Genomic DNA, 60,212 nt, shown 5'->3' on the forward strand with positions numbered 1-60,212 from the left:
GCAATGCTTTGGTTGCACATCGGCCTTGTGTGCACTTGCAACGTGTAGGGTATGTGTAGCTACACACCACAGTGGAAAGCTGTGTCTATGCTGCACTGTGTTGCTACACATGTCAGTGAAAGGCTCCGGTGGGGGAAGGCAGCAGGGAAAGGCTAAGACTGCTGGAGTCTTTCCCCACTGCCTCTGCCCTGCCCGAGTCTTTCACTACTGCCAGAGCCTTTCACTGCAGCAGGGCAGGCTCCCACAGGGGACACTACTCTGCTAAAAATAGCAATGTAGACATGGAAGGCACCGCTTGGGTGTGGAGAGAGCCATTTGGGGTATATACTCTAAGGTTCTGGCATGTCTCTATCCTACTTCCCTTAGCAATGCTCACCATCTACATAGTACAATAGAACCCCGTATAGCTGAGCTTCCATTATCCAGCTCTCCGGATTAGCTGAACTGGGGCTGACAGCAGGTGCCCTGCCACCCGGGGCTGAAGCTCTTTGCCCATTCGCCGGATTATCCAAATTTTTGATGATCGGATCTGGCTCCGGTCCCACTTAGATCGGATAAGTGGGGTTCCCCTGTATTTATCCACGTGGTAGGGAGGCGTGCAGAATCTGTACTCTATACGCCACCATACGTGTAGACATATCTATACACATCTAAAACACTGAGACGGGATCAGAGTTGAAGACCCAGCTGACAGGTCTATTATTATTATTTGTATCATGTGAGTGCCTAGGAACCCTAGACTTCGACCAGGACCTCACTGTGTACATTCTATGGGCACTGTACAAACACAAGGTCTATCTAGTTTGGCTGGTGCTGTTCCTGTCTGAGGTTAATATTTTAGTATACTTTTAATAGACCTTTATTTTCACTAGGACACCTGCGACTATCTGTGTGTAGTTTATAGATCATAAGAAACAGTTATGATTAGGTGAATTGTGACTAAAAACAAGCTGTTGTTGCTGCTGCTGAAGATATTGTTTGGAGTGTGAAAGTATGCATTGACTTTCACAACCGAACTTTGCCTGTGCTGTCAGCTCTGCTGTTCTTGAACTTCGTTGTTTAAGTGATGCTGATTTTGTGTCCTGCCTGCCTAGCCTAAGTTCTACTGTATATGCCTCAGCAAAGCTGGAAAAAGTGCTGACTCCTGATTTATTGCTGTTCTTTTTGGCTAACTTGGGGAACTGTGTAGGTAAAACAATTCACCTCGCAACAGGCAGGCCGACTAGCAGTCAGACCATTGATTTCGTGTGAGGACCCACTGGGTTAGATCTGGGGGAAAGAAACTTGGACACGGGCAAGAGGGCCAGAACAAACACCTGCCTCCCACTGATTTCACTAGCATATGAATCAAGCCCTGCAGTGCACAAAATTTTAAGAAACGGCCACTATCCTGCTTGGGCATGAAATTCCAAGATCCCGAAATTTCTCCAACTGGAACAAATATTTTCAAGTGAAATTTTGTGAAAATTTTTTGACACTTCTCTTGTTGCACTCAGGTAGCCTGACTTTTATATGTGCTCTGAACCACACAAAGCAAGGAAAGGGGATCTGCAAGTGATAAAGCCAAGCACACTGTACAATAGAAGACAAGCTACTTGCAAACAACTGGAAGCATTGAAAAATCCTTTCCTAAGGAAGCAAACACTGCTTCAAAATAGAATAGAAAAAAAAGTGTGATTTGCATATTTGCACTCCCATTAAAGCCAACAGGACTTTTGCCTGCAGGAAATCTCCCCCTGCCCCCCGTGTACACCCGCTCCCCCCCCAATCCAGGTTTTCTATAGTGTCCATCACTATAGTATTTAAATGCTGAATACGTAAACTGTAGAATTGGGCCTTTAGTTTTCATGGATAAAGGTTACAAATATCTTTGAGGAATCATTTAGTGGTAGGGTGGGTGAAAACTGAGAACTCGTCAACTTTGTGATGAAAAGCCATGATTGCCACAAAGTATACTCTGATTGAGCTCATTGATAGGTCTGATTTTTTGAGTTCCAGGATATAATCTAATACCATTGGTAAAGGAAAGGTAGTCGCCATGTTTGTCTATTCGGGCACCATATATTGAATATCTTCTATTTGTGAAGGTAAGTGTATTATGTACCTAGTTGTGTGAAGAGAGCTTTTGTCTTTTGGATAGTTTCCAAGGCATCTTCTCGGATGCAGGCTTTAATAAGCAGTCATCCAGATAGGAGAATATTATGATCCCTTGTCCAGAGCTGGTGCACCCATGGAAAAAAAATTAGCAGGTGCTTAGCACCCACTGGCAGCCAGCTCCACCCTCCCCCCAGTGCCTCCTGTCCACCGGGGGCCCTGCCATTCAACTCCCCCCCTCCCTCCCGCCCACTGCAATCAGCTGTTTCATGGTGTGCAGGAGGCTCTGGGAGGAAGGGGGAAGAGTAGGGATGGGGCACGCTCAGGGGAGGAGGCAGAACTGGGTGGGGAAGAGGTGGGTGGGGACTTGGGAGAAAGGATGGGGTGGGGCCTAGGGCAAAGCAGGAGCAGGAAGAGGTGGGATGGGGGTGGGAGCTGGGGTGGAGCAGGGGGTTGAGCACCCCCTGGGCCCGGAGGAAGCTGGTGCCTATGCAGGAGATGGCTTACTTCCTGTCATAGTAGGTGCTTGTGAGAAGGGTCCCTGAATAAGGACAGGGAGGTGTGTGTGTGGGGGGGCGGAAATGGAAGTGAAATGGATTGAATAGCTAGTCTCAATGATTTTTAATATACATTTGTCGGATGTGATGGTCTGCCATGCTGGGTGGAATGGGGTCAGATGGTCTCCAAAAAGGATGGCTAGTTGTAGATGGTTCAAGCACTTGAAAATGGAGGGAGGAAGTATCTCAGGTCCTCGACCAAACCCTCAAAATTGCTGTTTAGAGGGGGTTTGCTAGGATGTCGATGGCCGAGATGGTAGTGGCCTCCATCTTGTGAGCCTTTGTCTACCTCTTTGGGAATCATATTGCCTCTGTGGTTGTACGTCTATTGCAGATCTTGTTCTTTGTGCTGAGTAGTATTTTCCTTGCTTCCTTCTTTGTATAGGCATATAGGTGCCTAAGGATTGAAGAGTCACCCTGCAGTCTTTTAGGGTGTGAAGCGACTCATCGGTCTTAGCCGCAAACAGCTTCGGTCCCTCGACTGGGAGATCTTCTGCAGTGGATTGTACCTCTTTGGGGAAACTAGAGAGGTGGAGCCAGGAGGCTTGCAGCATGACTATGGCTCTGACGATGGATTGTGCCACTGCGTCTGCTGAATCCAGTGAAGCTTGTAAGGCTGCTCAAACTAGAAGGTAGTCCTCCAAGATGACTGCTTTAAAATTGCTCTTTTTTTGTCCTCAGGGAAATAATCAATAAATTCAGATATCTTTGAATGATTGGAGTGGTTATATTTAGCCATCAGTGCTTCATAATTGTCAATCCTGAATTGTAGGGTCACCCAATCTAATTGCTTCCAGTCCCTATCATACGGAGTGGATCTGGAGTGATGTTGTCTGCACCATTCATTCATGGCCTCTACTATCAGAGAGTTTGGTGTTGGGTGTTAAAACAAAAATTCCATTCCCTTGGAGGGAAGTAGTGTTTTTTGTCCTCTTTTACAAGTGGATGGAACTGCTACTGGGGTCTGTCAGATGGTCTTGGTTGGGTCCATGAGTGTCAATCTTATCGGGAGAGCAATTTTGGATGAAATTGCTGTTAGTAGAATGTCCAAACAATTTGTGTTGAGACTCTGCAACTTCTTCCAATGGTATATCTAGCAAGTCCGCAATCCTCTTACACAGCTCTTGGAATTGTTTAATTTCATCACCCATTGCAGGTGGTGGGGACATGATGGTTTCATACAGAGAGGAGGAAGAAAAATTGGTAGCTGGGGTGACTTCCTGGTCAGAAGTCTCCTCAGGTCCTCTTCCGGGTGCCTCTTCCGGGGGTTCAGAGGGTCCCAGTATTGAGGATCATGGAGAATGTCTCAATCTCTCCCTGTGGGTATTGGGAGGCTTATAATAGTGGTGACAGTACGCTGCCTCATGGATCCCAGTAGGGCCACTGTGGCAGGAATGGCATTGGTGTGGCATCCATGGATGTCTATACCACCCCTGGGTTTCCATTTTGGGGTGATATCCAGGTTATTCTGGGGGGCCCAGTCTGGTGGCTGTCTGGATGGGTGAGGAGTGATGTGATGAGTAGATCTCCCCTTCCTCATCATCATTCTCATAGCTGGAGAAAGAAGGAGCTGATCTGGATGGTGGTGTAAATTGGTTTGGGACCAAGCTTGCTGGAGTAACATCGGTACCAAGGAGAGGAGACGAGACTAGGAGGTCTTTGTAGCAAAGAAATCGCTGCGGTACCAAGAGCATCGATATTGAGGAAAGCGTTGGTGGTGCCCATGAAATTACCGCAGTCGTCAGTACCGACGATTCCACACTATGTGCTATAGAGGCAGAAGGTGGTGCCACAGACTGCAGTGCTGCTCGGTGCACCATGTTTGAGCAGCATTGGCGGTGCTGAGAAAGGGATGTTTCTCTTTCCCGCTTCTCTCCAAGCCTGCCCGCTTAGGGTCTTCGGCTGACATGGTACCTACGGTACCAGACGGCCCCGCCGCCTCAGAGGTAGGCTGCCTCAGTGAAGTCCATACCGATAGCATCTGATGGGTGGCATATGCAGCCCACAGTTATAAATAGGTTGAGAACCATTGCTGTAGGGGAACCTCCTCTATAGCTTCTCGCACAAGCAGAGTCTGGACCTGCTTCAGGAACAATGTCTTGTAAGAAGGGTCCCTGAAGAGGGACGGGATAGAAGGTGTTGAGAAGAGATGGCTAAGAATTGTATGGCATTACCCGACCTCATGATGCTTAGGACTCATTTGTCCATGGTAATGATAGTAAAAGTGAGACAACTAGTCTCCAAACTGAGAAGACAGAGATGGGCGGTACACAACTAGAATGCTGCCCTAGACAGGCAAGGCAAAATGGGTGCTTGCTGGAGAAGGATTCAGTAACTGGTTGAAACTGGACCCAGAAGACCTCCTCCTCTGAGATCTCTGACCTTTTCTGGAAAAAATCTTGCTGCCTCACAGAAAAGGATGACTAGCAGAAAAACTTCTGAGAGTGGTACTGCTGCTGTTGACCCTCATAGTGATGTCACTTTGTGGCTGAGGTATAAACTCCCAGGAACAAATAGTAGTAGCCCATGATCCTTAAACACATTTAAAGTTTCATCAGTCTTTTCTGACAACAAAAATGACTCTCAGAAGGTAAGTCCTCTATGTTTTGCAACCGCAAGGCTCTCCTCATGGTTACAGCTGATACCATAATTCTGGATGAAGCATCTGCCATGTCCAGAGCCAAATGCAACAAAGTCTTTGCCACCAGATGGCCCTCTGCAGTGAAAACTTTCAACACTTTCCTGGAGGCTTCCAGAAACTTCCAATTGCCCCAGGGTGGTTTGCACTTAAATATGGTACTATGGTCTGTCATTTCTTTATAATGAAAGGACACTGTGATCCTCCAAGCCCCTGAGGCTTCTTGTTTCTTATAATTGCAGTGGTGCCATCTCCCTTGCTGTAGGTATTAATAATAAATAATAACCAGACTCTGCATTTCTATAGCATCTTCCACCAAAGATCTCAAAGTTCTATTCTTTCGATTTCCCTGGTGCTTATCCAGAACTCCAGGTAGCTCCCAAATATTAAAACACTCTGGTGGGCCAGATCCTCAGCTGGTATAAATCAGAATAGATCTGTTGACTTCCATGGAGCCTTGCTGATTTACATCACTTGAGAGTCTGACTCAGCATTTGAAATCCTAAAAATGTTCAATATGCTGTTAGGATCCACCAAATATCTAGTTAATAGTCTCACACGGAAACCAAAGAAACTCAATCAATATGGGAATATCCAAAGACTTGACCTGCCTCATCCTGTGTTCTCCAACCCCTCTATCTATGAACTCTAACAGCCCTGAAAGCCTGTGCAAAAAGATGCGCTTTGCAGCATACCTTGGATTGTTCAGACTCTGAAGGACCAAGGAGAGAAGTGAATTTTATAGCCAACCTCTCCTCAGGGAGAATGTCCTGCCATGATTTCCTCTCATTTATAATGAGGGACGTCCAGCTTGAGCATCTCTACTGATATCCACTGCGGCAACATAAAATAAGTGGCCACTTAGGACTTTCTGACTTAAAACATACAGCGACTTGAACTTCTGTAAACTGTAGGAAACCAGGGCAATTCTCTGGCTACTGATGTTATATGGTCCCTGCTGAAAAATTGCCAGAGTCACTAGCATCAAGTGTTGATTTCTTGAGGATGGGAAGGACTACTTTGTGTTTCAGAGTACATGGTGGAGTGCCCTTCCTGAGAGCGTTGTTTATATTGTTAAGGAACACCTAAGATTACTATAACTGAAAGAGTTCAGAGGAAAACAGTAGTGTATCTTTCTTTCTCCCCATTTTACTTTGCATTTAACAGCACTTTCACTTTTCACTTAGCAACAAGAGAGAAAAACAAATAGGAAAGCATGACTAAAACCACATAGATTGGTAGGGAGTTTCAGGGACAAGGGTAGTATCTGAAACTACTGTTAACTCATGTTTTAAAATTGAATAGGCTTCAAGTTGACAGTGACCCTTTAATCTGCTGGACATATTGCAAGGCCCATCTTTGCTCCCAGGTCTTTGGGGAGAAGGCTGTGTGAAGGGGAAAGGGAGGTTTTATATTTTATTTGAAGCATTATTGGTTACTTGTTTTCTGTAGCTTTGGGGGAGCTGGGTATTTGTGGTGGGTGAGCAGTTTATTAATTGTTGCTTTATGACATTAATTAAATTCTAATTTTAATTGCTGACAAGGTGCATGCCTGTTAAATTATTTGCCATCTTTTCCAAATCAAAATACATAAAGGCTAGATTGTGACTTTAGGCTCAGTGCTCGGCCCTGAATGAGAGGTGATGCATAAACTGTACTAACCTAGCAGGAGTCTCAGAAGGCAGTGTGACAGGTTCTCTCTGAGGGACCCTATAGAATTCACTTCCCCATTGGTCTGACAGAGCCTGGATTTGTTAATCTTATAGGCATGTGCAGTGCTCCTATTTTCTCACTGGTATTTCTCTGGAGGGCTGAAAGCTGAAAGACAATTTAGGTGGTGTCTTATATCACTGGACTTTAGCTCTTGTGAGAGTCTGTTAATATAGTACTTGGAAAAAATGATGAATTAAGGTTTTGTGTGGTCATTTTTAAATAGCTAACCTCGTGTTTAAAGTTCTGAGAGGTGCCCAGAGCTCTGTACAGGTATCAGGGAATCTAAAGAAAGGTAAATGCTAAAATACAACAACATTACATTAATATGGACTAATTATGAGCTGAATGTAGCACTCGGAATGTTTGCTTAAAGTAAATGTTCAGACACATTTACTACTGTATTAAAATAAATGAACCCAAGATTCTCTGTGCTCTGGGTAATTCAGTTCAGAGAAGAATGTACATTTATGTAAGTCACAATAAATCTATTTCAAACACATACATCTACCTCTTTCAAAATACAGAACTCCATTCACATGTTCCCAAGACGTTTCCTCTATATTGTTGGAGAAAAGCACCTAAATATAAATGCCTCCTGTTCTACATGCATTCAGAACAGACATTTGTATCCCCAACTGTAATTTTGTTTCCATGCTCTTTCCAAATGTAAAGACTTTCCCCTCCCCACTTCCAATAATATAATTACACCTTAGTGAATCTCTTTTATAGACACTGAAACATTACATTGCCTCTAACCAGTTTCCTTGTTAGGATGGAATACGGGGGATGTGTCTCCAGTTACAGTAATTACCTTAATTTTGTGGGAACATAAGATTGCTGTGTAATTGGCTATTACTAATGCAATTACTCTAACAAAAATGGCTCAAAGAGATAGTGTCAGGGTTACTCCTACATCAGCACAGATTGTAGTAATTTAATACTGAGTCATATTTGTCTCTGAAGTGGATAATACTGAATGCCAAATATCCACATTATAATTAAGATTTATGAAAGCACTATTTTGTGGTATGTTCAGAGGACTGTTTTTTGGTTTTGCAAGTTCCCTACATGCCTCTTCCTGGGCCTAATATCTGAATGGTATTACTATTATTTGTATTACAGTAGTGCTTGGAGGCCCAAACCAAGATTGGGGCCCTGTTGTGCTAGGCACATACATATAGGGTATGTCTACACTGGCAGAGTTATAGCACCAGCAGTTACAGCGCTGCTCAGAGAGCATTGAAGGGAAACTGCTGTTGTGTGTTCACACTGTCAGCTGCCCGCGCAATAGCCTGTTCACACTTGTGGCACTTGCATCGGTATTCGGAGCGGTGCACTCTGGGCAGCTATCCCACAGAACATCTCTTCCTCTTCTGCCGCTAAGAGTTGTGGGAAGGCGGAGGGGGTCGTGAGGCATCCTGGGTCCTGTCCCAATGCCCCGTGATGCATTGCTTCGCATCCCAGCAATCCCTGTGCTTCCATCTGCATTTGGTGCCATCTTTCAACAGTTTGTGTACTGTGTGCTCTGCCTCTTCGGTCTGAAGGAATGGATGACTGTTGACCAATATGCTGCTTGCTCTTATCACGAGTGGCAGTGGAGTTACTCCTTAAACTACAAAGGCAAGAGGAGTTCAACATTGATTTCACCAAGTGTAGTAGCTACAACACAAGATTGCTTGTGACATTCACTTAACCCTAAGGGTAAACTACTATTGAGAGAATGGAACAAACTAAAACTGATTCAGGGAGTGCTGCATCGAATTACCACTGGCCCTTTACAACAACAGTGAACGCAACTAGTGCTACCAAAAGAGTACAGAGCCCTGGCCACGAGGGCACTGCATGATGACTTTGGACATTTAGGAATGGAGAGAACCCTGGAACTTATTTGTAGTAGGTTCTATTGGCCCCTGGATGGCGGAAGATGTTCATAGGAAACGTGAGACGTGCACTCAGTGTGTTCAATGGAAAACTCTGCCCACTAGAGCTGCATATCTGAAGAATATCACTAGCAGCAAACCTTTGGAGCTGGTATGCATTGACTTCTTGTCTTTAGAAGTGGACAAGACGAATGTCAGGAATATTTTAGTAGTGACTGACCATTTTACACAGTATGTACAGGTATATCCCACATGGGACCAGAGGGCCACCACCATCACTCGAGTGACGTGGGAGAAATATTTTTCAGTTTATGGATTCCCAGCTTGGATACACTCCGACCAAGGGCAGGACTTTGAGAGTCACCTTCGGAAGGAGGTGCTGAGGATAACAGGAATTAAAAAGTCTAGATCAACGCCTTATCACCCACAAGGTCATCCTTAGCCAGAGAGGTTTAATCGAAGTCTGTTAGATATGTTGGGGACTTTACAGCGAGAGCCAAAGGCAACCTAGAGCCAGCATGTTGCGTTTCTGATGCATGCCTACAACGCCACAAAGAACGATGTTACAGGAGTCACCCCCTATCTCTTGATGTTTGGGCGAGAACCAAGATTACCCATAGACTTGTGCTTTGCCATATCAGGATGTAGACAGCTATGAGACTCATCAGCAATATGTATCCCAACTAAAAGAAAAGCTGTGGGATGCTTATTGTTTAGCTATGTCTGCAGCTCAGAAAAACTCAGACCATAACAAGCATCGGTATGCTGCTAGGGTGTGTTTGCAGGAGCTCCAGTTGGGGCATAGAGTTCTGCTGTCAAATTTGGGTGTTGCTGGCAAACACAAGGTAGCCAACAGATGGAAGGTGTAACAAGGTTGGAACTCACCACCGCGGCACCTCCTACTGGTTACTCTGGCAGTTAGCTCTGTCCAGAGGAGCGCCCCCTCCTGGTGGTGTCCCATCTGTTGTCTTGCCCTCAGTTGGCGTCTGAGCCCACATCGCTCACCAACTTGCGGCGTCCTCTTCAGGACCACTGCCCTCCGGCAGTGCCCCTTAGTCCAGCCACACCCCCTTCTGGGGATTGGGTGATCAGTAGTCCTACATTCCAGCCACCATGTCCAATCACACCCTCTGAGTCTAATCCCTTCTTGTCAGGGATCTGGCGGGTCTACGATGGCCGCTCCCTACGGCCGATGGCTGGGTGTACCGCAAGGGAGAAAGCGGGGGGGGGGGGGAGACCCAGGCCCGCTCACTACTCTGGGTCCCAACCCAGGGACCCTCTAGGGGCAGCCATCCTGCCCTCCTTCTCTCTCTCCATCTGTCCACGTCCCTGGGCCATTTCCCCTTCGGCCCCTCGCACCGGCTAGGTCCTTCCCCTCAGGGCCTGCAGCCTGGCAGACACCAGGCTGGAGTTACCTTCTGCTCCCACGGGCCTGCCCAGCGCAGCGCTGCGCTGTGCTGTGCTGTGCTGTGCTCCCAACTCTGGAGATAGTCCTTCCCCTCTCAAAGACCTGGAACAGACTGACTGCTCACTCCCTGGGCAGCCTTTTTATAGGGCTGAGCCTGGCCCTGATTGGCTGCCTCCAATCTGGGTCCTGATTGGCTCCCAATAAGCCCTTCCCCCATTGGCTCCCTGTCTGCGCAGTCCCACTGGCCTGCCGCAGCCCATACTCTCAGGGAGTGGGGCAGCTGCCCCACTACAGAAGGCAATATCACTTCCTCACCCTTGTGTCCCGCCCCGATACGAAGTGGCAGGACCTCCTGCCACCTGTCGAGTGTGAGAAGCCCCGGTGGGCCAGCCTCTATTCCACCCTGGTCCCGAGGCCCGCTGGGGATATCAGCTGGCGGCTCCTCCATGGGGCCGTGGGCACAGGCGTGTACTTGGCGCGGTTTACCCCTGTCCCGGACACCTGTCCTTTCTGCGGCGTGAGGGAGACCCTGGCTCACGTTTACTTAGAGTGTGCCAGGTTGCAGCCCCTACACCGGCTCCTCACTGATATTATGTTACGTTTTTGGTTACACTTTTCCCCTCACCTTCTCATTTATGCACTCCCTATCCGTGGCCCCACAAAGTCGCGGGACCTCCTGGTCAACTTCCTCTTGGCACTGGCTAAACAGGCCATCTATAAAACCAGGGAGAGGAGGTCGGCCGATGGAGGTGCCTGTGACTGCGGGGCCTGTTTCCGATCCTCTGTCCGTTCACGTATCCGGGCAGAGTTCCTCTGGGCGGCGTCCACTGGCTCCCTTGAAGCCTTTGAGGAGCAGTGGGCGCTGTCCGGGGTTCTCTGCTCGGTGTCCCCGTCTGGTTCTCTTCTTTTGACCCTTTGACCACACTCCTGTCCCTGTTTTTACATTAGTTGTCCCCCGTAATTATTTGAGTTCCAGGTCCTGTGGATCCTCCCCTTAGGCTGGGGGGAGATCCTTTAGCAGTGGGCGGGCTTACGCCCGCCCACTTCCCGGAACCCAATAGGTACAGAAGGCAATATCACTTCCTCACCCTTGTGTCCCGCCCCGATACGAAGTGGCAGGACCTCCTGCCACCTGTCGAGTGTGAGAAGCCCCGGTGGGCCAGCCTCTATTCCACCCTGGTCCCGAGGCCCGCTGGGGATATCAGCTGGCGGCTCCTCCATGGGGCCGTGGGCACAGGCGTGTACTTGGCGCGGTTTACCCCTGTCCCAGACACCTGTCCTTTCTGCGGCGTGAGGGAGACCCTGGCTCACGTTTACTTAGCGTGTGCCAGGTTGCAGCCCCTACATTGGCTCCTCACCGACATCTTGTTGCGGTTTTGGTTACACTTTTCCCCTCACCTTCTCATTTATGCACTCCCTATCGGTGGCCCCACAAAGTCACGGGACCTCCTGGTCAACTTCCTCTTGGCCCTGGCTAAACAGGCCATCTATAAAACCAGGGAGAGGAGGTTGGCCGATGGAGGTTCCTGTGACTGTGGGGCCTGTTTCCGATCCTCTGTCCATTCATGTATCTGGGCAGAGTTCCTCTGGGCGGCGTCCACTGGCTCCCATGACACCTTTGAGGAGCAGTGGGCGCTGTCCGGGGTTCTCTGCTCGGTGTCCCCGTCAGGTTCCCTTCTTTTGACCCTTTGACCGCACTCCTGTCCCTGGTTTTTCATTAGTTGTCCCCCGTAATCATTTGGGTTTTAGGCCCTGTGGGTCCTCCCCTTAGGCTGGGGGGAGGATCCTTTAGCAGATCATTTAGCTTACGCCCGCCCACTTCCCGGAACCCAATATGTACAGAAGGCAATACCTTACCTGGTCGTGGAAAAACTGAGAGATCTGCCAGTCTACAAGATTAAATCCGAAGTGGGGCAAGGGCAACTAAAGACAGTACATAGAAACCTTTTACTCCCTGTGGGGGAGTTGGTAGGTGCCCCTTACGAAGTGGATCACAACATGGCAACTGGGCAGAACAAATGTGCTAGACCAAAGCCATCATCCAACATGGACAGTGGACCCCCTGTGGCTAACCTACCCCTACTCAGCACACCTGAGAGCGAGTCTGAGGAGGAAGACACTACCATGGTGTATCCTAGAATGGAGACGAGATTTCGGTCTGAACCGAGCAGCTGAACCGAGGGAGAGTGCCACTTCTTCAGCCCTAAACCCCATGGCGGATGTATTTAGGCCAGTTGCTGACACACCCATGCCACCAATGAGACCGCCCTGTGATGACACATCTAGGTTATTGGACAGTGGAGACATACAGGTGGAAGGTGTCCTGGATGCCTTGGACCTTCCACTACTAGAATCAGAGATGCAAAGGCCTATGCCAGTAGGCGAGGGAGCCTCAAAAGAACCCTGGTGGACAGGCACGGCAAGGAGCCAGCAGGGAGGCTGGTGGCGCAGGCCAGAGCAGAGCCCCGCAGAGAGGCGTGGCAATTGGTCGTTGGGGTGAGGACCGAGTGCCCAACCAGTGGAGTGTGTAAGGTGCCTCAACACCCCCCCCCCGAGCCAGAAAGATTAATAAGGCCACACAAGAAGGCTGTGGCAGAACTGGCAATTGGACCCAGGTTTCCTAAGTTCAGTACCTCCAGTTCAGTGCCTTAGTCATAAGACTATCCCTCTCCAATGTAAAATACTGTGTAATGCAGATATAGCCTGCATTCTAATTAGTGCCATTCTTAATCCCACTAATCATTCAGAAGAACAGAATTTATTTTACTGAAAAATGGCAGCAACTAGGCCTGCTAATTTAAGGAAATTAAACTGAACGTTGCATAGCATAAAAAGAAACTCCATCAGATCAACATCTATATGAAGGAGACAGAGAGAGGAATTAAATAAAAGACATTCAGAGTTTTAAAAATAAATTATGTGCAGGATCATGAATAAATGATTCAGGAAATACACTTAAATTATGATGCTATGAACATTTAAACAGTAAATTATAATGTCCTTTTCAAATGTAATTTACAGTTCAGAGCAGAGGGATGGAAGGTCCCCCACCTCTGTTATTTTTGTGAGGAGTGGACTCAACACAATGTTTGTCATAGGAATGCATTGTGTTTGGATATTTGTGTGGTTTTTGTGAAAATGAGGTTTCAGCATTTATTTGAAACACATGATATTCAATATTAAATACCAAAATGCATTGAGAAGTCTGCTTAACTTGCTGAATAAGGAAAGTCTGCAGAAAGGAAGAAGGACATTATAGTAACAGAAATTGTCAGATCAGGCCAAAGGTTCAACTAGTTTGGTACCTTTTCTCTGTAGTTGCCAACACTATAAGTTTCAGAAGAAAGTGTAAAATCCCCATGTTGTTGAAGCTTAATAATAAATAAACAACAATAATAATAATAATGGTGCAGTACTATACCATAGAGCAGGGGTTGGCAACCTACGGCACGCGTGCCAAATATGGCACGCGAGCTGATTTTGAGTGGCACGCTGCCTGCCCGGTGAGAGGAGGAGGAGGAGGGGCGGAGGGGCCGGAAAGTGCCATGCTGGGGGAAGAAGCAGGGGAGAAGGGAAGCTTGGCTGCCACAGGACCAAGCTTCTGCCTGCTGCCTCCGCAGGGGAGAGCGGCAGGGGGGGGGGGTCCCGGTCCCACACCCCACTCAGCCCCCCCCCCATCCACTGCTCTCCCCTGCGGGGGCAGGAGTCAGAAGCTTGGGCCTGCTGCAGCCAAGCTTCCCCCCAGCGTGGTGCGTTCCGGCCCCTCCTCCTCCCCCTCCCTCTCCCTGGAGCGGAGCAGGGCTGAGAGGCAGCGTGCTCGCCAAGGCCGGCTCTGGCTTTTTTGCCACCCCAGGCAAAAAAGCCTCCCGCCGCCCCCCCCCCTCAGGCGGGGAGCACGGCAGGGGAGGGCGCCGAGCCCGGCCGCAGCCCCGCTCTCCCCGGCCGTCCGGAGCGCTGGGAGGAGGGCAGAGAGCCCAGCCGCGGCCCTGCTCTCCCCGGCCGTCCGGAGCGCCGGGAGGAGGGCAGAGAGCCCAGCCGCGGCCCTGCTCTCCCCGGCCGTCCGGAGCGCCGGGAGGAGGGGCAGAGAGCCCAGCCGCGGCCCTGCTCTCCCCGGCCGTCCGGAGCGCCAGGAGGAGGGCAGAGAGCCCAGCCGCGGCCCTGCTCTCCCCGGCCGGCCGGAGCGCCGGGAGGAGGGCAGAGAGCCCAGCCACGGCCCTGCTCTCCCCGGCCGGCCAGAGCGCTGGGAGGAGGGCGGCGAGCCTGGCCGGGACCCCCGCTCTCCCCGACAGGCCGGAGCGCCGGGAGAGGGTTTGCGAGCCTGCTGCGGCTCCGCTCTCCCCGGGTGAGCGCCACCCCCCTCCAGGTGCCGCCCCAAGCACATGCTTGGTAGGCTACTGCCTGGAGCCGGCCCTGGTGCTCGCTGCTCTGTAGAGCAGCCAGAGATAGATAGGGACGGGCCTTGGGGAAGGGGGTGGAACAGGGCATATCCCTCCCAGACCCCTGCCATGAGCCGCTCAGGGCAGGGAGCTGGGAGCACCCCCACGAGCCGAGCACCCCAGCCCTCTGCCCTGCACCCCCCAGCCCTCTGCCCTTACCTCCCCCCAACACCCAGCCTTCTGCCCTGCACCTCCACACACCCCCAGCCCTCTGCCCTGACCTCCCCCCAACACCCAGCCTTCTGCCCTGCACCCCCACCACCCCAGCCCTCTGCCCTGACCTCCCCCCAGTACCCAGCCCTCTGCCCTGACCTCCCCCCAACACCCAGCCTTCTGCCCTGCACCTCCACACACCCCCAGCCCTCTGCCCTGACCTCCCCCCCAACACCCAGCCTTCTGCCCTGCACCCCCACACCCCCAGCCTTCTGCCCTGCACCTCCACACACCCCCAGCCCTCTGCCCTGACCTCCCCCCAACACCCAGCCTTCTGCCCTGCACCTCCACACACACCCCAGCCCTCTGCCCTGACCTCCCCCCAACACCCAGCCTTCTGCCCTGCACCCCTCACACACACACCCCAGCCCTCTGCCCTGACCTCCCCCCAACACCCAGCCTTCTGCCCTGCACCCCCACGCCCCCAGCCCTCTGCCCTGACCTCCCCCCAACACCCAGCCTTCTGCCCTGCACCTCCACACACACCCCAGCCCTCTGCCCTGACCTCCCCCAACACCCAGCCTTCTGCCCTGCACCTCCACACACACCCCAGCCCTCTGCCCTGACCTCCCCCCAACACCCAGCCTTCTGCCCTGCACCCCCACACACCCCCAGCCCTCTGCCCTGACCTCCCCCAACACCCAGCCTTCTGCCCTGCACCTCCACACACACCCCAGCCCTCTGCCCTGACCTCCCCCCAACACCCAGCCTTCTGCCCTGCACCCCCACACACACCCAGCCCTCTCCCGACCTCTCCCACCACCCCAGCCTTCTGCCCTGACCTCCCCCCAACACCCAGCCCTCTGCCCTGACCTCCCCCCAACACCCAGCCTTCTGCCCTGCACCTCCCACACACCCCCAGCCCTCTGCCCTGACCTCCCCCAACACCCAGCCTTCTGCCCTGCACCTCCACACACACCCCCAGCCCTCTGCCCTGACCTCCCCCCCAACACCCAGCCTTCTGCCCTGCACCCCCACACACCCCCAGCCCTCTGCCCTGACCTCCCCCAACACCCAGCCTTCTGCCCTGCACCCCCACACACCCCCAGCCCTCTCCCCTGACCTCTCCCACCACCCCAGCCTTCTGCCCTGACCTCCCCCCAACACCCAGCCCTCTGCCCTGACCTCCCCCCAACACCCAGCCCTCTGCCCTGCACCCCCACACCCCCAGCCTTCTGCCCTGCACCCCCACACCCCCAGCCTTCTGCCCTGCACCTCCACACACACCCCAGCCCTCTGCCCTGACCTCCCCCCAACACCCAGCCTTCTGCCCTGCACCCCCACACACCCCCAGCGCTCTGCCCTGACCTCCCCAACCACCCAGCCTTCTGCCCTGCACCTCCACACACACCCCAGCCCTCTGCCCTGACCTCCCCCCAACACCCAGCCTTCTGCCCTGCACCCTCTGCCCTGAACCCCCCACCCCCAGGTCTGGGGTCCCTGCTGCCGGCCCCCTTGCCAGCTGGCATCCCAGCCACAGGCCCCCGCTCAGCCCACTGCAGGCCAAAGTGAACAGAACCCCAGGCTGGAAGCGGGCTGAGCAGGCTGGCGGCCTAAGATCTGCATTTTAATTTAATTTTAAATGAAGCTTCTTAAACATTTTGAAAAACCTTGTTTTACTTTACATCCAACAATAGTTTAGTTATATGGTATAGACTTATAGAAAGAGACCCTCTAAAAAACATTAACATGTATTACCGGCACGCGAAACCTTAAATTAAAGTGAATAAATGAAGATTCGGCACATCACTTCTGAAAGGTTGCCTAACCCCTGCCATAGAGGGAATCCCTTCATGTCCTCAGCTGATGATCAGCTTATGAAATTAAGTATATTAATTACTGTAGTTTTCATTTTGCTAGTATAATTGCTGATATTTCAAAACTCTAAATATTTGCATGATTTGATAAGACTATTTCCCTTTGATTAGCTAATTTAAATGCTTTATATCTAAATAAAATAGGTGAAATTCTGTTCTCAGATTCACCAGTGTAAATCCATTGGAGTCAGTGGGGTTACATTGATGTATGAGAGAGGAGAATTAGGCTTAATATACAGTGTCTGTATATAGATTGATAAAGGATGGATTGGAACTGTTGCTGTACAATACTGAACTGAAATATCCTATTAGTGCAGTGCAACTGGATATGATGCAAAAACAGGCATCCTGAGAAAGTCTTATTGAAGAATTTTTGCTTCAGAGGGTTTTGTCTACATGGTGTAGCAATGCCCACTAAAGGGGTGTGAATTTTAAAAGAGCCCCAACATGCTGTGTACTAACTGGCCTCTCTAGACCCTGGTGGCGCACACTAAATGCTCCCTAGTGCATGTTCCTGTAGTGCTGTTGAATCAGTAAACTATGTTAACGCGCAATAGGGAACATTTAGTGTACACCAGCAGCAGGGGTGAAAGTAACTTAAAAGGACTTACCAGTACTCCGGAGTCCTTAGGAGGGGGCGGGGGCCTCCACCTGAAGAGGCGTGGCCTCTACCAGAAGAGGCAGGGCCTTTGGAGTCCCAAGCACTTTAAATCACCATCGGATGGGGCTGCCGCTGCTACCCCCGGGCCCCCGGCCTCTGGCAGAGCTTTAAAGGGACCAGGGCTCCGCTGCAGTCGTGGCAGCCGGGAAACCCCTGGCCCTTTAAATCACCACCAGAGCCCCGCCGCCGCTACCCCAGGGCTCCAGCAGCGGGGGCTTGGGTGGCGATTTAAAAGGCCCCAGAGGGTAGTGGCAGTGGGAGCCCCGGGCCCTTTAAATCGCCTCCCGAGCCCCCACTGCCAGAGCCCCCGGCTAGCAGTGGCAGCCGGGGGCTCGAGCAGTGATTTAAAGGGCCCGGGCTGCCACTACCACCCCGGGCCCTTTAAATCGTCCCTGGAGCCCTGCTGCTAGAGCCCTGGGGTAGCGGCGGCAGGGCTGCTGCGGCAAGTTAAAGGGCCTGGGGCGGGTAGCGGCGGCTGAGCCCCGGACCCTTTAAATAGCTGCCGGAGCCCCCGCCGCCGCTACCCCAGGGCTTCAGGGACGATTTAAAGGGCCCAGGGCGGTAGCTGCAGCAGGCGCCCCAGGCCCTTTAAATCACCCGCCCAAGCCCCACTGCCATTTTCCCCAGGGCTCCAGCAACAGGGCTCCAGGGATGATTTAACGGTTCCGGGGCTCTGGTAGCCGCTACCACCCCGGGCCCTTTAAATCATTCCTGGAGACCTGGGGAGGCAGTGGCGGGGGCTCCGGCGGCTATTTTAAGGGCCAGGGCGGTAGCGGCTGCTGGAGCACCGGACTCTTTAAATCGCCACCCGAGCCCCACCGCCTCTTCCCCAGGGCTCCGGCAGCAGGGCTCTGGGCGTCAATTTAAAGGGCCTGGGGCTCCAGCCACTGCTGGGAGCCCCAGGCCCTTTAAAATTGCTGCCAGGGGAAGCCAATCCGCTCCGGTACAGTGCACCGGCTCTTGCTGGTATGCCGTACCGGGGCGTACCGGCTTACCTTCACCTCTGACCAGCAGGGTCTAGTATACGTGGGCCAGTTTGGTGTGCAGCATGCGGTGTGCTTTAGAATTCACAACCCTCTAGCATGCATTATCAAGCTGTGTAGACAAACCCTGTGATAAATTAAGCTATTAAGATGTTAATTTCAAACACTGATTCTAGAAATTGCTCAAAATACAGAATGGTGTAGCATGTAAATTACCTATAAGCAATATAAGCTACTGATTGTCAAAAATAAGTTCTGAAGCATACACTACCTCTTATGTTTTATTTGCTTTTTTATACATAGGGTTCACAACAAAGTTATATTAAATAAAAACAATGACATTAGAAAGAAGATTTAGGCTGCCATCCAGCAAAGCACTTAACTTGCTTAATTTTATTCATGTGAATAGTCCTTATTGAAGGTGATGGGATTACCCAGGTGATTAAATTTAAGCCCATATTTAAATGTTTCGCAGGACCAGGGGCATAGTGGAAGAATACTATGAGAAATAGGAAAAAAAATGAAATAAAAAACACTGCTCTGTCATATCAAACTCCAGTATAGAGCAGTGTGGAAGGGTTTTTAGAACATTAGTATTTGTGATAACATAAAACTTGGAAATAAATTGATTAAATATTTATTGTGTGAATAAAGATGGACCTAAGTGAGGATGCAAAAATGTGAACACCTTCAAAAATACAGTTATCAGCAGGTAGATTGAATATTGACAGGTACAGTATATATGGACCAAAAACCAAATATTCACAAAACTCCCACAAAAATGGGCAGTGACTGTTTTAATCCTTTTTAAAGTAGTGCAGCTCTACTCATTGTAATTGGAAGAGCAGGTGTGGAGATAGGTCTAGAGAAAACTTTGAGGCCCTAGTTTTCAGCTGCGCCTCCATCCCAATCTCCATTTCTGCAGGTGTTTTTGGGGGCAGCTGTAGTGAACTGCACATATTAATATCAATCATTCACATCTAACTATCAGATTTGTGGGAGCAAAATTGCAACTGCAAAAATGAAGGCCATATCTAAAAATCTTGGTTTTAATATTTATTTTATTCCCCAAACTGGAAAAGTGGAGAAAATACCAAAAGATGTATATTACAAGTTATAAGGTAGCTCTCTACTCTTCTGATTTTACTAAGTGCTTTCATAGTAGTAAAAGGGGCCTAATCCTAAATCAGGCCTCTTTTGGGGCTTAATCTAAAAATCATTGACTTAAATATCTTACTTAGGTAAACTCCTCTCAAAGCCATGTAAATTATTTGGCTTTCAATGGTAATTTTGTTTGGGTAAAGATTTCAGAATTTGGCCCAAAGCAATTATGTTGTTTTATGGAAAATCCTTTAACATAAATAAAATATTCTAGATGACTCTTAAATGTTTTGGTCCTGATTCTGATCTCACTTAAATCACTGTAATTCAGAATCAACTGAGTTAAAGTCAATGAAGTTAAGTCAGTGTGAGATCAAAATCAGGCCACTGAGTAATAATAGTACTCAGAATGTAGTGATGCTCAATAAAGTGAACACGCATTAGTTTTAGAAAACATTGTACATTACTCAACTGTCAGCCCTTTGGACTTAAATTCTGAATGCAGAATCTGTGACAAGCATCTCCCAAACTCTTCCAAGGTCATTTGCTCTGCTAGACAAACAGAGTAAGTTTCTTTTTCTGCCTCTTCAGATTGTGCCAGGAGACAAGCACATGTTGCTTCAACCACTTCCCAGGATATACATGTAGTAGGTTGCCTGTCGGGAAAAAAACAACAATATAAAATATTTGAATAGTAAACACTCAATATGCGAAAGACAAATTACACTCTACTAAACTTACTGAAACTGAAAATACATAGAGCTGAGTCACAGTAGTTGCACTGTTTCGAGATAGCATATTCTTGTGGGACATCTTACTCCTCTACTTGTAACAGCTCTAGAAGCCAACAAGCTGCTTCTGAATCCTCCTAATTAATCACATGTAAGATAGTGTTCACACTAAGGGATAAGTGCATCCAAGTGCTGTACACATAGTACAAGTTGGGAACAATGGTGCAATGAATTTCTTTCCTCTTTTGTAAGAAACAGTCAGATTCCCACCTTTGCAGTCAAGGAAGATGGTCTACCATTTAAGAGGTATAGTCAGGCACCATGGTATATGTTGCAGGAAGCAACACACATTAGCTGGAAACATATTCTGCTAGAAAAGGAAGTGAGTGTCCTCTCCTGGCACACCAAACCATCTTGCTTCAAGTCAACAGGATGACTCTTGTAACTACCATATGGTTGCCATCATTCCACTCCCCCTGCAGCATGACTCAAGCAAGTAATGGCAGGACTTAGTACTGTGACAAAGTTCCTCATTTATCTTGGTGGGTCCTGCACTTATTGGCGGATTTTCTTGCCTCAGAGATTCACCATGTGGGTTGGGGAACAGCCCAGAGACCTTCCCCTCTGGGAGAACCCACAGTCCAGGTCAATTGGGAGGTTTGGGGGAGGACCCGGGCCCACCCTCTACTCTGGGTTCCAGCCCAGGGCCCTGTGGACTGCAGCTGTCTTTAGTGCCTCCTGTAACAGCTGCATGATAGCTACAACTCCCTGGGCTACTTCCCCATGGCCTCCTCCAAACACCTTCCTTATTCTCACCACAGGACCTTCCTCCTGGTGTCTGATAATGCTTGTGCTCCTCAGTCCTCCAGCAGTACACCCTCTCACTCTCAGCTCCTTGCGCCTCTTGCTCCCAGCTCCTCACACTCACACCACAAACTGAAGTGAGCTCCTTTTTAAAACCCAGGTGCCTTGATTAGCCTGCCTTAATTGATTCTAGCAGCTTAACTGGCTCCAGGTGTCCTAATTAGCCTGCCTGCCTTAACTGGTTCTAGCAGGTTCCTGATTACTCTAGTGCAGCCCCTGCTCTGGTCACTCAGGGAACAGAAAACTACTCATTCAATGACCAGTATATTTGCCCTCTACCAGACTCCTGTACCCCACTGGTCTGGGTCTGTCACAGTACTGTGGAAGCAGAGAAAGAACTGACAGGAAGGGGATGCAATGCACGACAGTTCATTAGCAAGAGTTAGGCTAACTGTAACCCTAATAACGTGAGATTTGTAGAGGCGAGGAATGTGTGAGGTGAGTGGGAAAGAACTGTGTGAGAAGTTGTTGCGACCTTGTGTAGATAATATGGAATGTAGACTAAGAGTCTACATTAGTGAGCAAAACAAGATATCAGAATGACGTATGTATAAACAAAATGCCTCAGAGCATGCACTATGCTTGTAACCAGGCCTATGGGACAGGTTAGGAGATGTCAGATAAACACAGATTTTTTTTAAAGCATATTATGTAGGTTTTCATTTTTTTTTAAATCTAGCATGAAATAAAGGAATGTCAAATTCTTGAAATATTTCAGAGTTGAAAGAAAGGAAAGAACCCCAAATGTGACTGGGCCTATGGAAAGGTGATGGGGAGAGAGGAGAATCTGGGTTTTATTGAAGTTTTCAGCTGGGGTTTTACTGAAGAGTTAGAGTATGGGATAAATCTGCAGCACTACAGAGAGTTTTGCAAAGAGTTTGGAGTGAAGAAGGGAGAAGATATATGTACTGATCCAAAAAATCTCAAAATAAAACAAGGTTTGTTTCATGGCTTTTGTAAAGGGAAATCATGCCTCACCTATTAGAATTCTTTGAGGGGTCAACAAATATATGAACAAGGGTGCTCCAGTGGATATAGTGTACTTGGATTTTCAGAAAGTCTTTGACAAGGTCCCGCACCAAAGGCTCTTAAGTAAAGTAAGCCATTATGGGATAAGAGGGACGGTCCGCTCATGGATCAGTAACTGGTTAAAAGACAGGAAACAAAGGGTAGGAATTAATGGTCAGTTTTAAGAATGGAGAGAAGTAAATAGTGGTCACCAAGGGATCTGTACTGATAATCTGGAAAAAGTGGTATACAGTGAGGTGGCAAATTTTGCAGATGATACAAAATTACTCAAGATACTTAAGTCCAAAGCAGACTGCGAAGAGTTACAAAGGGATCTCATAAAACTGGATGACTGGGCATCAAAATGGCAGATGAAATTCAATGTTGATGAATGCAAAGTAATCCACATTAGAAAACATAAACCCAACTATTCATGCAAAATGTTAAGTTTTAAATTAGCTGTTACCACTCAAAAAGAGATCTTGGAGTCTTTGCGGATAGTTCTCTGAAAACATCCACTCAATGTGCAGCGGCAGTCAAAAAAGCAAACAGAATGTTGGGAATCAATGGGACCAATACAGTACTGGAGAGTATGACAAACAGTGGTTGAAATTAAGTGCTCTAAATAGAGCAGCACAGAGGAAGCTGTGCTTTTATCAGCTCCCTCTATGTCTATCTCCTTCTGTGCTGGGTTCAAATAGAACATATTAGTGATGAGGAATTTTTATCCCATGAGTGTCTAGTGCTCCCTTTGCCTGAAGAAGACAATCATCATCATCATCATCATCAAAAGGAAAAAATTTCATCTACACTCAGAGGCACAAAGTGACAAACTGCTGCTTTTTGCTGCTGGGACTGTGAGAGCCAGCTAGCTAGAGAGGGAGAAGCAGGCAAATAAAATTGAACAAAGGATAAAGGGTTCTACAATTACAGCTGGTGTTGTGCAAACAAAGCAGTGAGGGAAAAGCAAGCAGAGAGGGAGCCCAAGCGCAACCACAGGAAGAATTCTGCATTCTGCAGTGTAGACACAGCCAGAAGAGGCGGATTAAGTGCAGCTCGTGTACAGTAAAATAGAAAAAAAAGTTTCACTGTGGGAAAGAAGACCTTCAGGAAATGTGAAGTCCAACAGGAGAGCCGAGAAATGGCAACTCTTGTGGGCAATGTTGGTGAGTTCGATGAAAACCAGAAATCATGGGTAGTGTAACCTTGAACATTTTGAGCAATTTCTTGCTTGCAACCCCATTTCAGACATGCAAAGAGTTTCAATCTTGCTGACAATGATGGGTTCAAAGGCATATGGACACCTGTGCGACCTACTGTCTCCAACTGTGCCCTGAACTGCCACGTCTGCAGCAATCCAGGAACATTTTTTCCTACCCCGTTGATGAAGCAGAGTAATATTAGTTCCATCAGTGACATCAGGGAAGTGGAGATTCGGAAGCACAATTTGTTGCTGCTCTCAGGATGTTGTCAGAACACTATCAGTTCCAACAAACATTAAGTGATGCCCTACATCAGGGGTCTCCAATACGTGGGCCGTATCGATTTGTCCGGACCCCCAACCAACATCGCATCGGGAGGCGGGACCCCAGTTGGCAGGAGCCCGCGGTGGGACCCCAGTTGGCAAGCGCATGTCAGACTAGTGACAAACATATATTTGTTGTGTTTTAGTCCATTGCTATTGGGGCGATTATGTTGGGAAAAGGACAGAAGAGAAAGGTTGATTCTGAATGTCGCGTGTTTAAAGAACAATGGAGTGTGGACTATTTCGTTATCGAATCAGGTAGTAAAGCATTGTGTTTAATATGTAACGAAACTATCGCAGTGCTAAAAGAATACAACATTCGTAGACATTATGAAACTAAGCACTTGTCGAACTACTCTCAGTTTATGTGAAAGCTACGTTCAGATAAATTAGAATCCATGAAAGGTGGCTTATCGTCACAACAGTTTATATTTAAGAAGAAGAAAACTGAGAATGAAGCTGCAACAAGAGCCAGCTTCCAAGTGGCACACCTATTAGCAAAAGGAGGAAAACCATTTACTGATGGCGAGCTAGTTAAAATATGTATGATTCAAGCAGCCGAAGAAATATGCCCAGAAAAAGTAAATTTATTTAAGACAATTAGTCTTTCAGCGAACACAGTTGCTCGCAGATTCGAGGACATTAGCAGTAACATAATTTTCCAGCTGAATGAAAAGGCTAAGAAGTTTGAGTGGTTTTCCCTCACACTTCACGAGTCAACCGATGTTTCCGTTGCAGCTGCTGTTGTTTATTCGCTGGCTCTGTAGTAATTTTGAAATTACAGAAGAACTAGCTTAAGTGCATAGTATGCATGGAACAACCACAGGTGAAGAGATTTTCAAAGAAGTTGAAAAGTCACTTTCTCAATACAACCTGCAGTGGAAACAACGGAAGTGCGTTACAACCGATGGAGGTAGAAACGTGCGGTTCAAAAAAAAAGTTTGGTTGGACAAATCTACAAAGCTTGTGAAAGCCTATGATTCTTCATTGCATTCTTCATCAGCAAGCACTATGCGGGAAATATTTGGATTTGTCATGTGTTATGGAACCCGTAGTTTCGACCATGAATTTCATTCGCTTGCATGGACTTAACCATCGTCAGTTCCAAGCATTTCTGATGGAAATAGAATCAGAATATCACAATTTGCCCTACCGCACTTCAGTTCGATGACTTAGCTGTGGAAAGGTTTTGTCACGATTTTTTGAGCTTAGAACTGAAATTGAAATGTTCTTAAATAAAAAAAACAACCTCTACCTTTACTCACAGTGAATGGCTTTGGAAATTAGCTTTTTTTGTAGACTAGACCAAGCACATGAATGACTTCAGTCTTAGACTACAAGGGGAAAACGGGCTTATCTGTGACACGTACACCCAGGTGAAAGCATTCAGGCAAAAACTAGTTCTTTTCGAGTCCCAACTGATGAGGGACTGCTTTGCTCATTTTACGTGTTGTGAAAAGTTCAACCAAGAAACTAAATCATAATTCCCAACTAGGTTTGCACAAGAAATCATTTCTGATCTGAAACTACAGTTCCAGGAGCATTTCTCTGACCTTGATGTGAATGAAGGAGAAATATGGATCTTCCAAAAACCCATTTGATTGCGATCTCGAAAAACTGCCACCTGAACTTCAAATGGAAGTGATTGACCTGAAATCCAATGACTTGTTGAAGGACAAATATAAGGAAGGAAATCTGGTAGAGTTCTATAAATGCCTGCCAAGTGATCAATATGCTCATGTTTGGCACTACTTATGTGTGTGAAAAAACATTTTCGATGATAAAATATGTGAAATCCAACTACAGATCAATCTTGTCTGATGAACATTTACAATCAATTTTGATGATAGGGAACACTAACTTTGAACCACAGCTAAATGCAATTTTGTCAGAAAAACTTCAGTACCATACTTCTCACTAATCCTAAAATAATATTTTTTTAACGATTTTGCATATATTTAAATTTTTTCACAGTCGCTTTGGCCCGGGAAGCCCCTTCAAAAATCTAATATGGCCCTCGTCTCATAAAGTTTTGACTCGCTCGGGTCTGCGGCTGAAGCTGAAGCCTGAACCCCACTGCCCAGATTGAAGCCAAAACCTGAGTAATTTAGCTTCAAAGGACCCCCTATGGTGTGGGGCCCCAGGCAATTGCCCTGCTTGCTACGCCCTAATGCCGGGTGTAGCTTTTAATCTACTGGATATGCAGAAAAACAATTGTTGTGGCACAGGTGGGCCATGGAGATTTTAGAGCATGTTAGGTGGGCCTCAGAAAGAAAAAGGCTGAGAACCCCTGCTCTGGAAGACACCTCCATGGTTTTGAAGACTTGTACTGGAGATAAGTTAGTCCCCAAAGGGATACTCCAGGTGAAAGTTCACCTTCACGGACAATCAGTTGTTTTACCCTTGTATGTGACTGAAGGAAAGTATCCACCATTCTCAGGCAGATCTTGAATTGAGAAGCTCAGGGTGAATTGGATTAAGATCAAGGTGATAACAAAAGCAACTTGAAATCAAGAAACACTGGGCAGACACTCCAAAATTTTGAAAAAGAAGTTGGACAGATGAGCAACGTGTCAGTGAAGCTCACTGTTAAGTCTTTAAGGTGTTTCCTGTTAGCCACATACATGATGATGTATATAGATTAGGGAAGTTTTTTTAAAGTAGGGTGGGGAAATGTGATGCCTGTCCCTTTAAAGATTGGAGCACTGCCCCTTCCCGAGTGCAAAGCCTCACTTTCCTGTTAGTTTCAGTTTTGCTGAAGAAGAGAGGGGAAAAGACATATTAAGAACAACAATATCAGTGCTTGAAGTTAACTTTCCAAAATGACAAGAAATATTACAACGGTTCTCTGTGTATATTTATCTTCCTACTGTATTTTCCACTGCATGCATCCAATGAAGTGGGTTTTAGCCCACGAAAGCTTATGCCCAAATAAATTTGTTAGTCTCTAAGGCCTGGTCTACACTGGGAGGGGATCGATTCAAGATACACGTCAGCTATGAGAATAGCGTACCTGAAGTCGATGTATCTTAGATCGACTTAGAATCACTTACTTCGCATCCTCACGGCGCTCCCCCGTTGACTTTGCTTCCGCCTCTCACCGAGCTGGAGTTCAGCAGACGACGGGAGAGCAATCAGGGATCAATTTATCGTGTCTACACTACACGCGATAAATCGATCCCCGATAGATCGACCGCTACCTGCTGATCCGGCGGGTAGTGTAGACGTACCCTCAGGTGCCACAAGTACTCCTCGTTCTTTTTGCTGATACACACTAACACGGCTACCACTCTGAAACAAAATAACTTGACACTGAAATTAGTAGAAAATTAAAGGTTTTGTGTTTCTTACCCAACTAAAGTCATTTTTGTTGGCCCTTGAAGATTTACTTCTGATTGGAATGTGGCACTGTTAGCTACTGATTGTAAGGATCCATTCTCAAGCTGTTCAAAATAATAAGCAAAATTCTGTTTGTGCTAAGTTTTAATAAAGACAAATCATGTCTGTGACTATGAGAATGAGACAGAGAACAGTGGACTGGTTTAATCAGGCAAAAGTTACTAATAAAACTAATGGAGGCACAGATCTTGGGAAAATATGTAATCACATTCTTTAGAAAGGTTCGATATGCCAGGACCCTTGTCCTCATTATTACAGAGAACTAGCAGTAAGTTTCATTTATGCTGTTCAGCACTGGCCCAGTATTTTCATGCTGCTGTCTAGTCTGGGTCCAATCTCTTTTTAATTCCAGCAGTCAGTAGCCACTGGCCACTGCCACTGATGTTTTCCATGGAGTTTAAATGTAATAAACCCTTTGACTGGCCCCAGAAAATGTGAAATTTAAAAAGAGAAACAACGGTTAGGACCTTTTTTGGAGAGGATCAGGGAAAGAAAGGCTGGGGCTATGTTGGGAGGTTATACAGATGGAAGGAGAAAACAGGGAACTGTTGAGAAGAAGAGGAGGGGAAGGAATGTAGATGTAACCCTTCTGCCCATCTAAGTTGGCAGCAACAAGGGCCGGGTTCTGTATCTAGGGGTTCCATTTCAATAACGCAATGCAAAACCGGCTCGAGACCCCACCCAGTGACCTGGGACAATTACATACCATCCCCTGGGTGCCTCTAAGAGGCAATACTTCCCCTCTTGCAAGCACGGAGTTTGAGTGTAGCAGAAAATGTTTAATAACATGAGGTAAACGACATCAGCATTAAATTGGAAAAACACCACAAACAGGATTCATAACACAAACCGTGAGCAAAAAACCCACCCCAGCAAATTGGGCTGTGTCCTTTCCCTTTGGGTCTTGAATCCAGCAAACCAAAAATCATCCAGAGTCCCCAAAGTCCAACAGCCCCAAAGTCTCTTGGTTCCAGCAACCACCCAAAGTCCCAAAAGTCCAACAAACCCCCAAGTCTCTGTCCCTGGTCAATGCAGCCCCAGAGTAAAAGGGGGGCACGCAGGGTGTTAAAGGGCACCTTACGTGATCCGAGGCCGGCCGGCCGTCTCTCCGTGAGGTTCCGCCGCAGCCTTCACCACGAGCCAGTCCACTTCCTGCCGCCCCACGAACTGCTCCGCTCTACAAGCTGCTCCACTCCGCTCACCGACCTGTGAGCCGCTCCAGCTGTCCCTGCAAACAGCTCCGCTTGCCGTTCCTTGGGCCGCTCCAACCGGCCCCACCAGGCTCCGCGCCGCTCACTGCTCCTCCAGTCATCCCCACAAATTGCTCGGCCAGCTGCTTAGCAATATAGCTTCAGGCTCCCCCACTAGTTAACACAGCACTCAGTGATCTCAGCTCTTAATAACTTTAGCTCTTTTGTGATTTCAGCTCTTAGCAATTTCAGCTCATAGTAGAGGAGCCCCAGTGCTGGTGCACTATTGGCCCCAAGTGAATTCAGCTCAGCAGCCTGTAACTAGACTCCTAATAGAATCAAAGTTAGCTCTGACATTCAACAGTGGAGAGAGGAGATGGTGCAATTGGTGTGTCAAGCCCTCGGGTACAAATACCTGTCCCCATCCTCTCTCAATTCACTGGGTTTTGTAACCCATGCCCCTTGTCAAGCAAGTGCTACTTAGGTAATGGTGAAGGACTCACTCAGTCCTTCTGTCATACAACAGTTCCACTGGCCTTGATTCACAGAATCAGGGTAACAAAACTTTATTCTTCCTGCCCCAATAACAGAGAAACTGGGGACCCCCACTAGCCAAAGTAACCATTTTCAGTTGCTGTTGTTTCATGCCAGGCGAGTGGATGTGCCTATGCAAACAAGATCAGTCCCTGGAGTTCTTTTCCACACTCGCCATAATTCACCACCAGATGTCAGGGTAGAGCTCATCCTGACTCTGCTTACATCGAAATAGAGGATACAGAAAGATATGGAAAACAAAACTGCAAATTTCTTTACACCACATTTCCAGTGTGTCTCACCCCTGACCTGCAGACACCATCTTTATGATAAGAGAACACTTCAGGCGCCTTACTCCATTCAGTGCTTGGGGTTTCTCTTCTCTCTTTTTTGATATAGACACTTATCCACTAGGAATTCGCCTGAGCCACAAATTCATCTGACACATTTCATTCAAATTCATATCATTCAAATCACACGTCATCAGGTAATAACTCCCAGTTACTATTGATTTTAACTCTATTCGTACTGACAGACTAGAAATCCAGGGCTTTCTATCTTCTTATCAGGCTTCTGTCCCATTGTTTTATTTAAACTAACACACTGTTCTAACAACTACCGCGGTGATAATAGATAAATAATAAGGATAACAACCTGAATACTTATAAAGAGTAATAACAATGAACATTTTAAGTCCTAACCAGGGTGAGTAGAGGAGAGGGAAATCCTACTGAAGTACAACAGAGGATGCTTGCCAGAGTGCTGACAATGGCAGAAAAAATTAATACCCAGCATACGTATTATGCACTGGGTTGTGATTGCTCCATTTCAAAATTTGACATTTTAAACAAACACTCACACACGCACACAGAAGGCAAAAGTGAGTTTTAATTCCAAAACCATTTCATATTTTATATATGGTGGGAATTTCTTCCAATTATGGCTCAATCCCCCAAGGTGCTGACCACCTTCAACTCTGACAGATTTGAATGGGAGTTGAAGGGTAATTGGCACCTCACAAGTGTGAATTTTCAGACTGCTATTCTTAGCTCATGTTCTCTTTTCAAAGCTTCTGGATGAAAAGTTAGAGTTTCCGCCTTTCCAGGCAAAAATCAGGAAGTTATGATTTCATTTACAAACAGAAACAAGTCTCTAACACCTTGTCTGTATGGTGCCACTACAGGTGTGTGATTTGTAGAGCACACTAAACTGTTGCTTTCTGACTACCCTGTGTAAACTCTGCTGACATGAACTAAAAGGTACCTAGTTCACATTGATGTAGTCCTGTTTCAGACAGGACTATGTTACAGGGCCGGCTCCAGGCACCAGCCTGGCAAGCAGGTGCTTGGGGCGGCCGCTCCGGAGAGGGGCGGCACGTCCAGGTATTCGGCGGCAATTCGGTGGATGGTCCCTCACTCCTGCTGGGAGCAAAGGACCTCCCGCCGAATTGCCACTGCAGATCGCGATCGCGGGTTTTTTTTTTTTTTTTTTTTGGCTGCTTGGGGCAGCCAAAACCCTGGAGCCGGCCCTGCTATGTTAACTCAGAGTAGATAACTTTTAGATCATGAAAGCCAGAAGGGTCGTCACAGAGCAGTTAGAGTGGAACACTTCAAAAAGCTCTACAAATCACACACCGATAGTCCAGATTGTGGCAGTGTGTAGACAACACCTGAAACATTTTCCAATTATAACAGCTCATATATGAACACCAAATTCAAGATCTTGACACTGTAATAATTACATTCTTGCTAAAAGGTATGTTCTTAACACTGGGTTCACCTTCATTCTTCCAAAAATGATATTGAAATCACAGGCCTCTATATATCTAAGATTATTGTACACTGGATGCAGAGCTAGCCAAGCATTATACAATAACATGTACATAACAGCTAGATACTCCGATTTAAAGGGTCTTTACAGAATTTACAATGTATTGGTTACTTCCCTAAGTCGAATGAATATCCCATTTTATGAATAAATGAGAAACCCTAAGAGAAGATATGACTGTATATTTACTTTTTTCTTCTTTTTTTTTTTAAAGGCTTCCTCACCTGTTGTTCATTGAGATCCACTTCACCTGGAATTGGGAAAATTTGTCCCAGCAGAGTTGTCATAGGGTTAGGCACATCTGATAAGAAAAAGTTTATATGAAGTTAATTGGATTGCTCATAGGTCATAAAGTTAAGCACATGCATAAGTGTTTTCAGGATCAAAGCCTAAACTTGTGGGAACAGGTGTGCCATTTAGCATCTTTAAGCCTTTCTTTTCTTAAAAAAAAAGACATTTCCTGAGTTTATCTTTCATCTCCACTTCTTTGTCATAGATTAGCTTGGAACCAAACCCATGCTACCCCCACAATAAATATTGTTAATGGAGGGCCCAGAAGATATCTCTGCAGAAACATCTCTTTTAAATTTGCAAAAGGGTTGCATTTTGGAATTAAATACTAAACAATTGCATACAGCCACCAAAGGCTATCACCAGTTTATCAACAAGTTGACCATCGGAGGCCTTTACTCTTTGACATTAAATGTATCAGAGTATGTTTAAAAATACTCCAAATACAAATTTTATAGCCTAAATACCTTTACAAATAAGTAACTGACAGAAACTTTCATTGTATTTATTTTGGATTCTTATTTTTCTCTCGACTTTCTTCCCCAGACCTGAAGAAGAACTCTGTGTAGCTCAAATGCTTGTACCTTTCACCCACAGAAGTTGGTCCAATAAAGGATATTACCATGCCTACTTTGTCTCTCATATATCCTGGGACCAATGTGATTACAACAATGCTGCAATCAGAGTTTGAAAAGTCCTTTGGCATCATTAGCAACTGTAGTGTCTGGGTGTTAGAGCAGATTGATCTTAACCTGTCAGTAACCCTTCAAAACCAAGAAGTTATTCACTCTCCTTTTCCCAGAACGTTTAGTCGTGGGGAGATATTTTCCACACATAACTCCTGTGCTGCAATGCCACTTAGCTGAGGCCAGGATTGTTGTGTCTCTGCTGAAAGCCTCATCCTGGGGTAGCAGCATGCAAATACCCAAAGATTACAAGCTCTTACTTCTCAAAGACCGGTTGAGTTAGGCTGATACTGTGCAGCCTATCTCATCCTGCACATGGATTTGTAATATCCTACCAGTGAACCCTCTGGGACCAACTTCCTTGTTAGGAAAACAGACTCCTGGCGCCACTGAAGTCAAACGGGAGTCTTGCTATTTTAGCTTCACTGAAGCCAGGATTTCACCCCTGACACCCAAGGCTTGATGTTTCCCTTCCGGTGTTTATCAATGTGTTTTATTTCAATACTGGAGCCCAATACACAAGAATTATACATAAGTGGAACCAGCCCAGGGGATTATAATGGGACAGCACAGCTTTCACCATTAAGTCGTCAGGCTGAACTAGACTGGTGATCGTTGCACCAGACAGCTGTGTGAAATATGCTGGTGTCCCTGGCACAAAAACCACCATTGCAACAAGAACCTTCAATCAATCAAACAGCCGAGGGCTAAAGGGACAGAGACATTTGGGGAATATGTCAGGCACAATTGCTCCCATCACCCACTCTCCAACAGCTCTGGATTGAGGCCCCTTGGCAGGGCAGTGCGTGCAGTACCTTGTGCTTGGGGACACACTGCAGCAAAACTTGCTCAGGGTCCTTCTTCCTTTGCAGCGCTATGAAGTTCACCTGGTACAGGCGCAGCCTCTCGTACACCTTCCTAGCGATGCCGCCGATGTAGGTCTTGGTGGTATACCACAGCCAGTACCTGGGGAAGGGAGCAAATGAGGGAGGGAATCGTCTGCCAGCAGAGAAGCCAAGGGCACGGATGGAAAGCTGAGGGGGTGGATCTTAAAGTGACACTTCCTTTTTATCAAAGGGGAAAGACAAAAATTAGGAAAATCTGGATTTCGAGGGAGCTTAGTCACAGGCACCATCCTGTCCCCTTGACACAGGTTATCCTCCAAAAAGCAGATTCCCAGCCCAAGAGTGAGTGAGAGAACTTACAAATGAGGGGCAAAGGTTCCATCAGCAGCCTATGGACGACGGAAGGATTCCGGCAGCTGGGAGGAGTGGTGACCAGGAACCTCACTATTGAATGGATATTGGTTCTGAGTGGGAATGTACTAGCTTGAGCATGGCCCCTTCAAAGAAACCTGGCCTACAAGGGCAACCACGAATCTGCTCACTGCAATCTGGTGGGATGTGAAGTGAGGAGAAATAGAACCCTGCCGGGACACAAAACCAGCTTTTTTTTCCAGTGCGGCTGTACTGTGTGCCGAGGAATTGGGAGCATTAACTGGAGGTATAAAGCTACGGCATTCCATCCTTCTTAAGGGGAAAGAGCAACCCTGGCAAGTCGCTGGAAGGGAAACTGGGAACAGCGGCAGCACAGCCCCTGGTCTGGGGAAAGGTGCAGCTATACACCTTCTAGCCTCTTCTTCAAACACTGTCCGTGAGTGGGTCAGAGCTCACCAGGAGAAGTGGGTGACTTCAAACCCTGCGTAGAGGTGGGTAAACTCCAGCACCACCTGATTGGTGATATCATCCCAGGTTTGGGCTTGCAGGTTACCGTGAAGAAGATGCAGCCTGGAGCGATCTAGGGTGAGACCTAAAAATCAAGAGACACAAGCCTGTTTAGTTTTAGATGAACATGGATTTTTTTGCCTCGCTTGTTGCTTTACAAATCCAAGTGCAAAGTAGCTGGAGCCTTAAGTACGTTTTTTTTTTTGGGGGGGGGGGGGGGGGGGGGATTGTTTTTTTTAAGCCACAATTGCTTACATTTGGGAAATGCCAAAATCCAGCTCATCCAGGGCACTTCTTTGAAAAATATCCTGAATATCTGATTTGCTATTCCAGTGGGACTCCTAGCCTTAACGTGTCAGCCACTTGATTACCTCCTAAGCAGATGGATTGTATGACCTAAGAGGTATTTTTCTACCTCTGACTCCTTTATGTTTGTACAGCACCTGGCACAAAGAGGCCCCAATCCTGATGGGGGCCCCCCATGTGTCCCAGGGGCCTCTTGATGCCAAATGGCAGGGGGCACAGGAGATGCCTAGGATTTTAAAAGGGCTTCCCTGGGCCCGATGTCTACATAATAGAGTGCCAAAGGGTGGCACATAAAGTCTCTACCAACAACCAGTAACACAGTGGTCATCCTAATCACTGTGAGATGTATGTACAAATACTATTTAAGGAGTTGTGTATCCATACTGAAAAATACATTCCTAAGATATGCAAGTTACGACAGGTCACCAGAAGGTGATAAACGTGCTCCTACCAGGCAGGAGGGAAGAGACATGTATCTGTCTAGCCATGTGTGTATTGTCCGTGTCCTTGTGGAGAACTAATTACAGACTGAACCTAATGTTAAGAGATTGTGAAGTTGACAAAAAAAAAAAATCTCACAGGGGGAAAAAAATCAATCAGCATGGGGAGCATCCTGTTTATAAATGGAATCGTGGAGGTATCACTGGGAATACAGAGGAGCACCCGGGATCTTTCACTGAGAGGGCAAACTGAAGGGCGCAGCCAAGCCTGGCTGAAATACACTGGAAGGATTTGGGGTGAGCCTAGCTCTAGAAGACATAAAAGTAACTGGTTAAATAACTCTAGGTTCTAGAATGCAAGTTATGATTTTACTATATAGGCAACCTTTTGTTTCTAATATGCTGAGACTTGCTATCATGTAACTCTTCTCTGTGTTAAATACACTTGTACTTGTTTTCACTGTAATCATCGGTACGTGCTGTGTGGTAAGTGGAGCTGTGAGATGAGGTGGAACTGGCAAGCTGGAGGATGGGGGGTACTGTTCCTTTGGGAGCAGTGGATCTGTGAATTCTGTGAGTCTCCAGTGGAACAGGGGTTGGACACTGCAGGGGGATGCTTGGAGGACTCAGGGGCTGGCGTGTGCCTATTGTTACAGATTTGCCCATTACTTTGGGATTTGCTCATTTATTTGGGTTACTCTTTTGGGGAGGGGAAGAGGGGGGTTCTGTAATTCGATCAACATACTGCTTGTGTCACTTGTGTTCTCATACGGAGCTCTACTTCTCCCTTCTGCAAGTCCCCTGCCAATGGAGCTATCCTGCAGGACCTAGGTTCCCTAGGGCTGGGTTTCTCCAGCTCCAGAACCGGATGAACACACCCACACCCACATACATTAACAGAGCAAGCCTGAGCAGACCGGGTCAATCAGCAGTGTCAAGCTGACCCCTTATATGTCTCTGGACTCACTGGGCTGGATGAAGCAGCATTTTCAAGCTGCCTCTCCTTATATGCCCCTGGGCTCCATGGACTGGGTCAAGCAGCACTTTCAAGCTGTTACCCTTATGTGTCCCAGATTCAGCACGTCCCTATCCCCACTCTCTCATCACAATTGTACTGGCAGTAACCTACTTGATGAGCAAACCCCACAGTATTTTGGGTGCTGCAGGGATCTTTAGCTTAGGTAAAAGAAGCATTGCTGTAGAGTGAATGGGGGAAGCTAAAAACACAAAAGAGTAAAGTTCAGCAAGAGAGAGCGAGAGAAGCAACCAACTTAACCATAAAAGTTATTTATTAAATAATAGTGATAACTACACAAGGAGGGTTAAACCAACATAACATAAATTATTAAAGGTTAATACCTAAGGTAGAAAGGAAAACAGAGAGAGAGAGAGAGAGAGGGAGATCTCACGCACTCCATAAGGCTTGAACTGGTCGGGGATCCCAGATGGTGGTGGTAGCAGCTCAGGGTCCTGAATGCTGGAGACAGGCAGAGCCCCTAGCACGATCAGTCAGGAGAAGATGGAGTCCCAGTGGAACTGATGCAGAGTTTGGATCTAAGCATCAGAACACTTACTGGAGAGTGAGTAGGAATTTTTGCAGAGAAAATACAGTGGTTCAAGGGAGAACACTAGATTTGTTTCTAGGTAAACTGATGACTCAAGGGTTTTCTTTAGGCTAGAAAATAGGAGCTGGTCACTCTTGGCTATGGGTGGTGTTTTCTTCCAGGGAGCTCACAATGCAGCGAGGCTGCTTCAGTATTTTAGATATCAATCAAGGATTCCTTACTAGAATTGGTCTGATAACTGCTGAGCTGAGTGTGGGCAGGCATAGGTTCATTAACATCTGGAGCAGAGATTCCCATGATGCAGTGCATCCCTGCTTTTCTGGTCCCAGAGTTCAGTGTGGTTCTCTGTTCTCCATTCTGTATGCAAATTGAGATGTCTCCCTGTCCCATCTTTCATGCAGATGAGGCTAGGGGAGTTGTCTCTGTTCTTCATTCTGTATGCAAATGGAGATGTCTTAATCTTGTCACCCTTGTCAGGAGGGGTCTAGATGTGTCTCCCAATGCCCTTCACTGCTCTCTGCAAGTTTTTTCCTCTGATGGATTTTGGTTTAAGCAGAGGCTGGGGGGAGGGGGTGTCTTTCATGAGTCAGGCTGGATACTGCACCCTGGTTCCCCAAGAATACAGGGCTGACTGGTATCACTATCACTAACCTGCAGAGGGACAGCAGAGCCCACATGGGCTGAGAGGGAAGTGCTTGTGTTGCCCATGGCTGGCAGAGTTGGGGAGCTGACCCATAGCAAATACAGACAAGGTTTCCTCACACTAAGGGCAGGGGGAAGCGAGGTGCCTCACAACCCTGAGTACCCCTGGGAAGCGTCACAGCCCGTTGTGCGCTATGCTAATAGAAACAGCAAGAAAGCCAAGGGAGATCAAAGGAAAACCGGAATTAATAAGCTTAGACAAGCGAAACGACTCCATTTGCCAGCATCCCCTCCTACGCACCACCCCCATCTCATCCAGAAAAATGTCTCTGTGAGCAGGAAATCAAAGATAAATTAAATTGTCAAGGCAATTGTCTGTGTGTGCCATTTCAGTTGGCTGCATTAGGCCTCACTTCCTGTCCTAAGCTACATGAAGTGAAGTTTGAGCCTGGATGAATAGTGACCACGTTATATCCCCATGCAGACAGCAACAGGCATTCTGGGAAAACCTGCAGATTGGCTTCTAGCTAGGTTGTTAATGCTCTGGGGCAAGAACTGTCTCTCCTATTACTCATCTGGACAGCGCCTAGAACAATCTCAATTGGGGTCCTTGTGTGATACTGTAATAATAATAATTCTAGACTGGGGGAATGGTGGCTGCATAGCTTTACAGCTCCCCCCCTCACCTCCTAAAGTCCACAACCATTGGCAATTGAATCACTTCCCCTCCCCCCATCTAATATTCATCAGAGATTATTCTACAACTCTTTGCTTTTAATTTAATACCATTATGGATGCTGCTCCATCTCCAGATTTTCTATAAAATCCCCAAGAGCAGAAGCTGTCAGACAACCCTCTGGCAGTCAAGATGGCTGAGCAAGGAGATGCTGCCCCTCCAAGACTAGCAACACCAAGGGATTCAAGAGATCAAATCAGCGACTCAGGAGACAAAAGATAAATAAATAAATAAAAATATTTCTATATGCCGATGACATTCTCCTGGCTATTAAAAATTCCAGATCCATTCCAAACATCCTACAAATGATCAATTTTAGCAAATTCTATGGCTCCAGTACAAATTGGGATAAGTCTGAAGCAGTGAAGATCCCAGGAGATCTAGTTGTAAGTGGCTTCTCCTATAGGGACATGTAGATGTTAACAGACAAACCTCAGATATCTTGGCATCCTATTCCCAAAGGAAATTAAAAACAGTCAAGGATAACTTCACCCCATTAACCATGTAAATAATAAGCAATTTAAATAGACGACAGGCACTACCTCTCCCCCTTGGGGGGAAAATAAACAATTAAAATGGATGCCCTTCTCAGGAGCCTTTTTATTTTGAATTCCCTCCTTATCCATAGTCCTCCCTTTTATTTTACCAAAATCGACATGGTCAGGTCCTTTCTGTGGGGTGCTGGTAACAAACTAAAGTAGCCTTGCAAAGAGTACAGCTCCCTGTCAAAACACGTGGTTTGAGATTTCCCACCTTTGAACTTTACCATCAGGCAAACATTCTTAGCCACGCAGCACAGTGGCTCCTTCCCTCATGCTGTCGAGCCCCAGACTGGCTCCAGCTGGAAGCAGAATTGGTTGCTCCTTTTCCTCTTTCCCTTTCCCATGGTGCTGCACACACATTACTACCGATTCGCTAAAGAACAATTACCAACTATTGTGGAGGCAAAAACACCCGGCGTAGCAAGTCTAATGAATTTAAAAACAACCCCCTTCTACATACCAGGGTCTCTATCTAACCTGAAACTCTAGCAGGCAACCCCATCATTTGGAAAGTCTGGATTAGGAAAGGGATTTTGACTATCAATATTAAAAGAAAGGTTCAATCTAGAGTCTAAGAAGGAGTGGCAATATATCCAACTTAAACACACCATCTCCCATCTGTTTGGCCTTTGATACCTGCGATGCCTCTGACCCACCTGAACTGCTTTCGTATCTCCAAATATTACTCCAATTGCCAAGACCTATGGCACAACACTATATGCACACTTGGCCAGCAAATTTGCATTCAATATAGATTGGAGGAGGAACTAGGCCAATTACTGTCTGCTCATCAATGGAAACGAATTTTAGCCAGTGCTTCAAACTCTTCCCTGGACTTTCATTTAAGATTAATCCAGCAGAAAATCATACAGAGGATGCTTTGGATCACTCTCCCACTGTTCAAAACAGGTGCCACTAAGTCAGACAAATGCTGGTGCTGTGATTCAACAGGTGCTAATTTAACCCGTGTGCTCTGGGAATATGTATGTTTTGGGCAGAACTTAATTGCAGAGTTAATTTTTTCCAATGAAATAAAATTGAGTTACCAGCTAAACATGTACTTTTAAACCTAATGGATGTTAACTAGAAGCACCTGAAAAACTGTGGCTAAGCAGAGCACTAATAATTGCTCAAAGGCTAGTACTACAAAAATGCAAATCCAAAAAAATGACCAATTATTGAAGACTGGAGCATAGACATTGTAAGCCTGGCTACGATGATGGGCTGAGATTTTCAAAACAGATTAAAGCACTGCTTAAAATCAATGGGAACTGGGAATCCAAAACAGCCATAATATTTTTGATGAATACATTGTGAAATGTACCAGAGATCACCCTTATTGGTCTAGATCCTGTATTAAAAAAGACCACTTCCCAAGCATCACCAGGATGTACCCAGTCCAGTTTTGCTTCACCTTTATTAGGTGAATATTGCAGCTAAAGAGCAGCTTGTCAGTCCCTGATGTTGGTTCACAATATAATCAATCCATATTCTGCGCACTGCTGGAACCTACATCTTTACATTTCCTGAATTGCTAGTGTTGGAAAGCCTGATTCTACTTGCAACTCCAATGGAGTCACTCATGATTAACACCGAGATCGGAATCAGACACCAAATTTACAACCTTACCATTGCTTTCATTTACTCTTGTGCATTTAAACAGCATGTAATATTTGTGAAGCATTTGAGGAGCCAGAAGGCATTAAATCAAAAGAGAGCATTTTCTGTAGATGGCAAAGTATAAGTGTTTTCCCACCTCCCCAACCTCTTTTGATCCGTTACTCTGGAATAAGGGAGGAATATCTTGTTTCCATGGGATGGCATTGGTGTCAGTATTCCTTTATGATGAAAGAGGACCTATCCCACCAACACTCTTCAGAAAGCTGTGGGAAATATTAGCAGCCTATTACAGTTCTTCTACTACTGATGTACTAAGATTTGTGGTTAGGAATATCAGGGTCCAATGCACAAACCCTGAAAGGTGCCGTTTGTTCACAGTTTAGTTTATTACATCAATTCCCTGGGGGAAATTGAAAAATAACCTACCAAGTAGTATGATTTTAGCACAGCTTTCCATTGCCATTTCTGGGCATATACTAACTTGTGACCCCTGGAGGTAGCGGGAGCTGAATTTTAACTGGCCTGAGGAAATCCACAGTGGAATTCTGGGAGAGGCAGAGCAGGGGACCGGCTCTGGACTCTGGATCATCTGTGATCTCTGCCAGCTCCTCTGCCGACACTGGCAACACCTGGCGGTTGAACAATAATCAAATCAGCTTAACGTCTGATGCCTGAATACCTGAGTTCATTGGGGCAGAAAGAGGGCAATGGCCCTGTGACGTTATCTGATTAAAATATGACCACATCAATCATTGTTGTAACCACTGTTATATATTTGCAACAAATCTTGTACAAAGGTCATCAAGTGAGGCGTCTATGAAAAGGTTATGATTTGCTAGTTCTGATTATGCTATCTGTATGCATGTGTCACTTTTGTATTTGAAGTTATGAGTATTGGCTCTATACCTGGATTTCAAATGTTTGCTCCTGGGGTTAAGCCCACAAGATATTTAGCCAGCACATCTTGGAGGGACTATTCAAATTAAGTGGCTCATCAAGAAACACTTAACTGACAATGGGCCATGGGAGACGCCCATCTACATCCTGCAGACATTCCATCTGAAGTATAGGTAATGGCTTCCTGCAATGACTAGGTGAAATGCATGGACATGTGACTTGTCCATGTGACTCCAACCACCATCTTGTTACTGTATTTTTCAAGAGTAAGAACAAGGAGATTCCCGCCACATGGCAGAAGAGATAAAAGGCCCTGGAAACTCCTCCATTTTGCCTCTTTCCTGCCCAAACCTCTGGACTATGCTAATGGGAGCATTCTAACCAATGGACGGAGGACTTTCCAATGATTTGGAAGCAGCCAGAGACTTGACTTACCAACTTGCAGCAGTTTAGTCCATCACTGCTGCAAGCCTGAACCAAGGAGGTTCATTTATTTTATGTATTTGATTCCTCTAACCAATTTTAGCTCTCACCTTTCTTTCTTTTTATGAATAAACCTTTAGATACTAAAGGACTGGAACCAGCATGATTTTTGGGTAAGATCCAAGTTATATATTGACCTGGGTGTGTGGCTGGTCCTTTGGGATCAGAAGAACCTTTTACTTGCAGAGATTGGTTTTAAAGAACCACTCATCTCTAAGTCTAGTGTTTTCGGTGGTAATACAAGGACTGGAATGCCTGAGGAAACTGCTTTTATGACTTCTTGTTAGCCAGGGTGGTGAAACAGAAGTTTATTTTTGTTGCCAGTTTGGTATATCCTATGAGAGATTAGCCACCAGTCTTGGAGTGTATCTGCCGTATTTCTCAGCATTGTGTCCTGAATTTGGCATTCTCAGTTGTGACCCAAGAAGGCACAGTTACAAGCCCCAACGGCTCAAATGCCAGGCCTGACTCAGTGGCACTGGCTGGCTGCCAAGTGGGAGTGTGAATCCTAATCACTGAACCATATTCTGCTCAGTTATACTAGTGTAAACTTGGCAAACAGGGCCCTGATCCAGATTGAGTCTTCTTGGTGCTACTGTCACACATTGAATTAAACAGCTACCATGACCACCCCCCTAACTTTAATGGGGCTGCTTCAGAGTTAGAACAGCACGAATAAGAGTAAAGTTTAACCCTCTGAATCTCACTCGCTGAGCTGGTCTGTCATGCTTTTCGTTCTTGGAGACTGAGCAAGAGGCTAAAGCTGCACGTCCCTTGACAGTGCTGCCTGCTGGCTTATCAAGAGCCTTGGTAGCAGGGCTCTGAGCAGAACCCCGTTCAGCCTTCCCCACAGAAGGACAGAGGGGCCAGGACTGTATCAAGGACGGTTGTATGGGAGAGGGGAAAGAGACAGGTTTGTTTATGTTTTTTTAAACAGGGTACAGGATTGGTCTTGCCAACTCCCCTGTCCCACAAGCCCCAGACTGTGACCCGCCCAGATATATTTATAGCCTGGAAAGGTCAAAGCCTTGGGGAATGTGGCAGGAGGTGGGGGACACAAAGGGAAGAACATTGCAAATTATTGCCATAATGCATGAGTGCAGAACTCCTCAGCACCCAGCACACCAGCTGAGGTCAGTGGCAGCTGCAGGCATTCAGCACTCTGAGAAGTGAGGTACTCAGGGCCCAACCTAACACCTATTGACTCCACTGGGTATTAAATCAGGCCCTACCTCTGCAAGATGTGCTACGTTTCTCAAATGCAGTCACCACAGGCTTTTCTTGCCGTCACAGCCGCCTGGGCGATAACGAGCGGGGAGGGGATGGGAGACTCTGCAAGGAGGGGACGGGCCCTTCCCCCCTCTGGAATCACAAACACCGGAGGAGCAGACAGTCAGCATGAGTTCCCCATCTTCCTGTGGGCGGTGGGGCTCAGGCTTCTGGCTTCAGCCCTGTGGTGGCAGGCAGCAGGCTCCGGCCGCTGGTCTTTGGGCTCACCAATCCCCTCATCACCCTTGGCCCCCACTGCCTCCCTACCCACCTCCCCATCCAAGGCTTAATTTGTCCCCCAGCTTGCCAGGGCTGAGTAAGTCTGCTGTGAAAAGTGATATTTGTATGTTTGTTAATATCACTTTTCACTGCTCCCAGCTAGCTAACAAGTCTGCTGCTGTGAAAATTGATATTAACAATCATACAAATATCACTTTTCACAGAAGCAGACCTACTAGCTAGCAATTCTTAAACAAACAAAAAACAGCAACCAAAAAAGCAAAAGAAACAACAGCAACAAAAAGACAAGAACATGCAAAGCACCTTCTTTGTGTTTCTATTCTGTTTAGGTCCAGTAAAGAATAGAGACTACTGTACGTTGTTATTATTATTGAGTCTGCAAAAAAACCACCTTATTATTACAATGATTTGGACTTGTATGTGCGCATATTTATTTGTTTTTCCTAAAGTTAACTAAGTTTTTCGGAAAAATTGTCAAGCGGCCACCAGCAAGAGTAGGTGGCTGCATTCTGAGGCCACCAAAAATTTGTTGGGAGAAACCTAACAAGTTACAATGCTTCACATATGGCCTATGTGAGTGCTAACCCCTGCCAGACAGCTAATGACCCAGCCCATTTCACAGTGGGGGAAACTGAGGCAGGGAGGCTCTGTGATGTGCCTAAAGCCAAGTCAGACCCAGTTCCCAGGCTGATACTTGGCCCATCCTTCGCTCTCATTTAGTGCATGTATCCTATTGCCTACTCTCATCTCCAGCACAGGCCAGCAGTAATACCAGAGCTTGTGTTTTAGTTTTAACATGTACACACACCTGCAATGTGACGCTCCGAGTCTCCTCTGTGACTCCAGGAGGGAAGGTCACTTTGATGCTTGGATCCACTGTGGAAAAGAGCAACGTTCCCTCTGATGGGACACTGCATTTATTCTCCACAAGCCGAGAGACGACCAGGAATCAGGAGAAGTGGGAATACTACAGCAAGCCATGTGCTTCTGTTACAAAAAGGTGGGGAACAAAGAAAACACAGCTGAGTGACACGTTACAGTATCTTTCAGACACATTGATTGACACCAGTTGAAGTCAATGGAGTCACTGAAAAAAAAATCAATGGCTCACAATGTTTCATCGCTATATATGCAGATGTATTGCACACATTTAAATGCAAAGCAGCACCACCAATAAAGCCTATTTTCTTAAACACCTGAGAAGATATTTTCACCATCAGAGCTGGCATTTGAGGTGACTTTTCATACCCCACTCCTGGTATAAGTCACACTGCACAGACTGCAGAAGCAGCCTAGACATTTTGGACACGAGAACCTGCAGCACATGTGCTCCTGGTATTGATTGATGGTAAGGTGGTAGGGAGAGCACAGATTGAATTTAGCACAGTACCCCACAGCACTTCATAAAACATGGAGTAAGAGGAGGTCGCAGCCCAGCAGATCTTTCAGTCCAATGCTAAATTGAGATGGAAAATTGCATTCCAGAGCTTGTAGTCTCTAGGACAACGTTTCTCAAATGCAGCCACCAGGGGCTTTTCATGCGGCCACGACAGCCTCCTGGGTGGTGATGGGAGGGGGCAAAGCATCAGTCCCTCCCCCTTCCTCCTTGTTGCTCCTGGGCACAACGCTGCAGGAGCAAGGTGAGTTCTTGACCCATCTTGGGTGGAGGGGATTTGAGCAGCAGGCTCCAGTGGTGGAACTTCAGGAACCTGGCCATGAGGCCCTGGGCTCTGACCGCGGCGCCGGGTACTGACCCCACCCTGGCTCTGGCCATGTAGCCCTGGCCTCCAGGTGCAGGGCTTCAGCCTCCAGCCCCCAGTTCCAGCTGCGCGGCGGCAGGCGCTGGCTCCCGGCTCCAGCCACGCAGTGGCTGGCGCTGGCCACAGGTGCCAACTCCCAGCCCCAGATGCAGGGCAACAGGGCTCCAAGCATGGGGATTTGGGCGCCAATCCCTGGCTCTCTCCACAAGGCAGCAGGTGCTGACCCCTGGCTCCAGCTGCGGAGCTTCAGTTGGCCTCTAGCCCCCAGTTTCAGCCGTGCGGTGGCGGGCGCTGGTCCCGGGCTCCAGCGATGCGACCCTGGCCCCTGGTGCTGATCCCCTGTCCCAGCTGCATGGATCAGGCCCCAACCCACAGCTCCAGCCACGTGGCTCCAGCTCCTGGTGCTGATCCCCTGCTCCAACTGCAAGGCAGCAAACGCCGACCCATAGCTCTGTTCCCGGGCTCCAGCCACACGGTGGCAGGAGCTGACCTTGGGTGCCAACCCCTGGCTCTGGCCACGTAGCAGCGAGCGCTGGCTCCAGCCACGCAGCATTGGGTGCTGACTCCTGGCTCCAGCCACGCTCTCCTGGGCTCCGGCACCCAGTTCCGGGCTCTGGCCGTGCGGTGCAGACACTAGCCCTGGGCGCTGACCCACAGCTCCGGCTGCGTGGCAGCAGGCTGTGATCCTTGGCTCCAGCCATGCAGTTCCTGTCCCCAACTCCGGGTTCTGGCCACGGGCACTGAGCCCCGGCCCTGGCCGCAGGGCAGCAGGCACCGGGCCCTGGCTCTGGCCATGCAACAGTGGGGTTCATCACCTACCCCCATCGCCTCTGGCCCCCACTACCTCCCATGGCCCTGTATCCATTTCCCCCACACCCCGGACCCTTCTGCTTTCCTGACCTTGCATCCATCCCTGCCCCATTGCCCTGGACCCCCGCTGCCTCCCCCTTCGGCCTCTCCATCCGGGGCTTTATGGGTCCTGGGGCTTGCTGTGAAAAGTGATACTTGTATGTTTGTTAATATCACTGATCACTTTTCATAGCCTTCCAGGCAGCTACTAAGTGTGCTGTGATATTAACAAATATACAAATATCACTTTTCACAGCAAGCCCAAGGATCCACTAAACCCTGGATGGGGCAGGAGGGCCGAAAGGGGAGGCAGCATTATTTTTGTTATTGAGTCTGTCAAAAAACCCTACAAATACGCATTACAATGATTTGGATGTGAATTTGTGCATATTTAATTGTTTTTCCTAACATTAATTAAGTATAAGTGTCAGTGTGACCACCAGTGAGAGTTGGTGGCCGCACTCTGAGGCCATCAAAAAATTTGTTGTGAGAACCCCTGCTCTAGTAGCCATGCCTCTGTATTAGAGATGAGGGCTGCAGGTGCAATCCCTTTATACCAACTGGACACATCTCAGGTTCATGAGAAGCTTCCAAGCGAGTCCTGGGGACTGGACAAAGTCAAGTCCTGCCCCCTGCTGCAGGGCAAGTCAGATCTCCTGCCTATGACCAGGAGTTAATCCAACCTGCTCACCTTCGTCTTTCCTCTCCGCTCCACCTTGGTTTGCAGGTCGCTCCAGTTCTGCCCGTTGAAGGTCCGAACTACCACTTCTCGCTCATGCAGTGTCTGAGGGGAGTTGTAAGGCATCCAGATCTGCACTTCCTGGAGGGGACAACAGGGCATTTCCATGAGACACCAACAGAACGGCACCCCTACTCTGGAGACATTCTCTTACCTGGGCAAGCAGGGGAGGCCAATGTGACGGGGTGTGGCAAGCCTCCGTGCTCCCCACTCCCCGCTGCTCTGCTACCCACCACCCCTGGAAACAGCTTTCTGAGAGGAAAAGAGCAGTGAGCACTAGATCTCTAGGCTTACCTAGGGAAGCATCGCAGGAGCAGGCGTTGTGGGAACCATGGAGAGCTTCTTCTCAAGCAACACCCAAACAAGGCCAAAAGAAAAGGAGCTGCCTGCTGCTAGCAAGGTAGTTCCTGGCTGGAGACGGTGGTGTGAGGAGAGATGCTCTCTAGGCTACAGACCAAGGAACCACACTGGGCCAGGGCCCATTGCTGGCCACAAATCGGCGGGTGGAGCTCAGGAAGAACCCTGCTGATTTAATTCTGGGGAGGGAATTAAGCCCCAGAAGGGTAAGAAACCATTTGATTTATGGTTGGCCCTGAAGGGCAAGGGGCTGCTTCTATCCAAGTTGGCTGTACCCTAGAAGGGATCTGAGCTGCGTGACCCGGCCAAGCCACAGAAGACCCACAGAGGTAGGCTGACAGCCTGCCAGGCGCGTTGGGAGCTGATGAGAGCAGCAACACCACGCCCAGACACTGGGGGACGGTCACAGGAGTAAGTGCAATCCATCACAGGCAGACTTTAGGCAGAGAGTGGGTGGTGGTTATGAAAACTGATCACTCCTGCAGCCCACCAGCCCCAGAGTCTGCCAGAACCGCTGCCCCCAGTTCCCTGACGATGCTCCGGACAATGCTCAGGTGGGGATGTTGTGCAATGGCCTCCAAGAAAGCTGAGGATTTTCCATGCACAGGCCAGTGAGCTCCTGTTGGCCATGATTGGCTTTACTGGGCTACTCATGTAAGCGTCCATCAATCGGGCACAAATCCTTTTTCTGGAATTCGGAGATCACCCCCAGGGGCCGGCTCTCCCCCTAGGAGGAGTTCATGAGCTGGGAGGGAGGAGGTTCTCATTGAAAGAACAGCCTGCATCATAGCAGAAGGGATGGGGAAGGTGCGGGGACAGCGTGCTGCTGGAGGGAAGACACTGCCCTTTTGGGGATTTGCCCTGGTGCTGAGAATCCCTTTCAAATTTGATCCTTGGGGCTATTTACAATCAGCGATTTGTGGTTCAGGGATCCCAGCAGTCAACATACTGAGGCCTGGCAGCCCCACAACATGATCCTTTCAGGCCACAAACAAGGATTTTCTGGCCCGTCATATTTGCACATATGGACCCATGATGGGCTATAATACACAGAGTTCTGCCCAGCCCCGTCCTGCCCCTCACGTGTTCTTACCTGCTGGAATACAACCCCATGAGGCCGCAGCTCCAGGACTTCACTCAGCAGGATGTCATGGTGCCTCAGTTTCACCCACTGCGGGTCAGGCGAGAGCGTTTGGAAATGGATCGTTACTGAGGAGGTGGCAGCACCCGGGGGGAAGTAAAACTGGATGCCGCAGGCCAGGATGACTTTGCAGCCATCGGGGGTCACAGTAAAGCTTATGAAAAAGAAGAGATGCATGAATGACATCTTGCAATGACTCGCATTGGTGTATACAGTGTTGCTGGAGCCGTGTGGGTCCCAGGATACTAGAGAGACAAAGTGCGTGAGGTCATGTCTTTTATTGGATCAACTTAATCTGTAACGCACTAACCCCCCTTTCTATCCTATGACTATAGGGGTGTTAATGGGCCACTCCAACGTGACTGGTCCCTTAGAATATGCATTAACTACTTTTGCTAAAAAGCTATCTGTTCCATCTTGCATGTAGCTGTGACACTCCCCAGATCTGAGGAAGAGATCTGTGTAGCGTGAAAGCTTGTTGCTCTCACCAACAGACGCTGGTCCAATAAAAGATATTTCCTCACCCACCTTGTCTTCCAGTGACATCACACGCCATTAAACTTTTGCTTTCCTGTGTCTCGTGACCTGCATGTAATGGAGTAAAACTCTGACTTGTCTATTTGGACTGGAAACAATTTGGGGCAGAGACTATCCCTAATAATGTGTATGTACAGCACCTAGCAAAATGAGACCCTAATCTTGACTAAGGCATCTAAGTGCTACTGCACTACAAAATAATAAATAGTAACAAAAATAACAGAGACACTGCGTGAAATACCTGTCCTCATTGGGTACAAGGAACACTCTTCCTAGCTCTCCTGAGCTGGATTCATCTGCAGTGAATCAGAAGAAGAGAAGTGAACAGGGGTGGGTAGCAGGCAGGCTGGAGGCAGACAGTCCATTGATTTGAGGGGTGCAGGTGATAAAGGAGCATTCCTCTTGCAACACTGTGCTCATCAGGGGCTGGATCCAAATTCCAGCGAAGTCAATGCGAGATTTTCCATATCCCCCCCATGGGCTTTGTATTGGGTTCCACGGGAGGATGGACAGAGGTCAGTGAACTTTTGATGCATCTCTTTTCCTGCACTTAGCAGCTATTGGCCGGGCTGTACTGGCATCGCTGACTCTTCCCTACCTCTGCCTGTTTACAGTGGCGGATTAATGATTTTGCCGCCCCTAAGCCCTGAAATAATTGCCGCCCCGCCCGCCCCTGGCCCCGCCCCTGGCCCTGCCCCGACTCCACCCATTTCCCGCCCCCATTCCAACCCCTTCCCCACAGTCCCACCCCAATTCCGCCCCCTCCCTGCCCCTATTGGATCCCTTCCCCAAATCCCCGCCCCGGCCCCACCTCTTTCCCCAGCGTGCCTCGTTCCCCCCCTCCCTCCCTGCCCCGTGAAACAGCTGTTTCCCGGCACAAGTGCTGGGAGGGAGGGGAGAGAAACAGGATGCGGCAGCACGCTCACGGAGGAGGTGAGCTGGAGCAGGGGAGCTTTTCAGTGGGTGCTCAAATTTGCCGCCCCTGCAAATTTGTCGGCCTAGGCGATAATACGCCGCTGCCTGTTTATGATCTAAATAGCAGATGCTTTTCGGGATCTTTTTGCTTGCAGCTTGAGGACTTTCCCAAGAGGCTGACTTCCTTTTGCCCATTGACTTTCCCACAACCCCACTTCTGCATCACCAGCAAGACCTTTCCAATGATCAGGCTGAGCAAAAGCATCTCCAGAGATTATTTTTTTTTACACCTTAGAACTGACTCAAAAAATTAGAATCCCTCCCACAGAACTAGCACAGCCTGTAATTGAAGACACTGGCAACCTAGTGTCGGAACTTCTGGATAGCCTCCTCTCCCTTATACACCCTCTAGTACAATGAAACCCACATCTAACTTAGATTGTAAACTCTTTGAGCGAGGAGCTCACTTGTGTGTGTCTGTGCAGTGCAAAATACACCTGCAATGATGCCATATGAATAATGATCCATTTTCTCCCCCTCATCTCCAACAATCACATTCACACACCATCTTGTGACACTTGCTAGAGCCTGGGAGCAGCTGTCTGAGATGCAGTCAAGCCAGGGACGCAATTACCAGATTGCAGGGGGATCTCAGGTTCTCCTAGCGGATTGCCCCGCAGGTGCATGAAGGGAGAGTGCTGGATCTCGGGGGGGGATGGAGCGGAGCCAGTTGTTCTGCAAGTCAAGCCTGGACAAGTTGGGAAGGCTGGCAAGGGATGCGGGGACAGTCACCAGGAGATTGCTGTGAAGATGCAGCTGCTGCAGAGACCGCAAATTGGCTGCAATTTAGAACAAGAAGAAAAATTGCTCCCTCCCCAACTCGGTAAATACATGAGTAGTGATTCTAACAACCCCCAACATCATACACATCCATCCCCAATTCCCCTCAGCAAGCACCCAGAGCACCACCCCAGCCTGCCTGCACCAGACCCCCAAACACACACACAAATCAATCATGAGAGAAGCACAAAGCTCATGGGTTCAGAGAATTAGCAGGTTGGGACAGCAGTAAGTTCTTTGGAACAGGGACTGTCCTTTTGTTCTGTTTGTACAGAGCCTAGCTCAATGGGACTCTGGTCCATGCCTGGGGCTTCTAGATGCTACGGCAATATAACAACCACGGCAGAAACCTGGGCATAGTAATGCAAAAATCAAAGCTGTGGAAATAGGCCCATTCAGAATACAGGTTTGAGATCTCAGAGTCCAGCACTGAACGGCTTTCTGGATTGGTCTGGACTCAACACAGATGTCATTTAAAACCGAACAACCCATCAATATAATTAGCCCTCAGTGTGTTCCTCACATCAGCAACTGCAGAGAAGCTGGGATCCTGTCAGGAGCCAGTGCCCTAGCTGCCAAAGGGCTGGATCCTCAGCTGGTGTATGTCACTTTGAAGGCAATGGCGTTATCCTGATTTATAACAACTCAGGATCTGGACCAGAGTCTTCTGAATCTTCAAAGTGCCCAGTTTGCTCACTGACTAAATTGACAGGGCTCCATATAGACAATATCCTGCTCCTAGCAAGTCGTGTAAGAGATACCACAGCCCAGCTTGGGGGTGATGAAGCAAGCCGGGCAGTGACAGACACCGAATCCCATTTAAAGCCTAGGTTTTACATGCCTTCCTGTTCAAAGACTCCCTAAAACCCACCCATTCCATGTCAGGAGCTAGGAATGTTCATTCTCTCTTTCTTCCGGGTGCACCTCTTACCAAGTGAATCAGGGACGCCCATCAATTGATTCCCTGAGAGATCCAGCTCCATACAGTTATACAGACTCCCAATCTCGTCGGGAAGTGATTGCAGGGCGTTTTCAGACAGGTCCAGTCTCTGCAGCGCTGCCAGCTCCCCGATGCTCCGTGGTAGATCCCAGAGCTGGTTTTTCATGGCAGAGAAGAAAGTCAGCTTACTGAGCTGGCCAAAGTCTTCGGGCAGCTCCACCAAGCTGTTGTGGCACACCAAGAGCACACGGAGGCTGGCAAGGTCAGTGACGCAGCTGGGCAACCTGGAGAAGCTATTAAAGCTGAGATCCAGATGAGTGAGACATAGCAGACTCCCAAAATCTTGTGGCAAGGTTGTCAGGGAACCCTGCTGACAAGCACCGAATTCATCCTGGGCATGCCCACCTGGGGGCACGGAAAAACAGAGAAAAAGGAGTCCATGTTACATGGATTCTGCTAAACTAGCATCAGATAGGCATATACAGCTAGGGTTACCATATTTCAACAAGCAAAAAAGAGGACAGGAGGAGCCCCGCCCTAGCCCCGCCCCTGCCCCTCCCACTTCCCGCCCCCCCAGAACACCCAACCCTCCCCCCGTTCCTTGTCCCCTGACTGCCCCCTCCTGGGACCCCTGCCCCTAACTGCCCCCCAGGACTCCACTCCCTATCTAAGCCTCCTTGCCTCTTGTCCCCTGACTGCCCCAACCCTTATCCACACCCCCACCCCCAGACAGACCCCTGGGACTCCCACGCCCCATCCAACCACTTCCCACCCCCTGACAGCCCCCCCCAGAACTTCCAACCCATCTAAACCCCTCTGCTCCCTGTCCCCTGACTGCTCCGATCCCTCTCCCCACTCCTGCCCCCTGACAGCTCCCCCCCAGAACTCCCAGCCCCCTACCCCCCCGCTCCTTGTCCCCTGACTGCTCCGATCCCTCTCCCCACTCCTGCCCCCTGACAGCTCCCCCCCAGAACTCCCAGCCCCCTACCCCCCCCGCTCCTTGTCCCCTGACTGCTCCGATCCCTCTCCCCACTCCTGCCCCCTGACAGCTCCCCCCCAGAACTCCCAGCCCCCTACCCCCCCGCTCCTTGTCCCCTGACTGCTCCGATCCCTCTCCCCACTCCTGCCCCCTGACAGCTCCCCCCCAGAACTCCCAGCCCCCCACCCCCCCCACTCCTTGTCCCCTAACTGCCCCCTCCTAAGACCCCCCCCAACTGCCCCCCAGGACCCTAACCCCTACCTGTACCCTGACTGCCCAAAACTTTCTCCACTCCCCCCCCATAAGCCCCCCCCCGTTTCTTGACTGCCCCCTCCAGAACCTCCCTGGCCCCCTTACCCTGCTGCTCAGAACAGGGTGTTGGGCTCTGTGCCAGCCGGACACATGGCTGAGCTCCCCAGCACAACAAAACCCGGTCCCTGGGCCTGCACAGGGCTGCGGGACCGGGCTGCAGGAGGAGGAGCTGCTGCCGGCTCAGAATGCAGGGAGGAGGAAGCTGCTCCGGAGTCCAGCCCAGGACTTTCCTGCAGCCCTCCCAGCCACTCGCTCTGCTCTGCCAGGGGAGGGGGGAAATCCCGGACATTGTGAGTGCTTTACAAATTCCCCCCGGACGCTATTTTTAGAACAAAAAGGAGGACATGTCCGGGTAAATCCGGACGAATGGTAACCCTATATACAGCTCCCTCTGAAATCGACAGCATGGCAAACTGGAAGTTTGGACAATGTTAACAGGGGGCTGGAGGGATTGGTGCATGCACGCAGATTACAAGAGCAAAATGTATACATGGCCTAAGGGCTAGTGCACTAAAGTGTGGCTCAGGAGACCTGCGTTCTATTCCCAGCACTGTCACTGGGTGGGTGAGTCACCTGTATAACTTCACCTCTCTGTGTCTCAGTCTTTCCATCTGTAAAATGGGCTGTATCAGTTGTGGAGGGCTCTGTATTGGGGGGGGGAATTCTGTGGAGCAGGACATCTGCACTGTATGTATGAGGGGTCTGTTTTAGCAGTCATTCTTTTTTTTGGTCCAATCTGACCCCTGGATGTTGGACACCTAAAATTTTGGTGTTTTAACAGCCGAGGAGGAGAGGAGAGATTTATCTGGTACACAGTGGGAGAAGGGAGAACTAGAGTTATAGGATGCACTTATGAAAGAGGCAATTTTAGCTGAAGATCGGGAAATTTCTCTGAGAGGGAAGCATATTTGGCTGTGGCACAGTTTCCCCAAGGGAAATGATAGAAGCTTCACTGCTTGGGACATTTAAAACTAGCCTGGACAGCAGCACATCGGTGATAACCCGTACTGGCAGGGAGGGGGACTGCATGGTCTAATAGCTTTCCCCATCTCTAACTTCAACAATTCTAGGTTTGATGGGAGGTGTGCTCCAAATAACAAATCCAGCATATTCAAAAGATTTCTGTCTTGCTTGAGACTACCAGGGCAAGTGACTCGTGGGAGAGGGAAAAAAAAATGTGGCAGCCACATGATTTAAATTCACACTTCCAGAAATGTACCAATATCCTCCCTCCCTCCTACTCACCACCCTCCTGCACTGCAATTTTAAATGCTTACATTAGAGGATATCACTGGATTTTTTTGTTGTACAATAGAAGAAAGATTAATATTTGAGAAACCCTGGATTAGCAAATAATAGGGCTTAAATAAGGAATTCTTAGTGAACCAAGTTTTTCTACTTTTTTTCAGGATACTCAGAGTATCTGAGCACTTCACAGCATAAATCTGTGGAGGTAGGGAAGTATTAATATGCCCATTCTACAGATGGGAAAACTGAGGCCCAGATCCACAAAGGTATTTAGACTTCTAACTTCCCTTGATTTCAAATACCTTTGTGGATCTGGGCCAGAGATACTTGCCTAACGTCGCATTCTGGTGGAGCAGGGGAAATGAACCAGGTCTCTTGATTCTCAGGTTAGTGTCCTAACCACTGGACCATCCTTCCTCTCTGACATGCACATACAGTTTCCCCCATAAGACTGGGTGGTTCAACATTTTTCCAAGATTACTAAAGACACACCATTCATATTCACAGCCTCCTAGCATACAAAAACTGGGAAGCCAAAGAAGCAATACAATGGTCAACAGGTATTTATTGAATGTCATCATGCCATGGGCTACAAGTCATAGGTCTATCCACTCCAATACTTTTTGTGCTCCTGATAAGTTAGTTTCTTTGCTGTTCATTCTCAAACCACGTTCCCAGCCTGTGCTGCAGGGCACAGGACAAGGGTCTGTTCAGAAAGCTACAGCAGAAGGAAACACAGTGAAAGGAATCATTACGTCTCATAAGGGGACAGGGGGTGGGAAATAATCACCAAAAATAATTTCAATCAGACTCTCCACAACTAAAGATCCAACCAGTCTCCATTCAAGTGACAGTCAAATAAAAGGCTGCACCTGTCAGACTGAATCAAGTGAGGAAATTGGTCCCCAGCAGCTGTGGAAACAAAGGATGAGAATAACAGCCCCTGTGCTGGATCTTGCTGAATCTGCATGCTGCTCCCCGTAAGGCTAACGGACCCAAAGCCGCTGCAAGGGGCGCTAGTGCACAATGGAAACCATAAAGCGCATCCATCCTGTAGCAGATGGAAAGAGCCAAGCCCAGACGAATGTGCAGGGATGCTTTTCCATGTCTTACCTTTGAGCACCAGGGACTTCAGGCACTTCAGGACAGGAAGGCTGCTCAGCGTGGAGTCTATGAGGGCCTCATTGCAGTTCAGCCGCAGGAATTCCACCTGGTCCACCTCTTCCCTTCATTTCTCAAACAGCTCGAGGAACTGGCAACAGCCGTTACGGTACACATCCAGGTTCAGCCTGTTGTCTGCAAGCAGGGGCGGCTCTAGGCACCAGCAAAGCAAGCACGTGCTTGGGGCAGCCCATTTGCAGGGGCGGCAGAGATCCAGCATGGGAGCTGAGAACCAACAGGGGGCGCTGGGAGCTGTAGTTCCTTGGTTAGCTCCCTGCCTCTGGAGCCAGCCCTGGAGCAGGGAAAGAACTCCATTTCCCAGCATTCCCTTGGCCACTACCAACAGGAAAGAGGGAGAGGGAGTGAGGTAGCTGAGACCTCATGCTGCAGCCTGCTATGAATGGAGAGCTGTACTCTGAAGGGTAGGGATACCATATTTTAACATTCAAAAAATAGGACAGTCCACAGAGAGGGTAGCCCCACCCTGCCACCATCCGCCCCCTCTGACTGCCCCCCCCAGAAACCCCAACCCATCCAACCCCCCCTGCACCCTGTCCCCTGATCACCCCCTCCCAAGACCCCTGCCCCTAACTGCCCCCCAGGACCCCACCCCCTATCTAAGCCTCCCTTCTCCTTGTCCCCAACTGCCCCCTCCTGAGACGGCCCCAACTTCCCCCCAGGACTCCACCCCCTACCTGTCCCCTGACAAATCCCCTGACTCCCATGCCTATCTAACCGCTGCCTGTCCCCTGACTGCCCCCCCAACCTCTGACCCATCTAACCCCCCCCCCCTTCTCCCTGCCCGACTGCCCCCCCGAACCTCCGCCCCATCCAACCCCCTTACCGTGCCACTCAGACCAGCATGTCTCGCTCCGTGCAGCGCCAGACACACTGCTGCATACATGCTGCCGTGCTCCCCCGTGGAGCCACAGCCCCCCCAGCACCTGCCTTCCAGATTTGAACACCTCAAAATTCAGGAGTGCTCAAGCTCAGTTTGGGCAGCTGTTACTTCATTTCTCCCAAATCAAATATACTGATCCACTGTAACTTGCTGTAGAAAAAGTAGGATAAAATTGAGCAAGAAATGCTTCCCAGTGGTTATTAGGACTGGAATTGCTATTTTCAACAGCCATTGCCTTTTTGTTTGTTTGTTTGTTTGTTTGTTTAAAAGGAAGACAGTGATATTGCATTGGCAAATTCCCCATAGCAAGAAAGAGTGGAAGAAAAGAATAATAAAGGCACCTCAACTTTTCCTCATTTATGTAGGACAGTCTTATAATATGCATCCAGATATCCCCCAATCACACAAGCTGAAAATTGTTCCACTTTACTGCAGTTCTGTAACCATATGGGAACCAATCCTCTCTGTGTTCTGTGCACATCTAAAATTCATGCTGAATGACCTGCCGTGGGAGCGAATTACCAGTGACCCAGGGCTGCGGCAGAAGGAGGGTGCAGGGGGGGGGGGGAAGAGCCCAGGGCTGGGGCAGCAGGAGGTGTGTGGGGGGGGCAATGGTGGGGGGGAATGAGGGAGCCCAGAGCTGGGGCAGCAGGGTGGGTGGGGAGAGCTCAGGGCTGGGGCAGCAGGGGGGTGCGTCAAGGAGCCCAGTCCTGGGATGGGGGGCAGCCAACATTTTTTTTACTTGGGGCGGCAAAAAACCTAGAGCCGGCCCTGTCTGCAAGGCGGCAGCCCTCAAGTGTGGCAGTCACCAAACTGCCCTCTCCCAAAGCCTCCCCAACCTCCGGCAGCTCTGCCATCTTCTGCTGTTAGTCCACTGAGGCCGGAGCATGTTTTGACTTGCCAGGCAGGCAGGCACTAGCAGCATCACAAGGCAGCCGTGATGACAAGAAAGGAGGCTCTGAAAGGGGACATGAGCACACAGTGAAGCCCTATTGCCTCTGCAGAGCCTGGCTAGAAGAAGCTTATAAACACAGCATCTTCCAGCCGCAACAAGATGCATGGGGATTGTACACACAGTATGTCACTACAGATTTTAGGGGCAGTTGGTATAGACTTTAAGGCCAGAAGGGACCATCATGATCATCTAGTGTGACTTCCTGTACATCGCAGGCCACAGAACCTCACCTGCTCACTTCTGTAATAGGCCCCTGAACTCTGACTGAGTTACTGAAGTCCTCAAATCATGATTTAAAAGACTTCAAGTTACAAAGAATCCACCATTTACACTAATTTAAACCAGCAAATGACTGTACCCCATACTGCAGAGTAGGGTGACCAGACAGCAAGTGTGAAAAATCGGGACAGGAGGTAGAGGGTAATAGGAGCCTATATAAGACAAAGCCCCAAATAACGGGACTGTCCCTATAAAATCGGGACATCTGGTCACCCTACTGCAGAGGAAAGTGAAACCCCGGCAGAATCTCTGCCAATCTGACCCAGGGGAAAATTCCTTCCTGACCCCAAATATGGTGATCAGTTAGACTCTGAGCATGTGGGCAAGACCTACCAGCCAGACACTGAGAAAGAATTCTCTGTAGTAACTTAGAGCCCTCCCCATCGAGTGTCTTATCACTGGCCATTGGAGATATTTGCTGCTAGCAGTGTCAGATCAGCTATGTGCCAGGTATAGCAATGAGGTAGAACAGCCACCTTGGTGCATCCCCTCGATCTAACCAGAAAACAGAGTCATCTCCAGAAATGTAAAGGGTGTAATCAAAGGAGAAGGCTTGCTTAGGATAATAATACCTAGTTCTTCTATAGCACCTTTCATCAGTAGGTCTCAAAGTACCTTACAAAGGAGTCAGTATCATTATTCCCATTTTATAGACAGGGAAACAAAGGCACAGAGGGACAAAGCAACTTTCCCAAGGTCACCCAGCAGGCCAAGGGCAAAGCCAGGAGACCTGAGTTCTGTGCCTAAGTCCTAGGCCAGTACATGATCAAATAGGCCATACTGACTGTGTAATTAGGAGCAATGGGATGAAATTGCAGAGAAGAGAAAGGCAGAGGAGGATTGGCTCACATCAACACAAGAACTAGGAAACACAACTTGTGATGTAACTATGCAGTGATGTGGGGGCGGGGGGGTCACCACATTTATACACTAGCTGGGACCAGGAGTGCCATGGGGGAAGCACACACAGCCTTCCACATTATCGGGGTGGGAGAAGAGGGAAAGACCAATGTGGGATAAATTCTCCCTTGTCTCCTTCACCTTGTGTGGTCATCTATACCACTGGTTTTCAACCTTTTTTCATTTGCAAACCCCTACAAAAGGAGGTGCAGACTATGTTTGAAATGTTAGACATAGTTTACAAGCCCAGCCAGAGTTGCATGGACCACAGGTTGAAAACCACTGATATACCCATGTAATTTGAATGCAAAATGCAATTAGTCATTCTACTTTGCTAGCAGTTACACAGGTGTTAACATTAAGCCCTAAATTTCAAAGGAAGTCAGTACCATTAGCCCCATTTTACAGAAGGAGAAAGTGAGGCACAGGGCGAGAAGCAACTTGCCCAAGATCATCCAGCAGGTCGATGGCAGAACCAGGAATAGAATGTGACTCTCCGTAGGCCAGGGGTTCTCAAATGGGGGGTCAGGACCCCTCAGGGGGTCATAAGGCTATTACATGGGGGGGGTCACGAGCTGTCAGCCACCACACCAAACCTCGCTTTGTCTCCAGCATTTATAATGGTGTTAAATATATTGAAAAGTGTTTTTAATTTATAAGGGGGGGGGGTCACACTCAGAGGCTTGCTATGTGAAGGGGGTCACCAGTACAAAAGTTTGAGAATCACTGCCCTAGGCAAGGCCCATAGCCATGGGGAGTTTAGCCCCATAGAGCTGGTTGGTAACACTCTGGCAAGCCCAGAAGCTGCCGCGATGGGCTCTTGGGGGAGGAGCACCCAGCGCGGCTTCACCTAAGGCTGAGGGGACGCAGGCAGCTGGGAGAGGCAAGGCAAATTTCGGAGGGAGGGAACTAAACTAGCTCAGCCATCAGCCCCAGCAGGGCAGGACGGGACTTGGCCCCATCTGCTCCGCGGACACAGGAAACGCCAAGTGGCCGAGAACAGGGCCCTTGTACCCCCGCCGCCCGGCCCGGCTGCGGGGATCGGGGGCAAAGCCAGAGCCCAGGGGGGGGCGTTAACGCTGCCCCACTTCACCCCGTCTCCCGACGCTGCCTGGGGCAGGGGAGCGGGCTCCTGCTCCGGGGCTGCCGAGCCCCGCTTCCCCCGCGCACTTGGTGGAAGATGGGAGGCGGGGCGGAGCAGCTTCTCCTGCCCCCATAGCCCCCCCACAGCCCCACGTGGCCGCGGGCAGGGAGCAGGGCCCCGCGCAGCTCTTACCCAGCTAGAGAAGACGGGGCCGGGACTGCACCCGGCAGCGCCCCGAGCCCGCCCCGCTCTTAAAGGGACAGTCCCCGGGGGGCGATCTGCAGCCCAGTGTGGAGCGTCCCGGGGACCGGCCCCTCCCGGCTGGTCCAGGCGGCTGCTCGCGGCTTGAGGAAGCGGGAAACAGGCAGCTTTGCTTGGCCACATGTGCAGACACGCTGGTGCACCGTGCATGGACCTGTTAGCTCACCCCCTCCTAAAGCAGCACCCACACGGGGGTATTTATATTTGGGGGGGGGTACCACTGGAGTTACACTTCCAAACCAAACCGATTTAGCCAGCAATGAGTTTGCATCCTCCTCCTCCTCCTTTCTGCCAGTGATTAGACTGAAGTGTAAGGTCCCAGAACCTGGGCTCCAGTCCCAGCGTGAACAGCTACACTGCAATTTACAGCCTGAGTCAGCTAACATGGACCAACAGGCATTTTATTATTGCCCGTGTAGACATACTCCAATTGCAGTAGCAGGGAGAGGGTGCTGAGGCAACCTCATGTGTAACTCTCTTACATTCCCACTTTTCCTGTACTTCAGCTTCACTCTGTACTGTAGCACATTCAGAGTTATGCCTGTTCAGAAAGCATTAATGGAATGCAGCTGTTACAATTTGCAATCAGCAAAGAGTGAGTGGTGTACAGTACAATTACTTAGTAAACAAATATTAGCACACACAAAAACATTGTAAATAGTATTTGGAGTACTCACGCATAATTTTTAAACAAAAGCTGCTAGGTAGTAAGTCTACTAGGCCTTATACAGGGCATGTCTACACTTAAAACATTGCATTTGTATTGCTTTAATGAAGATTCTGTACCCCCGGGGGTGAGAGCACTGTCCACACACAGAAGAAAAGGGTTAGGTTGGTTGCTCAGAGGTGTGGATTTTTCACACCCCTGAGTGACATAGCTATCCCAATATAGGTCTGTAGTGTAAATCAGATCACAAACTTCCCCCACTTTGTTGCTATTACATGTATTTAAATGCATGGTTCCAACATAAGTTAAAGTTTTCAACTTTAAAACACACATCTCCTATGAACTTCGTTCAGAGATAATTTCTCAGTCTCTATAGTCACCTGCATGCTTCTGAGCTTGAGAAAAAACAGCAACATCTGTGTTTTTTACCAAACACTTAAGAGGCAAACAAAATTCTTGTACTCAGGGCTGGCACAACCCATTAGGTGACCTAGGCGGTCGCCTAAGGTACTAACATTTGGGGGGCGGCGACCGCAGCGGCCGGATCTTCGGACGCCCCGGTCGTCGTCGGTATTTCGGGGGCGGGACCTTCCACCGCCTCTGTCGGGGGCGGTATTTCGGGGGTGGGACCTTCCGCCACCTAGGGCGGCAAAAAAGCTGGCGGCGCTCCTGCTCGTACTCCATATAGTGTGCATGCGTTCTCCACACTTCTCTCTTTCTTTAGGCCACAAACAAACAAAAATCAAATGCTGCAGTATAAATAGGCTTGATAGGACTTGATTTTTATTGGTAAATGTCAGTAAACATTGATTTCACTGTACACACACAAACCAGCAAAACATATTGCTATTGATCATCAAAATTTACATATAGGCAAATTAGAAAAAACCCACTGCTTGAGAACTTAAGAGTTTGATTTAAGGATATTGTTTACTTTTTATATTTTGACATGTGATGTTGACAATTTGTGTTTTAATAATAATAAAGTATAACTTTTTGAATTTCAGTATCTACTGTTATTAAATAATTATTGTCTGATCCTCCATAATTTCCCCAAACTGTGAAAATTTAAATAGATAAAAATGCTTAAAAATAAACATTGATATTATCTGCTGACATTATAAGAACATAAGAATGGCCAGCCATCCATACTGGCCATCGACTCTAGGCTCCACAGCCATCTTCTCTCTTGTGTGGTGACCTGTGTATCTCTACTTCTTCACTGGGATTTTTCCAGGATGCACAGTTCCCCAGCAAAGTCAGACAAGTAAGGCCTGCTTTATTTTTTTTCCTCTGAGATGGTAAACAGTATAATTGCTCACAGCTAAATTACCACACAGCTCTTTCTAAGGAAGCACATTCTCAAT

The 60,212-nt window shown here is 48.3% G+C and overlaps 1 pseudogene; it reads right to left on the reverse strand.

The window, feature by feature from the left end:
- Nucleotides 1–27,792: 27,792 nt before the first annotated feature.
- Nucleotides 27,793–54,232, reverse strand: LOC101948625 (p53-induced death domain-containing protein 1-like; annotated as a pseudogene).
- Nucleotides 54,233–60,212: the final 5,980 nt, after the last annotated feature.

The sequence above is a fragment of the Chrysemys picta genome, chromosome 4, assembly GCF_011386835.1.
Source record: "Chrysemys picta bellii isolate R12L10 chromosome 4, ASM1138683v2, whole genome shotgun sequence".
Lineage (NCBI taxonomy): Eukaryota > Metazoa > Chordata > Testudines > Emydidae > Chrysemys > Chrysemys picta.